The sequence below is a fragment of the Eriocheir sinensis genome, chromosome 62 (assembly GCF_024679095.1).
Source record: "Eriocheir sinensis breed Jianghai 21 chromosome 62, ASM2467909v1, whole genome shotgun sequence".
NCBI lineage: Eukaryota > Metazoa > Arthropoda > Malacostraca > Decapoda > Varunidae > Eriocheir > Eriocheir sinensis.
Genome location: NC_066570.1, coordinates 10740980 through 10813068, shown reverse-complemented (window position 1 = coordinate 10813068; position 72089 = coordinate 10740980). Strand labels below are relative to the sequence as shown.

The 72089-nt window shown below is 41.6% G+C and overlaps 1 protein-coding gene across 1 annotated transcript; it reads right to left on the bottom strand.

The window, feature by feature from the left end:
- Positions 1 to 36961: 36961 nt before the first annotated feature.
- On the bottom strand, positions 36962 to 58563 carry LOC126986572 (mitochondrial amidoxime-reducing component 1-like). Its single transcript, XM_050842834.1, has 5 exons — positions 58428 to 58563; positions 56050 to 56267; positions 50394 to 50596; positions 46531 to 46605; positions 36962 to 38627 (listed from the first exon to the last, which is right to left on the bottom strand). The coding sequence occupies exons 1-5, from the start codon at positions 58561 to 58563 to the stop codon at positions 38456 to 38458; spliced, it is 804 nt and encodes a 267-aa protein (XP_050698791.1). The 3' UTR covers positions 36962 to 38455.
- Between the last annotated feature and the right edge of the window lie 13526 nt (positions 58564 to 72089).

The following is a 72089-nucleotide window of genomic DNA, read 5'->3' as shown; positions in this document are numbered from 1 at the left end:
AAAGCGTTCTGCAACCTCCAGTCGTAAGTCTTGTAATTCCTGTTGAGAAGGTCTTCTGTTGAAAGAAGTTGAATAATGCAGAGTGGAGTCGTCAGCGTATGAATAGATAGGACAGTTTGTTTAAGAAAGATCATTGATGAATAGCAGAAAGAGAGTGGGTGATAGGACAGAGCCCTGTGGAACACCACTGTTGATAGGTTTAGGGGAAGAACAGTGACCGTCTACCACAGCGGAGATGAACTGCCGGAAAAGAAGCTGGAGATAATGGAACAGTGAGAAGGATAGAAACGTAACAGGGCAGTTTAGAAAGCAAAGACTTGTGCCAGACTCTATAGAAAGCTTTCGATATGTCTAGCGCAACTGCGCAAGTTCCACGGGTAAGAGAGGATGACCAAGAGTCAGTTAAGAGAACAAGAAAATCGCCAGTAGAACGCCCCTTGCAGAACCTATACTGGCGATCAGATAGAAGGTCAGAAGTAGAAAGGTGCTTTTGAATCTTCCAGTTAAGGATTGATTCAAAAGCTTTAGAAAGACAGGAAAGTAAAGCTATAGGGCGGTAGTTAGAAGGACTGGAGCGGTCACCTTCTTAGGCACAGGCTGTATGAATGCGTACTTCCAGCAGGAAGGAAAGGTAGATGTTGATAGGCAGAGACGAAAAAGTTTGACCAGGCAGGGTGTCAGCACGGAGGCAGTTTTTAAGGACAATAGGAGGCACTCCATCAGGTCCATAATTCTTCTGAGAGTTGAGGCCAGAGAGGGCATAGAAAACATATTTCTTAAGAATCTTAATAACAGACATAAAGGAGTCAGAGCGGGGATGAGTAGGAGTAATATGCCCAGAATCGTCCAGAGTAGAGTTTTTACAGACAGTTTGAGAAAAGAGTTCAGCCTTATAGATAGATGAGACGGTGGTGCCGCCGTAAAGGTTAAGGAGAGGAGGGAAAGGCGAAGAAGTGAAATTGGAGATGTCTTTGGCTAGGTGCCAGAAGTTCCGGGAAGAATTAGAAAAAGCAAGGTTTTGACATTTTCAATTTATGAAAGAAGTTTTGGTAAGTCGAAGAATAGATTTCGCACGATTCCGGGCAGAAATATAAAGATCATGGTTAGCAGGAGTGCGAAGGCTCTGATACCTTTTGTGGGCTGCCTCTCTATCTTGGATAGCACGAGAACAAGCGTGATTAAACCAAGGCTTTTTAGCATGAAGTGTAGAGAAAGTACGTGGAATGTGTGGCTCCATTCCAGAGACAATCACCGCTGTGATGCGCTTGGCAAACACAGAGGGGTCTCTCTCCTGGAAGCAGTAATCATTCCACGGGAAATCGGAAAAGTACATCCTCAGGTCGTCCCACCGAGCTGAAACAAAATGCCAGAAGCATCGCCTCTTCGGTGGGTCCAGAGGGTGTACAGGAGCGACTGGACAGGATACAGAAAAAAAGGTTGTGATCGGAGGAGCCCAACGGAGAGAACAGTTTGACAGAGTAAGAAGAAGGGTTAGTGGTAAGGAAGAGGTCTAGTATGTTGGGCCTGTCTCCAAGACGGTCGGGAATACGTGTATGGTGCTGAACCAACTGCTCTAGATCATTGAGGAGAGCAAAGTTGTATGTTTGTTCACCAGGCTGGTCAGTTAAAGAGGATGAAAGCCAAAGCTGGTGGTGAACATTGAAATCTCCTAGGATGGAGATTTCAGCGAAGGGAGAGTGGGTCAAGATGTGCTCCACTTAAGGGTTCAAGTAGTCAAAGAATTTTACATAGTTGGTAGAGTTAGGTGAGAGATAAACAGCCCATATGTATTTAGTAATAGAAGGACAATCAACATCCAGCTTTGGATTGAAATTTAGTATAGATAGTAGGAGGGAACGGAGTAGAGATTGGTGTCAGTAGCCTCAGAAAGCTGTGTTTCAGTGAGGAAGAGAAGGTGAGGTTTAGAGGAGGAGAGATAGTGTTCCACAGAATGAAAATTAGAACGAAGACCGCGAAAGTTGCAGAAATTGATAAGAGGTTCGAGGAGTTATCAAGGCACCTCTCAAGTCGGCAGCCAGAAGGGGAATCCTCCCTGGGTGAATTATTATTATAATTATCATTATCATAATTATAATTATAATTATTATTACTGTTATTACTACTATCATCTATATTATTATTGTCAGTATCAGTATTATTATAATTATTATTATTATTTCCATTATTATTATTATTATTATTATTATTATTATTATTATTATTATTATTATTATTATTATTATTACCATTATTATTATTATAACCTTTTTCTTAAACATGATTATTAGTAATGTTAGTAGTATTTTTGTTACAATTACCTTTGTTTATTACTATCACAATACTACTTTTAATTATCATTATTATTAGTAATAACATTCTCATTCTCACCATTCTCACTTCTCACCATACACAAGGTAGGGCTGGTGCCCTGTCAGTTGTGATGCCTCACAAAACTCCTCCATCTGGCACGGTCCGCGCAATGTTCTTCTTCCATCACCATCTCCCTTGTTGATCTCCTCGCCTCAACTGCTTCCTCTTTCTAGGTCTGGGCACGAGTTTCTTCCCTCTCGGCTTCCACTGATAAAATTTGGCAGATTATCTTTCCTCTTCCATCCTCATGACGTGTCCACACCATCTCAGTTGATTTTTTTCTTCAAATTCTAATATTGATTTAATGTTCAACTCGCTTTTGACATCGTCATTTCTCAATCTATCTCTTCGTGTTTCTTCGTTATCAAACGCAACACGCAATTCTGCAGCTTGTATCTTACTCTTTAGTCTTGTTGTTAATGTCCAGGTCTACGATCCATATGTTGATATTGGTCTTAATTTTTTTTTTTTTTATATGTTGACCTTAGCCCTTAATGGAATGAGTCTTTCCTTTAGTAGTGGGTCCATTAATCATAAAATTGTTCGTGTAACTTTCGATTCTCTTTGTTATTTCTTTTTCCATAAGATGCCTTTCATTTGCTATGACTCCCAGGTATTTAAAATCTTAATTTTACTCCGTGTATTATTATCTCAATTTCCTCTCTATCTCTTGCTACCATCAACACTTCGAAGGCTTTCGATATGTCTAGCGCAACAGAGAAAGTTTCACCGAAACTGCTAAGAGAAGATGACCAAGAGTCAGTTAAGAGAGCAAGAAGATCGCCAGTAGAACGCCCCTTGCGGAATCCATACTAGCGATCAGATAGAAGGTTAGAAGTGGAAAGGTGCTTTTGAATCTTCCGGTTAAGGATTGATTCAAAAGCCTTAGATAGACAGGAAAGTAAAGCTATTGGGCGGTAGTTTAAGGGATTGGAGCGGTCACCCTTCTTAGGCACAGGCTGTACAAAGGCATACTTCCAGCAGGAAGGAAAGATAGATGTTGATAGGCAGAGACGAAAGAGTTTGACCAGGCAGAGTGTCAGTACAGAAACACAGTTTTTAAGGACAATAGGAGGCACTCCATCAGGTCCATAAGCCTTCTGAGAGTTGAGGTCAGAGAGGGCATAGAAAACATCATTGGGAAGAATCTTAATAACAGGCATAAAGGAGTCAGAGGGGGGATGAGTAGGAGGAATATGCCCAGAATCGTCCAAGGTGGAGTTCTTACAGAAAGTTTGAGTGAAGAGTTCAGCCTTAGAGACAGATGAGACGGCAGTGCTGCCGTCAGGGTTAAGGAGAGGAGGGAAAGAGGAAGAAGTGAAATTGGAGGAGATATTTTTGGCTAGATGCCAGAAGTCACGGGAAGAATTAGAAGAAGCAAGGTGTTGACATTTTCTATTTATAAAAGAAGTTTTGGTAAGTCGGAGAATAGATTTGGCACGACTCCGGGCTGAAATGTATAGATCAAAGTTAGTGGGAGTTCGAAGGCTCTGGAACCTTTTGGGAGCTGCCTCTCTATCTTTAATAGCACGAGAACAAGCATGATTAAACCAAGGCTTTTTAGCATGAGGAGTAGAGAAAGTACGTGGAATGTATGCCTCCATTCCAGAGACAATCACCTCTGTGATGCGCAGAGCACACACAGAGGGTTCTCTCTCCTGGAAGCAGTAATCATTCCACGGGAAATCGAAAAAGTACATCCTCAGGTCGTCCCACCGAGCTGAGGCAAAATGCCAGAAGCATCGCCTCTTCGGTGGGTCCAGAGGATGTACAGGAGCGATAGGACAGGATACAGAAATAAGGTTATGATCGGAGGAGCCCAACGGAGAGAACAGTTTGACAGAGTAAGCAGAAGGATTAGAGGTAAGGAAGAGGTTTAGAATGTTGGGCCTGCCTCCAAGACGGTCGGGAATATGAGTAGGGTGCTGAACCAACTGCTCTAGGTCGTTGAGGAGAGCAAAGTTGTAGGCTTGTTCACCAGGCTGGTCAGTGAAAGAGGATGAAAGCCAAAGCTGGTGGTGAACATTGAAATCTCCCAAAATGGAGATTTCAGCGAAGGGAGAGTGGGTCAAGATGCGCTCCACTTTAGAGTTCAAATAGTCAAAGAGTTTTACATAGTTAGTAGAGTTAGGTGAGAGATAAACAGCACAGATGTATTTAGTAATAGAATGATAATGAAGTCTTAGCCAGATGGTGGAAAATTCAGAAGAGTCAAGGTCGTGGGCACGAGAGCAAGTGATGTCGTTGCGCACGTAGGTGCAACATCCAGCTTTGGATTGAAATTTAGGATAGAGATAGTAGGAGGGAACAGAGTAGAGGTTGCTGTCAGTAGCCTCAGAAATCTGTGTTTCGGTGAGGAAGAGAAAGTGAGGTTTAGAGGAGGAGAGATGGTGTTCCACAGAATGAAAATTAGAACGGAGACCGCGAATGTTGCAGAAATTGATAAGGAGGAGGTTCGAGGAGTTATCAGGACACCTCTCAAGTCGGCAGCCAGAAGGGGAGTCCTCACTGGGGGAATTTATGGTCCCCCCCCCAGGCGGGGACTCCGAGGCAGTTATTTTTTTCGCCATGTTGAATTTTAAATTTTGGGAAAAGATGTGTGTGTTTTGTGAATGTAGTGTGGTGTAGAAAGAAGAGGAACTGTCTTTAGAGAGCATGCTGAACTGCTCTCTGGTGTTGATGAGACAAAAGGGAAACGGTTAGTGAGGACATGGGAAGGGTCTTTGAAGGGCTTCAGCACCCTCCTCGCTTCCCATATATCCTCACCGGGAGTAGCTTACGCCCGTTCGGTAGGTGTCTTCCTACCTACTCCTACCATCTTCAGTGTGAATATTGCATATGTTGTGCCTCTTTGGGGTCTAAATCCATACTGTCCTTTTTCCAGCTTATCTTCCACTTTTAATCTTAATCTCTTTTCCAATACTCTTTCATATATCTTCCCCACATGTGACAACAGAGATATCCCTCTATGGTTCTTTTATTCTGTTCGATCACCCTTTTTGAAAATATTACAAATAATTACCATTGCCTTCCCCCAATCAGCTGGCACTTACCCTCACGCCAAGATATATTAAATATTTTGTCAAACCACTTCACTATATCAGCATTTCCTTCCTGCAGTTATACTGGTATGCCATCGCTTCCAGGAACTTTTCCATTGTTCATACTTTCGATGGCTAGTTTAATTTCACCTGTGGTAATAATGTCATTTTCTATTATTGGGGCAATTATTTCTTCTTCCTCTTCTTGTCTCGCCGTTTCACCTGGATTTAGCTCTGAGAAATATTCCTTCCCTCTTTCATCCATTTCCCAATCATCTGTCAGCAGTTCCCCTTCCTTATTTTTGATTGAATAAACTCCACTTTCATCTTTCCTTCTGTAGCTTTTAGCTATACTGTAAATAGGTTTCCTTGTGTCCAATATGTCCTAATTCATTTCCTAACCTCTCCCATGCGTCTCTCTTTACTCTTTTTGATTTTACTCGTTCGACTTCATTTCTTGCTACCTCATATTCTAGTATATTTTCCGGGCTTCCTCTCTTCATCCACTTTCTAAAAGCAACATTTTTTCTTAACAGCTTCTCTGACTTCTGTCCACCAACCTGTTTTCTTCTTTATGCCTCCACTTTTTTTTTCTTTAATTCAAGTACGTACCTCTTTTGCTGTTTGGTTAATACTTTCTTGTTCTGCCACTTTTGTTCCATATCTTCGGTTTTTTGGTGTTCTGCTGGCCTAGCTTCAGTAACCATCTCTTTATATCGCTGTGCGATCTTGGTTTTTCAGCCTTTCTACTTTTTATTGTTTCTCTTACAAGCTATTTTAAAGGCTTCCCTGTTCTTATTCTCCTTTTTGCTAGTACCAAACGGCAGTCAGATTCTAATGATACAGAAGATATACTCTTCACATCTCTGAAAATCGTTTTGTTGTAAGAATCAGATCTATCATTGACTCTTCCACATAATCCCCTCTCTCAAAATTCCACCTATACCAGCTCCATTTGTGGGTATCTCTGTGTTTAAAGAATATTCATAATGGCCAGGCTATTCCTCGTGCCGAACTCTCAAGTTTTCACCACTATTTACGTCTCCAATTTCAAAAACACCGATCACATTTCTATGTTGTTTCGATTTCTTCCCACATGAGCATCCAGGTCCCCTAGAATGATCTAATCTAAATCCTCCGTTCTATCCAGTGTCTTGCAGATCCAAACAAAAATATTTTTTTTTTCTTGAGGTCTTTCCTGGTGGGGCGCATATACTTGTATACGTGAAACTTTACATGCACTTAATTTAAGTATCACGCACAGTATTATCTCATTTACATATATAAATGCTACTCGTTCCTGCAAATCTTGGAGCAAAATTAAATGCAACTCCATTATTTTCATTCGTCTTTCATTTCTTTGTAAATTAGCTGGTAATAATTATGTATCTTTTTTGTACCTTCTCCACTAAATCTATAATTGAGAATGATGCTTTCTATGCCCTCTCTGGCCTTAACTCTCAGAAGGCTTATGGACCTGATGGAGTGCCTCCTATTATCAATAAAAACTGTGCTTCCGTGTTGACACCCTGCCTGTTCGAACTCTTTCGCCTCTGCCTATCAACATCTACCTTTCCTTCCTGCTGGAAGTACGCCTTCGTACAGCCTGTGCCTAAGAAGGGTGACCGTTCCAATCCCTCAAACTACCGCCCTATAGCTTTACTTTCCTGTCTATCTAAAGCTTTTGAATCAATCCTAAACCGGCGGATTCAAAAGCATATTTCCACTTCTAACCTTCTATCTGATCGCCAGTATGGGTTCCGCAAAGGGCGTTCTACTGGCGATCTTCTTGCTCTCTTAACTGATTCTTGGTCATCCTCTCTTAGCCGTTTCGGTGAAACTTTCTCAGTTGCGCTAGACATATCGAAAGCCTTCGATAGAGTCTGGCACAAGTCTTTGCTTTCTAAACTGCCCTCTTTCGGATTATATCCTCCTCTCTGTTCCTTTATCTTCAGTTTCATTTCCAGCCGTTCTATCTCTGCTGTGGTAGATGGTCACTGTTCTTCCCTTAAACCTATCAACAGTGGTGTTCCATAGGGCTCTGTTCTATCACCCACTCTGTTCCTGTTATTCATCAATGATCTTCTTTCCATAACAAACTGTCCTACCCACTCATACGCTGATGACTCCACTCTGCATTATTCAACTTCTTTCAACAGAAGACCCTCTCAACAGGAATTACATGAACCCAGGCTGGGGGCTGCAGCACGATTAACCTCAGACCTTACTATCATTTTCAATTGGGGTAAAAGGAACCTTGTGTCCTTCAATGCATCAAAAACTCAATTTCTCCACCTATCAACTCGACACAATCTTCCAAACACCTATCCCCTATTGTTCGACAACACTCAACTGTCACCATCTTCAACACTAAACATCCTCGGTCTATCCTTAACTCAAAATCTTAACTGGAAACTTCACATCTCTTCTCTCTCACTAAATCAGCTTCCTCGAGGTTGGGCGTTCAGTATCTTCTCCGCCAGTTATTTTCTCCCGCACAGTTGCTATCCATATACTACAGGGGCCGTGTCCGCCCTCGTATGGAGTATGTCTCTCACGTGTGGGGGGGGCTCCACTCTCACAGCTCTCCTGGACGGAGTGGAGTCTAAGGCTCTTCGTCTCATCAGTTCTCCTCCTCTTAATTTCCGCCGCCATGTTGCCTCTCTTTCTATCTTCTATCGATATTTTCACGCTGACTGCTCTTCTGAACTTGCTAACTGCATGCCTCCCCTCCTCCCGCGGCCCCGCTGCACACGACTTTCTACTCATGCTCAGCCCTATAATATCCAAATCCCTTACGCAAGAGTTAACCAGCATCTTCACTCTTACATCCCTCACGCTGGTAAACTCTGGAACAATCTTCCTTCATCTGTATTTCCTCCTGCCTACGACTTGAGGAGGGTATCAGGACACTTCTCCCGAAATTGATCTCTCTTTCGGCCAAATCTTTTGATTCTTTTTTTTTTAGGAGCAGCGAGCGGCGGGCTTTTTATTATTGTCTCTTTTTTTGTGGCCTTGAGCTGTCTCCTTTGTTGTAAAAAAAAAAAATCTGGTTTCACATATTCCCATGATGTCGATATTTATCTCTAACATCAGCTCTACCACCTCCTCCATTTTACCATTCAACGTCTTTGCATTGATTGTGCCTAATCAAACATTTCCAAGGGATTGTCCAGTGTCATGCTTAGGTCGCTGCCTTGAGTTCCGTCCATTCCGAGGCATCACTTGTGTTTCACGAACAAAAGAATCAAGACCACCGGCTAGATAGACCTGTCGTGGTCTTCGAGACTGTTAATTAGTTCCACCAAGGTGTCTATTGCCCCCCTCAAGGTTACAGATCTGCTTTCATCAGACCTGAGCAGACACCAAGTAGGTCAAGCCACTGGACCTTGACAAGGTTACAGTCTCTTGCTCTAGTAGGCGAAAGCTCTAGAACCTCAGTGGAATGTCATTTTCATTATTTGTTATTATTAGTAATGTAATTATTGCTTCTGTTATTATGTTGTTGTGTTACTATATATAATGTGGGCAAGCGGTGTGCATAGCGTCTAGGACGACGGCGGGTTCGCGCCCCGCTCGGTGCCACAAGACCTAGACTACCCACATGCTGTCCAAAAGACTACTTATCAACTCGGACTCTAGATCATCTCTTTAAAAAAGAGAAGGCTAATGATGAGTTCCAGGGGGCAGTATGAATCAAGCAAGATGGCGCCACTATAAATACTTGCCTGCGCCACAACGGGCTAGGGCCGACCATCAGGCCCAACCAAAAAAAGACTACCGGCGCCATAGGTGGAAACGTTAAAAAATAAGTAAAATAAAATAAAACAAAATAAAATAATAATGAAAATATTCCTATTATTAGCTTTATCAGTAGTATTAATAGCTGTAGTACTTGTAGTAGTAGCATATTATTATTATTATTAGTAGTAGTAGTAGTAGTTGTAGTATGAATATTACTATTATTAGTATTACTAATAATTATAAAAATACTACTATTATTATTATTATTATTACTATTATTATTATTATTATTATTATTATTATTATTATTATTATTATTATTATTATTATTGTTATTACTATTATCATTATTATTAACATCATTGTTTTATTATGATTACCATTATTGTTATTATTATTATTATGATTATTTTATTATTATTATTATTATTATTATTATTATTATTATTATTATTATTATTATTATTATTATTATTATTATTACTGTAATAGTATTATTTTTAGTAGTAGTAATAGCTGTATCATTACCTCCGCCAACGAAGCTGGAGGAGGTTATATTTTCGGTCCGGTCAGTATGTTTCTTTATTTATTTGTTGGTTTGTTCGTTAACAGTCTCCTGTGCACAATTTTACGGATATCTCAACCAAATTTTCAGGGAAGCTTCGTGTCCATCCAGAATATAACCCATTATTTTTTCTTATGTCAAAGGTCAAAGGTCAAGGTCAAGGTCGCATAAAACGTCAGATTGGCCATAACTTCGGTTCTCGTCATCGTAGACTTCAGACTTGGTTCATATTTTGGCTCATGGAAAGACGCACCTTGAATGGCTTTGACCTTGACCTTTTACCTTGACCTTGAAAAGTTCGCCCAAGGTCAAAGTGTCCAAAAAATAGAATTTCATCAAATTTCGAAACAAATGCTTCCATATGATGCATAGGATCACAGTTGATGCCCATACCAATTTTCAGGACGATCTTTGGCGGAGGTGTGCACTCTCCGAGTGCTATGTGTCTAGTTATTATTATTATTATTATTATTATTATTATTATTATTATTATTATTATTATTATTATCATTAATATGATTATTATTATTATTTCTACTATTGTTTGTAACTTTCAATTTTATTATTATTATTATTATTATTATTATTATTATTATTATTATTATTATTATTATTATTATTAATATTATAATTATAATTATTATTATTATAATTATTATTATCATAATATGATTATTATTATTATGTCTTATTGTTATTGTAACTTTTAATTTTATTATTATTATTATTATTATTATTATTATTATTATTATTATTATTACCTCCGCCAACCAAGTTGGAGGAGGTTATATTTTCGGTCAGGTCATTATGTTTCTTTCTTTATTTGTTTGTTTGTTCGTTAACAGTCTCCTGTGCACAATTTTACGGATATCTCAACCAAGTTTTCAGGGAAGCTTCGTGTCCATCCAGAATATAACCCATTAATTTTTTTATGTCAAAGGCCAAAGGTCAAGGTCAAGGTCGCACAATACGTCAGATTGGCCACAACTTCGGTTCTCGTCATCGTAGATACTTCAGACTTGGTTCATATTTTATCTCATGGAAAGACGCACCTTGCATGGCCTTGACCTTGACCTTTGACCCTGACCTCGAAAAGTTATCCCAAGGTCAGTTTCCAAAAAATAGAATTTCATCAAATTTCGAAACAAATGCTTCCATATGATGCATAGGATCACAATTGATCCCCATACCAATTTTCAGAACGATCTTTGGTGGAAGTGAGCACTCTCCGAGTGCTATGCGTCTAGTTATTATTATTATTATCATTATCAACATAATTATGCTTATTATGATTATGAGTATTATTATTTTTATAATTATTATCATTATAGATTTTTCATTATTATTATTTTTATTACAATTATTATCATTAGTAGTAATAGTAGTAGTAGTGATATTAGCAGTAATGTTGGGGAGTCCGAATAAGCAGCGAACCACAGATACGTAACATCAGTTTATTGACTGGATTGTTTCGACCTGAAATACAGTGAATCCTTAATATATATCTACATACCAGTTCAATAACTAAAATCCCTCTCCAAGATAGCAAGACAATGTAAACCAGCCATGGAAATGTACACTTAAAGTACCAACTACCAATCAGTTACATACGACATTGCAATATCACCCTCAGCAGTAATCAGCACACAAACAATCAACTAAATTCCACATATATAAATAAATTAGTATGAAAGTACTACTTACTTCAGTGGCCCACATCGACGCCCTTCGAACCCCCAGCAGCACAGCCCTGACATACCACTATCCAACTATCATCACAGTCCGGGCTCCTCCACATTCTCCGTCTGTCGAACAATAATATACAACATACGAGACCCTCCCTTGCTAAAGCACATCCACTGCTTCTCAACTCCACCAGAAAGCTAGCTCACAGCACAATGTAGACAAATAAATGCAAAAACCAACCTGCAGAGCGGAGTACCAAACACACACAAATCCCACAGTACAGTGATGGGCCGGCTCAGACAGCCCGCCAGGCCGACCATGTTTACAGGTAGTGGGGGAAACACAACACAGCCAAGATGCGCACCACAAACTGCCATCCTTTTATATTAAGTATCAATCACCCAAATTTCTGCCAGACAACATAAATATTACATAAAGTATCTAACAAATATCATTTTAATGATACACTCCGCCCCAACCAAAGTGTACATACAATACATGCAGGATATATATAGTACATAGAATCCTTAGGTACAATCACCATCTATAGTAATTAAACAATAAATGTATTATAATCACATGGTACATTACTCCTGCTCTTCCTTAGGTAATATCACTATTAACCTATGTACTGACCTACTCATGACTTTGTCTGTTGCTCTATCATATCCCTTGCCTTCCTTGACTATCCTATATCTTAAGTCTACATCTCTTACAGCCCCATCACGACCTGGGTCTGCCTTTATTACTTGAGCCAACTTCCAGGTGCCTCTCACCGCATTACTATCTTGGATTAAGACCACATCACCTACTCTTACATTTCTCCTATTGGTATGCCATTTTTGTCTGACTATCATAGTTGGAAAGAAATCCCGTTGCCATTTTTTTCCAAAATGAGTCGACAATTTTCTGAATAAACTCTAATCTTCTTTTATGGTCTGCGTCAGCTTCATAAGTTCCCTGGGGACATTTAACACTAGCTCTTCCCAGCAACAGATCATTAGGACAGAGGTAATTTCCATGTTCTAAATTAAAGCAAGGCTTTACCCCTATGGGTCTTTCATTCATCACGTTGGCTATGTTGAATAAAGATGTCTGAAGCTCACCAAAAGTTAACACTGAATCCCCAATTGCAATACAAAGGTTTCTTTTCGCAGATTTGATAAGGGATTCACTGGCACCATTGTACCATGGTGCATCACTTGGTTTGTTGAATTTCCAAGTAACTCCCTCATTTTTCCCAATTCTTTCAACATTCTTACCAGCCGCGATCAAATGACTTCCCTTGTCAGAATACAGTATTTTTGGGGCACCCCTGATTGAAATTAATCTTTGATAAGTTGCCAAAAAATCATTTGCACTGTATCCTTCAGTCAAATCTAAATAAACTGCCCTAGTTATTAAGCAGTTGAATATTACACCAAATGACTTGCCACGAGTTCTCCTTTTAACAGAGTCTTTAATTGTGAATGGCCCGAATAAGTCAACAGCAGTGTAATAGAATGGTGGAGCTGGTTTCATTCTCTCTGCTGACATCTGGCCCATACAGTGTTCCTCAATTTGTTTTGAAAGCTTTCTGCATATGACACATTTATCTTTAACCGATTTTATTATTTTTCTGGCTCCAGGAACCCAAAACTTGCTCTGTAATTTGGCTAAAGTAGTATCAATGCCTGCATGATCTTTATTATGCAAGCTGGACACATATAGTTTAGTAACTGGGTGGTTAGCTGGCATCAACATAAAGTGATCTTGATTCCAATTTTCCTTCAACCATTTCGATATTCTTTGACCCACTAAAATTACTCCTTTTTCCATTATGGGGCCTAATCTCCTAAATCTCTCTTTCCAATTAATCATGTTACTTTGCATATTCTTCACCAACATGACTTCAGCTTCTTCCATTTCCTCAGCCGTAGGCTCCCTTACCACAGCTTTCAAGGATTTATGCTTGATTACAGACATTATCCTACATGTGACTCTCAACAAAGTGACATATCTGCTAAACCTTTTCACATTAATCATGCCTAAATTTATGATGTTGTTTCCCTTTGCAACTGTCATAGTAATGCTAATTCTATCAGGTAATTGGCCAGAACAGTGTTGTTTAATTGGCCATTCTGCAACCGGCAATTTAAAAAATTCAGGCCCATTTTGCAAAATTGAACCTTCATCGATCTTCTCTGAGGTGCATGGTCTGGAAGTTAAATCTGCCACATTCTGAATTGTTTCCACCCACCACCAATCCTTTGGGTTTGTCTTCAGCCGTATTTCTGCTATGCGGACAACCACAAAAGGGCGGAATCCATGGGATTCCTTTTGAATCTGATCTCTTACAATAGATGAATCTACAATATGAAATACAGACTCAAATTCCCAGTTACATTCTCTCACTATAGTTTCCTTTAACCTGGCTGATAAAAGAGCTCCACACAGTTCTAGACGAGGAATGGTGAACTGTCTCATGGGTGCAATTTTGTTTTTGGCCATAATCAAAGTTGTCTGAAATTTATTTTCATCAGTCTGCCATCTTACATAAGCACATGCTCCATACGCTTGCATGCTGCCGTCAGAGAAAATTACAAGAATAGGATTACCTATTGCATTGGCTGGTTTCAGAAGTCTCTTAAATGTACAGTTTTCCACTCCATACAAATCAATGAAAAAAAATTCCATTCATTTATAATGTCAGCATCCAGTGGTTCATCCCATCTAACTCCCTTATTTGCATCACATTTTGAAATCATGGATCTCATCAAAAATTTTGCTCGCAGTACAACTGGTACAACTAGCCCCAATGGATCATAAAATGACGCCACTTGACTTAATATCATTCTGCGAGTAAGAAACTCAGGGAAGTTTAACTCAGTCTCCCGACGATTCTAGTCTGGACCACTTCGGATCATTTTTACTTTTGGAGAGAAATTTACTCTTACGTTAATGAAAATTTATCATCCATGGGATTCCACTTAAGACCTAGAATTTTTTCATTGTCAGACTCCATGATATTAATCTTGTGGTTCTCACGTTGACCACTTACTATCCAATGTTTCATGTGGAAATTTCCAAGTGACATTACATGCTCTGCTCTTTGTATCAAGTCAAAGGCCTTGTCTACAGCGTCAATGGAATAGAGTACATCATCAACGTATGTGTTGTTCACAATCATGTCATAAACTTCAGGATCTACCTGACCAAATTTCTCTATTGTATGCCTTAACGCCAACATAGCTATGGTTCCACTCGGCCTATCCCCAAAGGTCACCGAGGTCAGAGCATAGTGGTCAGGTGGTTTGTTACTATTCAAATCTCTCCAAAGAAATCGGTGTGTGTGTTGGTCCAGTGTGTTGAGTTTCACCGAATGATACCTTTTTTCTATATCCCCAGTTATGGCTATCCTTTCCTGTCTAAACCTTAACAAAACTCCCAGCATGTTGTTAAGAATAACTGGCCCTTTTGCCCAAAAGTCATTTAGTTTTTGTCCCATATATGATGCAGATGAGTTAAATACAATACGTAAAGGTGTTGAAGTAGAATCTGGTTTCAATACTTCATGATGGGAAATGTAATGAATTGGGCCATTGTATGATTGCATTTCCTCTTCACTTAATTTTCTCGTTACTCCCCTTTTCACCATGTCTAATTTCATTGTGATACTTCTGAGCATACTCAACATCCAATTTCCTCAATCTATTTTCTGTAGTTTTTAGTCTAGCTACAGCCACCTTTACATTATTTTTCAGATGTCTCGGGTCCCTTATCCAAGGGTATTTTGCTATCCAACACTTTCCTTCTTCATCATAGGCTAATCCTTCATCAATCAAGTTTAGTTATTTTTCTTCCTTAATATTGACACAATCACTTCTATGGCAACCTTTGCACAGGCATTTGATGTATCTTGTGTCACACTGCACCCCGCTCTCCTCTAAAGCAAAGAATTTATCTAAGTCAGACTTAAGTTTATCTATAGGTTCTACCTTTATCTCATCGAGGTTCACTGAGCTTCATACCTTGTGAGTTCTTACAATTATGTGATTAGTTGTGTTGACTGAAGCTGTTATTTTGCTGTGTCTGCCCCGAATGCTGAAACCAAATGGATTCTCTAGCAGCTGAAGACCTTCATTAGTTTGAACAACCCTAGGCAATAATTCACTGTAATTGGCACCAATCAGCATGTCAATTTCACCACATGGGCGATCAATCTCATATTTTGATATTCCTACAAATAACTCATGAACTACTGATACATCAAATTTGTTGATTTTGGCAGATCTCTCCTCAATACCGATGGCATTCATTTCCCATGTGCGACCAGTCCTGTCAATTAGTGGTATGCAATATTCTTTGCTAGCATGATGCTCCATTACATTACCAATCTTAATTATAGACAAATTCACGTCCTTACCCTTCAACCTGAGTTTCTCCGCCATTCTGTGTGTCACCAATGTTATGTCAAAACCTGAATCCCAAAGTACCGTGATCGGCTGAGTGTCACTGTATACTCTACTGATATTCAACAAGGTGTTGAGTGTTTCCAGATACTGTATTATGACTAGCACCTTCCTGTTCAAAATGCACCAGTGGATGATGATGGCGGTTACACACACCTTGACCCTTGATCACGACATTACACATCTTGTTTGTATTACAATTCCATGCCTGATGGTACCCCTTTAAACATCTAAAACATATGCCATTACTTCTAGCCAACTCAAACCTCTCCTTGTTATTGATATTTTTTTAAATTATAACAATAAAAAATATCATGGTTTATGGAATTGTGAATCCAGCATCCCCCACCATTACTGTCAGTCTTCAAGTGAGTATCCTTGACCATTTCTGTTAAATTAACAATGCATGACTCTAACTCCTTATTCTTCAGTTGTTGCTCTTCCTTCATCTCCCGACCTCTCCTGAGAGACGGACGTGACCTCACCCCGCTGCGGCCGAACAGCCTCGCTTACCCGCGTTACACGCCTTGTCAACTCTGTGTTTTCGTTGTGCTCTTGGGTTTGCGTTTGCTTTCACGTGTGTTTGTGTGTTCTTGCTTGTGGACCTTGTGTGTTGCCTGTGATTTCCCGACACGTGTTTCGTGTGTGTTCGTTTGTGGTTTCTGTGAGTATGTCTGCCTGTGGTTGCCTCTGTGATTTGTGTTTCCGGTGTTTTTCCGTGTGATTTGGCTGTTTCCGAGTGTTCTACGTGGGTATCAGAGTGTTTCGAGTGTGCTGTTGTGTTTCCGGTGTTTTTGCGTGATTTGGCTGTTTCCGAGTGTTCTACGTGGGTTTCAGAGTGTTTCAAGTGTGTTGTGTTTCCGGTGTTTTTGCGTGTGATTTGGCTGTTTCCGAGTGTTCTGCGTGGGTATCAAAGTGTTTCGAGTGTGTTGTTGTGTTTCCGGTGTTTTTGCGAGTGACTTGGGGGTGTTGAATCATGCTAATGCTTGAGTTTCTGACTGTTTCTCGTGTGTTCCGAGTGTGTTGTTGTGATCCCGAGTGTTTTCACGTGTGATTTGGGTGTGTCGGGTTGCGTGAGTTTCTCGAGTGTTTTTTTGCGTTGTGCTTGCCGACACCTCACCCTTTGAATTCCCCTGAGGATTCAATCTGCTCCTCCTCATTACACCCTCTTTAAATCCCCTAGAGGATTAACCCTTCCTACCCCCCTTTCCCTCACCTCACCTAAGCCCCCCACCCTCGCTCACCTCGCCTCCTTTCTGTTCCTCCTCAATACAAATCCCCTAGAGGATTAGCCCTTCCTACCTCTCCCTCACCTCCACATATTTCTAAGCCCCCCCCCCCTCGCTCACCTCACCTCACATCATATTTACCCACCCCTTCACCCACCTCACCTCACCTCTTTCCTAACCCTCCTTGATCTCACACACCTCACTCACCTCTTCTCTTTCCCCCCTCTTCACTCACCTCACATCCCCTCCCACTCCTCCTCTCTCTCACTTTACCTCCTTTCCTAAACCCCCTCTCACTCACCTCACCTCCTTCCCTAATCCCCTTCACTCTGTGTTTTTATCTCTTTCATTTCAGGCAATGATTAATCACTTTCAGCTAAGATGGCGCCTAAGAAGTGCAGTACTTGTGACGGTAGCTTATCAGCTCACTTTTTTACAGGGCGTTCTGTTGTCTGTCGACTGTGTCTCTCCAGGCAGCATCTCGAGACAAGACTGCAGGAGCAAGAAGAGAAGATGGAAGCAGGTCAGAATAAAATAATAGAGCTTTCTCGCACTGATCCCTCCTTGCAGGAGGGAGGGTGGTGCCAAACCGTTCTCCCACCGCCCCCTTACCTTCAGCGGTACCGTCGACACCAGCGGACAACACCACGCAGCTGGAGGGTGGTAGTGGCACCGCCCATGATGGCTTCACCGTCGTGAATGGAGGAGCCAAACCAGCCAGACAAGCAATTTATCCTGTTCATTGCTTCAACAGGTTTGCCATTCTGGAGGAGGAGGACGAGCAGGAGAGCACCTTCCTGGTGGGTGACTCCATGATTCGTCAGCAGGTCGTTGAGTTCTGCGGCAGAGTTCCTCGTCGAAGACGGAACTATTGCTATCCTGGTGCTGGGATCGACGATATAACTAACTGCTGCTCTTGATGAGATCTCCTCCCAGGCTACTAATGATTCACTGTTTGTTATTCACACAGGTACGAACGACGTCACCACGACCCGGTTTGAGGAACTCCTGGACAAGTACCGTAGGCTCATCCAGCAGTATGTCTAAATCCCCTAACATTTTGATTTCAGGAGTTCCACCACGGACGTGGGCGGAGAGCGACTTCTTCAATAAGGCCTTCAGCCTAAACAACCGCTTACAGACTCTTTGCAGAGAGCTGGACGTGGAGTTCTTCAACGCCTGGGACAATTTCTACGGACAAAGTGAGCTCTTCCACAGGGACGGAGTACACCTGTCTCCCATCGGAGCAGCCAGATTCAGAAGGCTCCTCAACGACGCAGTACGTGACGCCCGATCAAAAAAAGACTCTCAGCCACGTCATACGCCATACATCGCAACAAACCCGTAACCGTAATCCCGCAAGTACCACCACCTCTATTACCAAGCCTCTAGATAACTTAAAAATCCTTAGTTTCAATGCGCGTAGCCTAAGAAACAAACATTAATGAACTAAGATGTCTTGCTCTAACAGAAAATTTTGACATAATTGCTATAACCGAAACATTTATCGACACCACAAATATTGATTTAAGTTCCGAATACAACATAGATGGCTACAGACTCTTCAACAAAGATCGTGTAAACCGTAGAGGCGGTGGCGTCGCCCTTTTTATCAAAAGCTATTTGCAACCCACTGACAAAACACCAAGAGACAGTAACGTTGAACATTTGTGCGTGCGAGTAAACATTGCAAAAGACAATTTAAATATATCCGTCACCTACAGGCTTCCCGGGCAATCACTCGATGACGACCTTGAAATGTACAGCGTTTTAAGGCAGTCACTTAATAACAACGACTCACTGATATTAGGAGACTTTAACCTCCCCCATATCGACTGGGCGACACTGTCAGGTACAGAAGGCGAGTCACATGGAATGATCGAATTTCTAGAAGAAAATTATCTAAGCCAAATGGTTTCTGAACCAACTCGACAAAATAACATACTGGACCTTGTTATAACGACCCAAGATAACCTAGTCAGTAATGTCACGGTAGGAGAACAGCTCGGTTCTGGCGATCATAAATTAGTGCGCGTCGACATTAGAGCTCAATCATCAGTGACTGAAAATAAAAACTTCGTAGAAATCCGACAAAAACTAACGGAAATACAACTATCAGATGACGGCAATGTAGAGGAAGCCTGGCTAAGCTTTAAAAATCAATTACTCACTCAGCAGAACACATTAGTCCCCTTGTGCGAGAAGCGAATTAACACTAATAAAAGCCCACCTTGGTTTAATAGCGAAATTAAACACTCAGTCAAGGAGAGAAAATTGTTTTACAAGTTAAAGAAAGAACAAAGCACGCCCGAAAACATTAGACTTTATAACGATGCCAGGCGACGAGTAAAAAGATTAGTATGTCGTGCAAAGCGTAGATATGAAGAAAATATTGCAGACAACTGTAAAAATAATCCGAAATCTTTCTTCAGTTACATAAACAACAGAAAGGCGATCAGAAGTGGAATTGGACCTTTAACAAACAGCGACGGTGCATTAGTGACTGACAGCCAACACATTGCAAACCTCTTAAACAATTACTTTTCCTCGGTGTTTAATACTAACAGTCTTCCTCCCGCTACCACCAACACCAGTACTAATGTAAATCTCGAGCATGCATTGCCTAATTTTGAAATAAAAACCGATGAAGTCCTTAAAGCTCTCCATTCACTTAAAACAAATAAAAGTCCCGGACCCGATAAAGTATATCCTATACTGCTTAAAGAAACAAAGAGCGAAATAGTCTCCTCCCTCACAACCGTATTCAATATGTCCTTGCGACAAAGCATCGTCCCTTCGGATTGGATAAAGGCTAACGTGACACCGATTTTTAAGAAAGGAGACAAAAAAAATACCAGGTAACTACCGACCCATCAGTCTAAATTCAATTGTAGGTAAGCTATTTGAGAGCATAATTAGAGACAAAATTGTGAGTTACCTCGAAAGCCACTCAGTAATTGGGGATTCACAACATGGCTTCCGTAACAAAAGATTCTGCCTATCAAACCTATTGACCTTTTATTACGACCTCTTCTCAGTTTATGACGTAACCAAATCATTGGACGTAGTCTATCTTGATTTCCAGAAAGCGTTTGATAAAGTCCCACATCATAAATTACTTTATAAATTATAGCAAATAGGTATTGACGGTTAAGTAAACCAATGGATCGCGAATTGGTTGAGCAACAGACAACAAAGAGTGGTGGTTGACGGATTTAATTCAGAGTGGGCGCCGGTCACTAGTGGCGTCCCTCAGGGCTCGGTTCTTGGCCCAGTGCTTTTCATTATTTACATCAACGACGTGGATGTTGGACTCTATAATCGCATTAGTAAATTTGCAGACGACACAAAGATGTAACTCGGTTCTAACTGACGAAGATAGGCAAAGCCTCCAAGAGGATTTGCACAAAATTTCAGCTTGGTCGGATAGATGGGAGATGCCCTTTAACGTAGACAAGTGCCAGGTCCTTCAAGTTGGAACAAGAAATAAGAAGTTCAATTACGAAATGGGCGGCGTTAAGCTCACAAGCGTTCAATGCGTTATGGACTTGGGGGTCAAAATCGCGTCAAACCTCAAATTCTCACAGCAATGCATCGATGCAGCAAATAACGCGAACAGAATGTTGGGCTTCATTAAAAGAAACTTTTTATTCAAGAATAAATATGTAATACTTCCGCTCTACAATAATTTAGTCAGACCCCACTTGGAATATGCGGTACAGTTTTGGTCTCCTCACCATGCAAAGGACGTTCCTAAATTAGAAGGTGTTCAGTGTCGGGCAACAAAAATGATCCCTTCCTTGCGCAATAAATCCTACGAAGAAAGGCTTTCCACCCTTAACATATTATCTCTTGAGAAACATCGCCTCCGAGGAAAACTGATCGAATGTTTTAAAATACTTAATGGTTTCACGAATGTAGACAGAACAAAATTGTTTATGATCGATGACACTTTGCGAACGAGGAACAATGGCATAAAACTCAAATGTAGACAAGTAAATGCAGACTGCACCAAATTTTTCTTCACCAACGTTGTAGTGCGAGAATGGAATAAGCTCCCACCGTCAGTGGTCCAATCTAACACGATTGACTCCTTTAAAAACAAGCTCGACCGTCACTTCCTTGAACTTAATATTAACTAGAGTAGAAAAGCAACGTTTTGGAGCCATCTGATTAGTATAGATTCACTTAGGTTTAAGGACAGACCACCTAGTCTGGACCATGGGGTCCGTGTGGTCTGATTTTCTATGTAATTCTATGTAATCTGTTTTATTAGTGTTATCAATTCTGAATCCATGCTGCTGTCAGATGAATTATTAACATGATGTACTGAAATCTTATCACTACCAGTAGCTCTGATGCTAGAATTCATATATTCCACTACCCTTCTCTCCTTTTGCAGAAATTTCAACAAAGTGGGAAACAGATCACTGGTATCAGAAACTTATTCAGCCCTTATTACCCACTCCCTTTTCTGAAGAGTGGGCAACACTCTTTCAATATGACTAACTACATGAGCAGTATTAAGCTCCTTATCCAAGTTTATATATTTCAAATCTAGCCAACACTGTTCTACCTGATCCACCATTTTTATAAAACCCTTGTTGTCACCTTAATCCTTTTCAAAGCTTTAAGGTCACTTATTACCAAGTCCACCACCTTCCTTGCATTTCCGAACTTGTCATCTAACCTTTGAATCATCTCGTCATAATAGCCGCACCTAACATCACTGTAGCCGATCCAGGATTCAGTACGTTTCCTAACTAGTAGAAGGTAATGTTATAATTGTATTTCGTAAAGAATCCTTATAACCAAAAACTAATTAAAATTATGGGTATTCTTTTTCTTGAACAGAACATTGAATAAACAACAAAACAATAATATGAAAATACGTATAGCCACCGTTGCCAGGTCATCGTACTCAGAGCACAGTATTTACCGGTTTCTGACGCCTAACTATTGCCAAGAAACATCAGGATCTAACTCTTTTAACGATAACTACAAATTAGTTTCGTTATTGGAGCCCAGAAGACAGTTTGGGGGTAGGAAGTCGGGAAATATAATCGCCTGAGTACGACAATCTGGCAACGTTGAGGCTGTAGCCCATAGGCCCGAGCCAGCCAATGCGCCATTTTGCGGGTGTCAGATACCACAAATAGCATATTTTTACTGCGCAAAGCAGGTGATGTCACTTATTGTGACTAAGTGAGCTTTCATATTTATATATTTGTGTATATTTCATGGTGGCAAAACTTTCTTTACTAGCTTAATTTTTTCTAGTGACACGAATATGTGACTGTTTTTCACAATAGAATTTCACTCAAACAAGTGAATCAGACACCACAGAAATATTACCAGTGTGTGTATGAATGAATACAAAAATAAGCACATACTTTGATTTAACTCCAGGATGTCTCATGGATCATTAATAAATAAAAACAAAATATCTGGATAGGCTACTCTTTAGCCCGTTACTGGCTATGGCTGCCAAAAAAGTCCCTCCGCCAAGTTTGTACCCCACATTTGGTGATTGTCAGGTGCGCCTATTACCTTCTGCCCCTCTGACAGTCTGGAGGGCATCGCCACTGAGGCACATTTTCAGTGCATATGCATCTTCACCATATTCGCTTTTAACTAGATTCTTAAAGTCCTCTTTAAAGAGACGGTAATCTCTCAAATTTCCATCAAATTTAGTAGGCTCAAAGTCCTTTATTTTCACTTCAGGCTTGATACTGTTCTGTGCATTTTCAAGTTTACTAATTTCTGTTAGTTTCTCCTTCTTAACTCTTTCACAGTTTAGCGTGTATTGTTCAGCATCCTTAACTAAACTTTCTTCTAATTTATTGTCACATATAAATGTCAGTATAACATCATTACTGTCTTCCAGCTGTTCAAAGGCCTCCGAAATCTGCTCATAGTTATTCTTCAACACTGATACTGGCTCACCTTTTTGCACACCTTCCAGCAGTGTCACCTTTCTTGTAAATTTTCCCTTGACAATGGCCCTCTTCTTTTTCAATAAGTCAAGCTCCTCTTGCCAACCCATTGTGGATGAAGTCGAAATGTTGGGGAATCCGAATAGGCAGCGAACCACAGATACGTAACATCAGTTTATTGATTGGATTGTTTCGACCTGAAATACAGTGAATCCTTAATATATACCTACATACCAGTTCAATAACTAAAATCCCTCTGTAAGATAGCAAGACAATGTAAACCAGCCATGGAAATGTACACTTACAGTACCAACTACCAATCAGTTGTAATGCCCCGACGAGCTTATTTTCCATCCTTCCTATTTCCCAACACGGCCTCTGCGTGTATCGAAATAACACAATAAATTAATCAAGACAAAGTGAGGGTATTCCCCGGCTGCCTGGGATTGAACCCGCGACCAGCGTGACGGGAGAGCCACTCCTTACCGAGTCGGCCAAAGAGGTATCCCACTGGCTAAGTGGGTTATGGGAGGCTCGTTCATCAGGCCGTCGCCGCACTACACGGCTTTCCCCCCTATGTAGATTAATTTCTGTGTGTTGACAATGTCCCTTTGAGACATAACTCCACAATGTCCCTTTGAGGCATAACTCCACAATGTCCCTTTGAGACATACCTCCAATATTCCCATTTTCTATCAACCTCGGAGCATGGGCCATCCTACCTGTTACCCCTTCGGGGAAGCTCAACAGAACTGCAGGAGAGGATGCCCACCGCTATGCCACCACTGTAATGCCCCGACGAGCTTATTTTCCATCCTTCCTATTTCCCAACACGGCCTCTGCGTGTATCGAAATAACACGAGAAATTAATCAAGACAAAGTGAGGGTATTCCCCGGCTGCCTGGGATTGAACCCGCGACCAGCGTGACGGGAGAGCCACTCCTTACCGAGTCGGCCAAAGAGGTACCCCACTGGCTAAGTGGGTTATGGGAGGCTCGTTCATCAGCCCGTCGCCGCACTACACAGTTACATACGACATTGCAATATCACCCTCAGCAGTAATCAGTACACAAACAATCAACTAAATTCCACATATTTAAATAAATTAGTATGAAAGTACTACTTACTTCAGTGGCCCACATCGACGCCCTTCGAACCCCCAGTAGCACAGCCCTGACATACCACTATCCAGCTATCATCACAGTCCGGGCTCCTCCACATTCTCCGTCTGTCGAACAATAATATACAACATACGAGACCCTCCCTTGCTAAAGCACATCCACTGCTTCTCAACTCCACCAGAAAGCTATCTCACAGCACAATGTAGACAAATAAATGTAAAAAACAACCTCCAGAGCGGAGTACCAAACACACACAAATCCCACAGTACAGTGGTGGGCCGGCTCAGACAGCCCGCCAGGCCGACCATGTTTACAGGTAGTGGGGGAAACACAACACAGCCAAGATGCGCACCACAAACTGCTATCCTTTTATAATAAGTATCAATCACCCAAAATTTCTGCCAGACAACATAAATATTACATAAAGTAGCTAACAAATATCATTTTAATGATACAAGTAATAGTGGTAGTAGTAGTATATGATGGCTGTGGCACCTGTGCATTTCTAGTTCGTGAATACGTGAAAATTAACTGTTGTGATAAACATTCAAGCTTATTTTTCAATAATATATGTAGAGGTATCCGTATACAATAAACAACTCAGTCGTTTGCATCGATAATCTAACATACAAGCACACGGAAAGACAAGCTTGTATCAAATAACATAGTCACTTCATGCTCGAACGATCTATGTTTTTTTTTTTTTTTTTAATTCATTGACAGATAGCTCATTTCAAGTATATTAAAAGACATCTGGCTCTGCAAGTGCAAATAGAAGGTATCTTAATAATGTTATGCACGGAACGGAACGGAATCTTCCAATCACATAAGAATCACGTGACAATCCGATTTTGTACAACTTGCATTTCTCACGCCTGAGCGGCGAGCCGCGAGTAGTAACTAGCTGGCTGCCGCGCCGTAAACACGCGCGTTCATCTCGCCTCCCGTGCTCGCTTGTATATATATTGTTCCTGTTCACAAACTGAAATATATATTTTGAGTACAAAACGGGAACTATTCATAACCGCTACCAACGAGTTATAATAATTTAATGCATGTAAATAATGATTAATAATTGAAATAACATGAAACCGTAAATAATAACTGTTGAATGCGATGCTAGGCTATTTCAAATATTAGGCTACCCATGTTATTTACATGCAACACATCAACATTCCCTTCTGAATAGACACTTGCAGAGTCGGATATCATTTATGTACCTGAATGAGATGAAATATGGGTATCTGAAAGGCAATGAGTCATTAGAGAATGCTCAGACTATATACTATTTGATATACAAATTACACTGGCTTGCTTTTCAAAACTTTTTTTCAAAGTTTTTCCAACTGATTTACGATCATTTTTGCATGCTGAATTAACAAAATATCATTAATTTTCTTTCGTCGGGTCTGGTTTCTAAGAAATGCTCAATTTTTATTACAACATATTTTTTCCCATGGTATTGGCATACATCCCCATCACTGGTTCTCCTCTGCAAGCCAAGTATCATGGTCTTTATAAAGTTCAAAGGAAACTGTCTGATTATAATTACATAATTGAGACTCCAGACCGGCGTAAGGCTACTCAGTTTGTGCACATAAACTTATTAAAGCAATATAAGCACCAGGACTCACCAGACAACCCTTAGAGACCCAGACCCATGTCATGTGTAACTCGTTCAGTCAGCTCTGATTCCTCCATACCCGTGTTTGAGAACCCCTGTGCTCTGCCTACGGTTCAGGAACCAGAGCTGACCCACATCATTCCATCGGCTCCATTGTCAAACTCTGAGATTCTTGGTAGTCTTCCTCACTTTCTCCAGCACCTCTCCTCCTCACAACAAGATGATCAGAACCACATACTCAGACAGTTCTGTTCGGTCCTTAAGGATAATCCTGGCCATTGCCACACTATCAGTCACGTCATCAACCTGCAGCCAGGAACCCTTCCCATAAAACAACACTGTTATCGGTTACATTCACAGAAGAGGGCACAGATGCAGAAGGAGGTGAACTACTTATTGGAACTCGGCCTAGCAGCCCCCAGCAAATCTCCTTGGGCCTCACCATGTCTAGTCGTACCCAAAGAGGATGGCTATATAAGGCTCTGCACCGACTACCGCAGAGTCAACTCAGTCACGGTTCCAGACGCCTATCCTCTTCCACGGGTAGACGATCTCATTGATGAGGTGGGAAATGCACAATTTTTAACAAGGATGGACCTATTGAGGGGCTATTACCAGATACCCTTGTCAGTGGAGGCACAGGTAATTTCCGCCTTCACCACACCCTTTGGATTAAACTAATACACCGTGATGCCGTTTGGCCTTAAAAATAGTCCAGCAACCTTCCAGAGGGCCATGAATGACCTATTGCAGGGGTCAGAGGAAGTTTCGGTCTATCTGGACGACATATTAATTTGTTCTCCCCATTTTCTGCATCACCTCCAACAAATCTTCAAGGTACTATCCCGACTGCAGGAGGCGAACATCACGGTGAAGTTGGCGAAGACCACCTTTGGACAGGCGACAGTCACGTACTTGGGACACGAGGTTGGCCTGGGAGTCGTCCAACCCAAGGAAGCTAACATCTCCATTCTCCAGTATCCGGCACCAACCACCCGGAAAGCGCTCATGCGTTTTCTGGGTATGAGTGGTTAATACCACCGGTTCTGCCCCAACTTTGCCCAGGCAGAAGCACCATTCACCCGGATGACCAGCGGAGCGGTGCCTTTCATTTGGACTGACGACTGCCAGACTGCCTTCAACCAACTGAAAACCTTCCTCACCCAAGACCCCTTACTGCGCTCACCAGAATTTACTCTACCATTCGTCCTGCATACTGACGCCAGTGAAGAAGCAGTGGAAGCGGCCTTACTTCAACTGAAGGAAGGCATACTACATCCTGTCACCTATCACTCCATCAACTCCATCAACGGCGTTACTCAACCATCGAAAAGGAGCTACTCGCTATCATATCAGCCATCAAGAAGTTCGAGTGCTACCTGCTTGCAAGTCCAGCACCCCTCAAAGTGTTCACCGACCACTACCCCTTCACCTTCCTGAACCGGAACAAATTATCCAACCTTATTCCTCCAACCATTCAACCTCCAGCTGCATCACATCAAGGGCTCCGACAACGTCATCGCCGATGCCCTCAGTCGTCCCCCTTCGTCCGTCACGACACCACCACTTCCCTGAGGTGTCGTCTTTAGGGGGGAGGTGTAACGACCCTTCATGGCGTATGCTCGAGGGTCGTTCCCGGGTGCTCGTCCCACTTCACAAATCACCATCTCCATCCTAATAACGAGCCCCAACCATCAGCACTAAGACCCCGACACTTGGAGACTTCAACACCTCGGCCCATACTTATAAAGACGTAAGGCGTTTGACTTATGTCTCGTCTCGGAGGTGAGTGTGCACCCTAGCTGGGGCTCCAGCCGCCACGAGTAGTGGGGAAAGTAAAGTTGCCAACAACGGCGAGATCAGTTATCTCATATGAAAACTAATGGGTAAGAAACCTTAAAATGGTGAAAGTATTGAATAGAAGTACATCATATCCATAATAATAAGGTTTTGTAAGACTGTAGTGAGCGTTTGAATGTAAAACGATTTGATGAGGCACGCTGGCTGTCTGGCAACACCTGGTAATGTTTACATTTGAAGGTCGCTGCCTCAGACGAAGACCCAGGATTTATGCCCGCCCGAGACCAACTTTTGCTACTCGCGCCGCGTCTCAGATTAACACCCAGGATATAGGACTCCACAGGGCCGTTTTGGGCTCTTAAGACGATCCTGAGACGAAGTGTTAGCTTTATAAGTATGGGCCCTCAATTCCGGCTGCTGTGTCGGCCACGACGCTTCAACACCTCAACACCTCGACCGAAACAAGCCGGCCTTCATCGGAGGCTATATATACAGCCCGGCCGCCAATGAGAGTCAGTCTAGTCTCAAACGACTGTTAAGTGCTACCTCTCCACTGGATTTACTTCACACGGCGACGTCACCTCCTTGGCGGTGAAGTACAAGGACTGATATACCGAGTAGGATACATTGCCTATTGTTTCTTTTATTGTTCTTAATCTCACCCTGGGTACTTACTATTTTATTATACCTGGGGATATATTTTTGATTTGCTTGTTTGTCAATGTAAAGTAAATATAATTAAGTAAGTCTTTAATTTAACTGTGTTGTTTTACTTTAGAGTTGTTATTCACTAAAATCTGTCACCCCTTCTTTTGGTGACTTAACAATCTTGACCCATGCACTCTCCCTTCGCTGAAATCTCCATCCTAGGAGATTTCAATGTTCACCGCCAGCTTTGGCTTTCATCCTCTTTCACTGACCAGCCTGGTGAACAAGCCTACAACTTTGCTCTCCTCAACGATCTAGAGCAGTTGGTTCAGCACCCTATACGTATTCCCGACCGTCTTGGAGACAGGTCCAACATACTAGACCTCTTCCTTACCCCTAACCCTTCTTCTTACTCTGTCAAACTGTTCTATTCGTAGGGCTCCTCCGATCATAACCTTATTTCTGTATCCTGTCCTATCGCTCCTGCACACCCTCTGGACCCACCGAAGAAGCGATGCTTCTCGCATTTTGCTTCAGCCCGGTGGGACGACCCCCGTGGAATGATTACTGCTTCCAGGAGAATGACCCCTCTGTGTGTGCCCAGCGCATCACAGAGGTGATTGTCTCTGGAATGGAGGCATACATTCCATGTACTTTCTATATTCCTCATGCTAAAAAGCCTTCGTTTATTCACGCTTGTTCTCGTGCTGTCAAAGATAGAGAGGCAGCTAACAAACGGTACCAGAGCCTTCGCACTCCTGCTAACCATGCATGGTCTTTATATTTCTGCCCGGAATCGTGCCAAATCTATTCTTCGACTTACTAAAACCTCTTTCATTAATAGAAAATGTCAAAACCTTTCTTTTTCTAATTCTTCTCGTGACTTCTGGCACCAAGCCAAAAATATCTCCTCCAACTTCACTTTTTCATTTTTCCCTCCTCTCCTTAGTCCTAACGGCAGCACCACTGTCTCATCTATCTCTAAGGTTTAACTCCTATCTCAAACTTTCTGTAAAATCTCCACTCTGGACGATTCTGGGCATATTCTTCCGTCTCATCCTTCTTCTGACTCCTTTATGCCTGTTATTAAACCGTAAGCTGCGGGACCATCTTCAAGAAAAAGTCCATCAGTGCGGCTTATACTTGCCTCAGAACGACCACTTCAAATCGGTACTTTACCCATATCAACGGATTGGTTTCATGAATGTGCAGACGATGATAATTATATTTTTCAATAAAACTGTGAATGTGATCGGTTATTTTAGTCATAAGATAAAGATGATAGCTAGACATGACAAGTATCTCTACTCGTTACGGCTGAAAATACCTGGCTCGTTTAAGCCTATACGGCTAGCGGCAGCAGGTAAAGGCAATTCAGAGATTAGCAAGGCAATTAGATCTTCTTGGATGTAGCCGCCCAACCAAGTGTTCTGGGATTCTTTGAAGTGGTGTAGTTGTATGTTTGTATGTCTCTGTGTGTGTGTGTGTGTGTGTGTGTGTGTGTGTGTGTTTGTTTGTTTGTTTGTGTGTGTGTGTGTGTGTGTGTGTGTGTGTGTGTGTGTGTGTGTGTGTGTTTTCTTTCTTTATTTTTACATCTTACACAGTGCAATTTAATACAAATATGTCGATGAGCGGGCAACGATCCGCCGCTGGGGGAGGTCAGGTCACACCACACGCTCCGCTCCCTACAGAGAGGAGCGTTGCGGCGTACGGTCGTGTGTGTCGGAAGAGTTTCTCTCTCTCTCTCTCTCTCTCTCTCTCTCTCTCTCTCTCTCTCTCTCTCTCACACACACACACACACACACACACACACACACACACCAAAGAAAAAAAACGACGTAAAGGGTATAAGGTCGTTTGACGACAAGGCCTATATACATATATGCATCATAAATGCTGGGGATGATACAGAACCTCGAGGATTATGACTTAGCAATTGGATAAGATATTAAATCTCCCTGTAACGTCTAGAGGGGAATTTTTAAGAAAATGTCTAGAGGGCCGTTGAACGCTCAGAATGAAAGGATATGAAAAAAAAAGTTAAATTGTTGGAGATATTTTGGGTTAGATCTCGGAAATCTCTGGAGTAATTGGAGTGCCACCCGTTTCCTCAGAATTAAGGAGACGGGATTGCAAAGCCGCATATGATTTTTTTTTCTTCGAAAAACAGCTGTGAGACAAAGTAGGCTGCTACAATATTTCATTAAAATTATTAAAATAATTTCGTGTAAAGGTACAGCAAAGGAGAAAGTAATGCTCACATTGCTTTAGCAATTTTGGGGAAAACCTGACAACTCGATTTGTTTCTTGCCACCCTTTTCTGGAGGCGACAAAGCTTAGTTAGGTCAAGCTTCCAGCGATATGTAGTCTCTAGCCACAAGCCTCATTTTTGAGGACAATGAATATATATTAATTACAGAACGCAGTACACGACCCGACCCGACATTGCTTATATCTTTCGAAGCAAATACAGAAAGGCAAGTACGTACATAGGTACTGCAAGCTATCACCCAAGTCAATATCTTGACCGAGGAAGTATCTGCTGCTTAATAAGTAAGTACCTGTAAGTATAAGCCCTCGCTCAGCGTCCCGATTAAAGTAAATATAATCGGCTATTCTCGCCCAACGGATGGTGTTTTGCAATATTGCATGCTGAAATTTATTCCCTATTAATTTACAAAAAAATAAAAAAATCAAATGACATTCGGAATTTGTTCTTTATAATATATTAGCATGGATCGTAATTTACTCGTAGCTTGATTTTAGAGCAAGTGGTTTTCCCAAAAATGGCTTATATGGCAACAAATGGAGCAGGGTGAGGAAACTTATTTCGTGCTTTTTGCTAAACCTTTTTCTAGACACTGAAAAAAGAAAAAAAAAGATTCCTTGATATTTTATTTTACACTTTCCATTTCTTTTAATCATGAATAGGGTAACAGTCACCGTTCCTGTCTAACCCTGGCGGAGCCTCAATCTTCCAAGCTAGCCGATGTATAATCCGTAAATGCACCGAGTTTTATTTACCACTCCATTCAATGATTTCAGTATTCCTCATCCACTCCGGTTGCTCCGTTGTTTTCATCATATTAAGAGCATAATTTCACGTCTTAGTGAAAATATCCTTGCGTTCATCTATGTAATAAGTACACTCTATCATTTCATACTGACATTTTTTTTTATTTCACACCATGTTATTTCAAATCAGTCAACTAAGCAATAAGGGCAAACGATGATGGGCGCGTCGCCGCACCAGTTCTACGACCCAGCCCGGAGGGTCCCTTTGAAAATGTCCCCATGCAGGACCCTTTCCTATCCTAGGTACTTAATTAGAATCATAGGATTTCTTCACGCCGCATGTTGTGTGCTGATCTTCTTCACTCAACATTGTTATATGCAAAAACAACTATTTTAGCAAGCTTGGTATCGTGACTATTTAAGAGAGAGAGAGAGAGAGAGAGAGAGAGAGAGAGAGAGAGAGAGAGAGAGAGAGAGAGAGAGAGATTTCTTCATCGTCTTTTTCGAGGTAAAACCCTTCTTTGAGTTTGAGCGTCCTAGACTTAAGGTTTATGGGTGTCATACTTTTTTTTTTATATAAACGGCTAGTTATTTTTCTGACAACAGAGCCATTTGGACTTTCTCAACTCATTTACCCACTTACCGGTGGATAAAGCATATGCAATAATCATAACCTCCTTATATTTCTGCAAATCTAAACTTTAAACACATACAAAATTAACTCACCACATTCCTCAATCATTGCTCTATCCAATCATTTAACTCACAAGTTTTCATCCTCTCTCACCCCTAACAAAATCACTTGCATGCTTTCAATACTATATACAAGGAAGTATTCAAACAATTCAGTCAATATGCGAAATTTGAAACGCCTGAGTGTAATCAACTTTCCATGAATACGAAAGAATGCTTTATCAGTTTTAATTAAGCAGAGTGTAGTGTTTGTGCTGCTTGTTTTATTTTGATAACAATGTTTACCTTTTTGTATACTGTAATGCCAGAAAGTTCCAACCCTAAGGCAGGGGAGTCGATTGATAGTCAGAGAACAGATGTGGTCAACGCGAGGTTCAAGTTCAGGCTTCGCCATCGATTTATTTTTCAATTATCTTAGGGTAAAAGTGCAAGTGAAATTGAAGACAGTCGGTATACTTCTCGGGTGGCCGCAGTGCTCATCTTCGTCACACTGGAACTTAAGCCTGTGGTGGGTAAGAGCTCATTACCCCGGGACACAGTGACAGTGTGAAATTCGGGTCGCCACAGTTTCAACAAGTACTCAATTATCGACTAGTCCGAAAGGAAGAATGAACAGCTGGATAAGCTGCACGGCGACTACCCTGGCCGTGTATTTCCCTTCTCTATACGTATATGTGGAGCCTATTCTTGGAAAGGTCAGGTTACGTTATGTTGTATTAGGTTAAGTTTTATGAAGTTAATTACCTAAAGCTGCCCACACACGCAGAGGACTGGCGTCAGGATTATGTGAGGACAATCATTTGTGGACTACCCTTAAGGCTTGGCATCATAGACGAAACCCCACACACGCTGACGATTGGCGTTAAGGATTGGCATGAGGACAACTATCAAAGCTCCAGTCGTCTGCGTGTATGGGTTATGTCCCCAATAGCCTAGTCCTGATGCTCTCTCTCTCTCTCTCTCTCTCTCTCTCTCTCTCTCTCTCTCTCTTTATTTGTAACATTTTCAATATATATGGATCTTCATACAGTTTTGTTTTGTATACGGGACGCCACGAACGGCAAACACATGGGGAGGCAATAGCCCTGCCCTAGGTGGTAAAAGGGCGGGCGCAAGCCACATCCCCAGAAAGCCTCCTCTTCTAGTGATGAGGGGGGAGCACTTGGTCCACGAGGTCAGCGGACATGGAGCCCTATCGAGGTAGGCAAGCTACCACGGTAGGTGGTGCCCCCAACCCCGTTTCAAGTCTCCTCACCACGACAAGGTGACTCCCCTTCAACAGGGTTTCAAACCGGAAGTGCTCACATTCCTTTGATGAAGCTGGGTGAGGCTCACCACAGTTGTAACACCGCACAGGGCCAGAGCAGTCGCCACGGTGGTTATCCAAGCCACAAGACACATACTTTTATAAGTTCATTTTTCAAGCGACGACAGGTCTGGGTGACGTGACCATATGCTTGACAGAGGAAGCATCTTCTTGGGTTTAGGACATAGGTTTCACGTTATGATTAAATTAAGCCACGCCAGCTTGACAGTCTTGGGCAGTACTAAACGGTTGAAGGTAAGGAACAGAGTCGGTGTCTGTGTGAGAATTCCGTCTACTCTTCGTTGCTCTCGTCGCACTAGTCACATCGTAGTTTTTGAGTTCGTTCACCAACCTTTCTTCTGGGTAGCGGAGAAGGTCCCGTGAAAAGATAACACCCCGTGATTGGTTCATGGTGGCATGGGGAGAGCAGGACAGTAGTAAGGGCGCGGAGCTTTGAGCTCTCCTGAGGTGACGATACTTAAACCAGCAACCTTGTTATAGTAGGATATCAATGTATTATTATTATTATTATTTAGTATCACCACGAATTAGGCATACAATTGTCAATGTAAAAAAAACACGACAGATAGATCACGCCACCTTATAGGAATGTCGTCCGTCAGTGTTTACCGTCTCAGTTTGTATACAAAGCATTTCATCAAGCTTGAAAGTCACCTTGACGTACGTGACCAATTGTAACTATTATTTTCCATCCTCTAACTCGTCACTCCTTCACGAGAGTCCGACTAACACACAACGGCAGTCGCTCTCGCTCCGACGCTCCTTGTACATATAGGCTACGAATATATTCGCCTTAAGGAAGCTGAAGTCTTAATCAACGCCCTTTAAACGCCCCCCGGTACCCCGTTACATTTGGTTGGCAGCGGTCCCCACCGCGCCTGTGCCTTCGCTACCTCGTTCTCCTCCAAGCTCCAAGCCACGAGAACTCACCAACAAACTACGGGGACAGGTGTAGAAGGAAGGAAGGAGTCACAAGCCAGCCGTCCGCGGTAACTCACCAGGCGCCAGCTACAAGCTCTCTACAGGCGTCAGCTACAAGCTCTATACAGGCGTCAAGCCTCGAGCCACCAACAGGCCTTGGCAGCCGAAAGCGAGAGCCACAATCTACAGGCCGCCCAACTCGCTACAAGCCAGCCCTGCTACAAGCACTCCAAAACTTCCGCCCGCAGGAAGAGGCACGCCCCACTGGCCTTGGAACAACCCACATGCCCCTCGCACCACAGCGGGCGGCAACACCGCCGCTGCCGGGAGCATCGGCCCAAACCTCTTCCGGCAAACAGTCAGCCGGGGCACCCGCGGACATCTCCCGGTGACTGCAAGCAGTTACCACTGCCGTTCCTGCAAGGCGTCTTCTCAAGAGGTTACACACCCAAGTCGCCTTATCTGCCACCGCGGCCCATCTCTCAATATAACAAGAACGTCGCAGCCGTCCTACGTCTGGCAGCAGTGTTCCGGCACCAATCCACTGCCAGTCAAATCGCTGCGTCAACAGTTTCCAGCAGCCATTACGAGTCTCCCGATGTCCGCCCTTCCCTCATCTCTCACCGCCGCTGCTGCCGCGGCCGAGGTCTTCCGACGCGACTCCAACGACTGCACGTACCCCAGGGCGTCGCCAACCTTCGCCCTCTACACTACAACAGCTGATTAATCTTGGTATTTGTAGATATTCCCTTCTGGTCAAACTATGCCGGCTCAGCTTATTCCACTTTTCTTTCGAGCAGAGGCACGACCTTTTTATTTCTGTGTTCCTAACACTGTTAATCAGTCATAATTGTGAGAGTAACGTTCATTCGCATACGATATTGATCCTTTCTTATTGTCTGCTAGCGGTAAAACTGTGATTACCCTGATCAAAGTTCATCTTCCTCGGTGTGCCCTGGCTCCGTTTTCTCTTCGCCGCTCGAGAGAAAACAAGCGCCTTTAAGGCATACTCCCTTAATTTCTCCTACCCAAAATACCGCAGTGTTTATAGAATTTTTTTTTTCTTATACCTATAACATTATAACACTCGCCTGCGCCAGAACAGGCTGGGCCGACCATCATGCCCCACCGGAAAGAAGCCTTGGACCGACCATCAGGAATTCAGGATCCACCGGGAAGAAGCCTACCGGCGCAATAGGCCACGACGTAAAAAATAAATAAATAAATAAATAAATATAAAAAATAGCCAATGAAGTGGTTATGTGAAACACATTACATTTTACATTTAGGAATACTAAGCTTTTTTTTTTGTTTTGTTGTTTGCATTTGGGAATACTAAGTTATTATTTTTCATTTAGGAAACTATGCCATTATTTTGCAATTAGGAAACTAGTTTATTATTTTGCACTTAGGAATACTAAGGTATTATTTTGCATCTAGGAGGACTAGGCTATTATTTTGCTTTTAGGAATACTAAGCTATTATTTTGCTTTTAGGAATACTAAGCTATTATTTTGCTTTTAGGAATACTAAGCTATTATTTTGCATTTAGGAATACTAAGCTATTATTTTGCATTTAGGAATACTAAGCTAATATTTTGCATTTAGGAATACTAAGCTATTATTTTGCATTTAGGAATACTAAGCTATTATTTTGCATTTAGGAATACTAAGCTATTATTTTGCATTTAGGAATACTAAGCTATTATTTTGCATTTAGGAATACTAAGCTATTATTTTGCATTTAGGAATACTAAGGTATTATTTTGCATTTAGGAATACTTAGGTACAGGTATTATTTTGCATTTAGGAATACTAAGCTAATATTTTGCATTTAGGAATACTGAGCTATTATTTTGCATTTAGGAATAATGAGCTATTATTTTGCATTTAGCAATCTAGGCTATTATTCCACATTTAGGAATACTAAGCTATTAATTTTGCATTTAAGAAAGTTAGACATACTGTACTATTTTTTTTTTTACGAGAAATTAACATACATCTCCTGAATAATTTTATTAATCAATTTTGATGGATACTGTGCTATATTGGCTATCATCTGGCCCAATTTATACATGATTATATGTGGAAAAAGCTTGAAGGTCTGTTTTTTTAGCACTTTTAGGGGATTTGTGGCATATTTCAAGGTGTTTTCTTTGTAACATCTTCAATAAAACAGGATGTTCATATATATATATATATATATATATATATATATATATATATATATATATATATATTTTTTTTTTTTTTTTTTTACCTTACCTTTACTCAAAGTTCACTATTACAAAATTTAATATAGCGGTAACGGTAATGCCCTCGAGAGTCTCAGGTGGTATGACGTTGAAAAAATTTAAGAACCACTGCTTTATGGGGTAGAACATAGCTCACAAAATGAGCCAAGAAGCGAAAGCAACAGGTGAACACGGCGCATGAGCGCTCCCTTCCCTGATATCGATCGCATTGGCTTTGGCTTTGGTGTAGCTGGCCGTGCTGCCAGTAAACATAGTCCAAACTATCGTACAGCAATAATAGGCCTAAAAAAAAAATAAAAAAAAAGTAAAAAACAAAGAATAAAAAGAAAGACCAATGGGGGCGTGGCAGGAGCGCGGCCACTTAAATACACGGCCATTTAAGCCCGCCATTACATGAACAAGTGCGCGTTATGCGTCTGGCAACTGCTCGCACAGGGTGGGTTGTCAAGACTCAAATCCACACACGAAGTTTTAAAAAAAACCGATATTTTTGACACGAATCAAACAATATCTACGTTGACCAATACCACGTTAGAAAACAATGGGTTATCCGCACTCCCACATCAGAGTGGGACACGTCCTGAGAGTGGAACAGCGTCTGACACCTCACCAGCTCTATAAATAAACTTGCAGCATTGTCAGCCATGTATATACCTCACTGCGGCAGTTTCCTGAAAACACAGTATCTTTTTATCTATGCCTAAAAAGTGTTTTCAGCTATTTCATATTTATAAGATCAGTTTAACTCATATTTGATACTAATAATGTCAAGGTGAGATCCCTTGTGTTTTAGCTCTTTCATTGATTATATGTATATAAACATGTATGGTTTCTGGGGAAATTTCTATATTTAGTGCAGTCATCACAATTATAATCATACTAACCGACAAAAGATTAAAATATGGGTAAATTCCCGCCCTTTACAGTCGTACATTTATAACTTTAAAAAAAAAAAACTGCAGTTAAGAGTGTGATGGAAAGGATTATAATTTTATAAGCTAAACAGCGGTCATGCCAATACATACATGTTTGCCTAGAATGTAATTTGTATTATGATCTGACTTTTTTGTGTAGGATTTAAACGATAAATAATTAAAAGAAATTGATAAACTAGAGTTCTAAATGACTGAGTGAATACCAATAATAATGAAAAAATTGATATTGCTGCCGCAATTTAAAATATCTGACTGATGTTCTCAAATCAGTAGTGAGATATGATTTGTTACAAATAAATTAAATGACTCGAGAAAACCTAAAGTAAGGCTGCAGGGGAAAAAAAATAACATCCAGTGAGATGTAGGAACGCGAGCGAAATACTGGAAGGGCCAATTTTCCCACGAGATTCTACACTATGGGGAAAGGGATGTTAAACTAAAGACGTGATTGAGTACACTATTTAGGTGTTATTTGGATAGTTACGTAATAAAACTTACTAAAGACTGAATGTACTTACACTAAAGGAAATTAAGAAAAAAGCTGACACACAACACTTGTCTGACTGGTCTGGCGGGACACTTTCCTAGCTTGATCACCAGGACAACTAAAACTTTTTTTTATAGATATGAAGGAGGGTGGAAGTATCGTTATGGGTGTGTTTTATATGGAGTTATGCGTGCTCGTGATTTTTACTGGTTAAGAAAGAATTTCCACGCGGAATGCCTGGGAAAAAGAAACGAAAGAATGAAAATATTATAAATCTTGTGTTTAGCTGTGCATAATTTGAGATATGGGCTTAAATGGATGTTAGGATAACAAATGAATATTATATGAGACTAAGGAACTAATTAACACCAACAAATGTGAGCAAGGGAAATATATAATTATGTCCTGAATTTTCTGTTATTACATTTGTGTCTAGGAAGTACAGAAAATGGGCAATGCCTTTCTTGAAATAGGTTATGTTTTGTTTAACCTTCAGAACTATGCTCTTTCATCTTCCTTTTACAATTCCTCAAGTGCAACAGCATAAATATATTTATATTATTACTCACAATACCAATTTACAATTACATTGCTAAACATTATATATTTAATCCATATCATGGAAAATGGAGAAGCTAGGGTTCTTAGACACTGTGGCAGCAAAAACTTTGTCTCCAACCGAAATTGATCCTCCAATGTCGATAGCCATGTTAGCACCGAAGACAGGCTTCGTTGCCCATACCTTTGCCAACTTAGGTGGATCCTTTATGAGCCGGTACCTGTGAGTGAAAATTAAGAACACATAAGAATACATATATATATATATATATATATATATATATATATATATATATATATATATATATATATATATATATATATATATATATATATATATTCCAGAATAAGTGAAGAGTTACATGAGAAATTTGACTATGTATGCTAACTGCATGCCTCCCCTCTCCCCCACCCCACCCGCGGCCCCGCTGCACTAAACTTTTTACTCTAGCTCATCCCCATAATGTCCAAACCCCCTCTGCAAAAGATAGCCACCATCTTCACTCTTTCATCCCTTACTCTGGTAAACTCTGGAACAGCCTTCCTCCGTCTGTATTTCCTCCTGCCTATGACTTCACATCTTTCAAGAAGACACCTCTCCACCCGAAATTGACCCCTCTTTTTGGCCACTCTTTACTTTGTCTGTTGTGGGAGCGGTGAGTAGCAGGCTTTTTTATCTACACTCTTTTTGTTGCCCTTGATCGGTCTCCTTCGTTGTAAAAAAAAATGTTTGCAGATGAATCCAAACTGCTTGGAAAATAATTGATGATGATTGTAATAAACGGCAGGAAGATTTAAATAAGATACATGAATGGAGTAAAAAATGGGAGATGGATTTTAACGAAAAGAAATATCACAATGAAAATGGGAAAAAAAATAGACCATGTGAAGTGTATAGAATTCGAGAGACAATCATCGACACAGTGAATGATGAAAAAGACTTAGGAATTATAATACAAGATTCACTGACACTTGAGAAGCACATAAATAAGATATCCGGACAAACACATAGTTAACTGCAAAATATGAGTGGCATTTCACTATTTAGATGGGGACATGATGAAGAAAAAAATAACAACATTGATTAGATCAAGGTTAGAGTATACGATTGTTTGGTCACAACACAAGAAAAAGAATATAAGGAAACTCGAAAAGATTCAAAGGATTGCAACTAAAAGGGTACCACAACTATCATGTCTGTCATACGAGACAAGATTGGAAGAACTGGGTCTACCAACACTCGAAGAAAGAAGAGAAAGAGGAGACTTGATAGCGTTGTACAGGATTACAAGTGGAATGGACATGTTAGATAGAAATCATTTAATCGAGATAGGAGGCAACTAGGAGGATACAGCAAGAAATTGAGAAAAGGGACTTGTACAGTACAGTTTTCTATACAGGAGTGTGGACACATGAAATGGACTACACTAAACAAAGACATTGTTGAAGCAGGCAGTGTCCATAAAATTAAGGAAAAGTTGACAAATATAGACTGGGAGACAGGACTATCCGAGCTTGAGCTCAGTTCCTGTATAATACAAATCGGTTAATACCAGGGTTGGAAAATCATCATTTTTTCTTCTTTTTTTTATTTAAATCGGATTTTTTTATTTAAATCATTTTTTTATGATTTAAATGATTTTTTGCATTAATCCCTGTTTGTTTCCACTGATTTTTTTGTTTGTTTCAGTCTTATGTGGCCATTTTCAATGTTAAATAACACCATGGATTAATATATATTACCCAAGATGAGTTTTCCACATAAAAATCATAGGTAGGAGTAATATTTTTTTTCTTGTCAGAGATGCCAATGATTCACTGGTGCCTGACATGGTAGAGGACCAGTACAGGATCAGTACAGGACAAGGAGACTTGATACTTTTCCTGTACAATTGGTTCACATATCTCTTCCTAGGTCCATAAGCCTTCTGAGGGTTGAGGCCAGAGAGGGCATAGAAAACATCATTCTTAAGAATCTTAATAACAGGCATAAAGGAGTCAGAGGGGCGATGAGTAGTTTGCATGCATAAAGTTCGTACGCAATTGTTCGTAAGGAATAAAGTTAGTTTGAAAAAAGCACGTACGCAAAAGTTCGTGCGCTAAAGTTCGTATGCAGATGTTCGTATGGTATAAAGTACATATGTAAAATATTCGTAACGACAAAAGTTCGTTGGGACTGAAGTTCGCACAGAAAAATTTCGTATGGAAAAATTTCGTATGAAATTGTTCGTAAGCAAAAACTTCGTACGCAAATGTTCGTCAGGGATAAAGTTCGCCTGACAAAAATACTTAAGTAAAAGTTCGTACGCTAAAGTTCGTATACAGATGGTATAGTATAAAGTACGCATGTAAAATATTCGTAATAACAAAAGTTCGTATAGCAAAAAAATCATATGCAATTATTCGTACGCAAATGTTCGTCAGGGATAAAATTATTCTGGGTAAAGTAGTACGGACGGAAAAGTTCGTAAGCATGTTTGTATGGTAATAAATCGCTATGGATAGTTGCTACACGAAGTTTTTCTATACGAACTTTTGTCCGGAACCCATGAAAAATGGGGGGGGGGGGGGTCGCTGAGAGCCGACCCTGCTGAGAGAGAGTGTGTGTGTGTGTGTGTGTGTGTGTGTGTGTTAAGGTGGTGGTTGTGATGGTGGTGTAATTGTTGTAGTAGTAGTAGTAGTAGTAGTAGTAGTAGTAGTATATGGAAAGTAGTAGTAGTAGTAGTAGTACATGGAAAGTAGTATTAGTAGCATAGTAGTAGTAGTAGTAGTAGTAGCATATGGAGGAGGGTAGTAGTAATAGTATGTGGATGAGGGAAGTAGTAGTAGTAGTAGTAGCATATGGAGGAAGGTAGTAGTAATATTATGTGGATGAGGGAAGTAGTATAGTAGTAGTAGTAGTAGCATATGGAGGAAGGTAGTAGTAATAGTATGTGGATGAGGGAAGTAGTAGTAGTTGTTGTATATGGAGGGTAGTAGCAGTAGTAGTAGTTGTTGTATATGGAGGATAGTAGTAGTAGTAGCAGTATTTATAGTAGTAAGTACACACACAGACGCGCGCGCTTGTGTAGTACTACTATTACTTCTGTACTACAATTACACCATCACGAACTCGAGCACCACCACCACAGCTCTCTCTCTCTCTCTCTCTCTCTCTCTCTCTCTCTCTCTCTCTCTCTCTCTCTCTCTCTCTCTCTCTCTCTAATCAACTTTTTTTTTAAATTTAATGACATGCATTCACATTAATGAGTACTAGTACCACAATAAGCTTCTTGGTGAAAATGTTTCACAACTGGCAACACGTTTAGCGATTCTGGCAGTCGGTGATTAGCTGTCAGACCACGAGGAGAGCGGGGGCGGAGGAGAGTGCAGAAATGTGTCAGAACGGGAAAACGCGTACAGGACCCGGCCAATACCCGTATCCATCAAGGTTGTTATGTTTGTCCTTTTTTGAGACTTTGTCCAAAAGTTTTCTTGAAAAAAAGGAGTCAAAATCTGTCCTCTTCTGTCCTTTTTTCAGTAAAATTTATTTATTTATTTATTGTTTATTCATTTTGATTTATTTATCATTATTATTATTATTTTTTTTTTATTTTTTATTTTTTACAATTTATTAAGCAGCGCTGACAAATTAAGTCTGATCATCCTGTATGAAAAGATATGGGGCGGCGGCACGTTCAGTAGAGTTTCGTAGCGCTACCGTACTCTACAGTTTACAGTGTACCGCGAGGCGCGAGATCTTTGGAGGTGCACTGCGGTCCGCGCAAGAGAGATGAACCACCTGGGGCAAACTTTCAAACAAACAGTCAATATTGGCCTCTGCAACCTCTCTTCTATTTTATTATATTTTCTTTATATTTGTTTCCTCGTGCTAGATAAAAAAATAAAGAGGCATATTATAAAGTGATGATTGTTCTGTGGGAACGCAGAGGTAACTAACCGGCAACCCCGGCAAAGCACTCCCACGTTCCCACTTGACTCAAAGCTCCTGCTCCACATTGCCGAGGCAGGACGACCAACACAACATCTTGGGAAGGTAACAGTGATTATTATAATATAATATTATGACTAATTTATGTTTGTAAATGTGAGTGATTTTGTGAAAGGTGATATCAACATGTTAGCGAGCCTATTGAGTTGTTGTTTTTCACGAATTACGTGAACAACTGTATGTGGTACAGGCCCAATATGTGTCTGACACAAGATGCTGCAATTTTGACGGAAAGACAGAATATATATATATATATATATATATATATATATATATATATATATATATATATATATATATATATATATATATATATATATATAATTTTCGTAGTGCTCTCTAATGCGCTGTAATGAAATAAAGGGCTGAGGGGACCGTGGAACCAGTGCATGCAGTGAGGGATGCGGCTGAAAGGGACATGAGCTTGGCTGCCAGGGCTGACATGCCACGCGAAGGTGACATGAACCGCAGTATTAGACGCTACCGCAAGCGAGCAAGGCAAGCTCCTGCTGAGCCGGCGACCATCGGTGATCTCGTCATACCACCGGAGCTTGGTCTGACCCAAGGGTCGCGGGGCCTGCCTATGATACGCTTCTTGTTGTATGACAGCGGCGATGACGAGGCCTACAATGGCAGAAGGATAGTACTGTACAGCAGTGACTGGGGGCTGCAGAATCTGGCCTACAGTCTTCACTGGGCAGCTGATGGCACGTTCAAGGTCTCTCTAGTACTCTTCCAGCAACTGTATACAATACACATAAGAACATAAGAACATAAGAGTCTGCAAGAGCCCGATAGGCCTGTACGAGGCAGCTCCTTTGAACATAAGCTCCCGTGTAGCTCCCGTGTATCTAACCCCACCTAATATCGCTGTCCATGAATTTATCTAATCTATTTTTGAATGTGACAATTGTATTGGCACTCACCACATGACTGCTAAGCCTATTCCACTCTTCCACCACCCTGTTTGTAAACCAGTTTTTGCCTATGACCCTGTTGAATCTGAATTTATCCAGTTTAAACCCACTACTTCGTGTCCTACCCGGTTCTCTTACCAACAATACCTTATGAATATCTCCCTTATTAAAGCCCTTCATCCATTTATAAACCTCGATCATGTCTCCACGCACCCTTCGCCTTTCTAGAGAATGCAAGTTTAACTGTTTGAGTCTTTCCTCGTATGGCACGTTTCTCAACCCCTGAATCATCTAGTCATCCTCCTCTGAATCGATTCTAACATTTTGATATCCATTCTATAGTAAGGTGACCAGAACTGAACCGCATAGTCAAGATGAGGTCTAACTAATGCTAAATATAGTTTGAGGAAGACTTCGGCGCTTCTGTTGTTTACGCTCCTTGAAATAAATCCCAGTATCCTATTTGCTCGATTTCTAGCTTGAATGCATTGTGCCCTTGGACGGAGATCAGAGCTCACTAAGACCCCTAAATCCCTCTCGCACCCAGACCTGCTTATGAGAGTGTCATTTAAGCAATAGTTATGAGAGGGGTTGTTCCTATTTACACTCAGAATACTGCACTTCCCTACATTGAACTCCATCTGCCATTTATTCGCTCGGTCATACAATCTGTTTAGTTCACTCTGGAGAATACTAGCGTCCTGATCCGACTCAGTTACTCTACCGATCATGGTAGATAGATGGTAGATATTAGATAGATATTCAGAGAGAGAGAGAGAGAGAGAGAGAGAGAGAGAGAGAGAGAGAGAGAGAGAGGGTGGGGTCACATTTGATTTAAAAAGGGGATAGTGGCCGTTTAAACTAATAATTCTTTCAAAGTTTTCACTCCTTCATTGAGTAACATAACTATTTCATCGTTCAGGTTTCCATTGCGCAGTGCGGGACCCGAGTAGAGGAGGTAATACTGTCGTTAAAACAATTATCTTCAATCATATTTCGTTTAAAAGGCCTGACGCTCATGCATGTATTCCAACCTAATACTTCTTTGTTTCTCTGCCATCTTCAAGTAACGCAATTCAGGAGGATTAAAATTTAAAACTAAGTAATGTCCCGCTGTTTAAAATGGCTCCGTAATCTGAATCCGAGGACACTATTTATTATTCTCGGTGACAATGGGCTTAAAACGACTTTAATGCATACATACATAAGTGCGTTCTAGTTTATCGCCACGCAACACGCATCCGGTAACCTTGAGGACGAACAGCGCCAAAGAAGCAGCCCGGGTTATCTATAGAAAGCCAACCTGCCTCTTATCGTATTCTTAAACATTTCGGCGCCAAGGTACACATATTTGACAAGGCTTTCGTAGGAGTTTTGGGCATTTCCAGGGGTAGTTTTATGACCTTTCTGGTTGTGTGACCCTTCTTCTATACCATGAACCTAAAAACACACTCATTAGAATCCGACTGACCTCCTTTTCGGCCTCTGGAAATAGTTGAAGTGAGGGCCATATTCTTAAACTTTTCGGCGCCAAGGTACACATGTCTGACGAGGCTTTCGTATGAGTTTTGGGCATTTCCAGGGTTAGTTTTATGACACTTTTGGTAGTTTGACCCTTCTTCTGTACCATGAACCTAAAAAAAACATTCATTAGAACCCGATTTTTCTCCTTTTCGGCCTCTGGAAATAGATGATGTGAGGGGTGGAAGCGTCTGACAATACCGACTTCTGGCTCATTCCGTTAGCCTGTGCATAACCGCCCTGGCCATAACAGTGCCTTGTGCATACGCACTACTGGAAGACAAGAGCGCACACACCTACAGGCAGGTAGGTTCAGGCACGGGTTCAAGCTTGATAAAGTTAAATTGTAAAAAAAGGAAATAGGAAGAAATTGCGCGCAGCCATATACGAGTCACCCAGACGCCCCGGCTTCGGTGGCTCCGTGATGACTGATCTCGAGCGAGCGGCCATGAACGCGATCCAGGAAGTCTTCCCCTAGAAGCTGCAGTCCACCTGTTTTTTTTACCTCGCCCAGAACGTCTGGAAGAAGGTGCAGAACGTCGGACTCCAGCAGCAGTACGCCGATGACGCCGACTTTGCGCTGCAGGTGAGAAGTATTTCAGATTTGTTCATGTTTATAAGTTCGCAATATTTGTTTTTCACACACACACACACACACACACACACACACACACACTCATTCACTTTTTCTATACGAACTTCTGTCCCGACGAACTTTTGTCGTTACGAATATTTTACATACGTACTTTATACCATACGAACATCTGCATACGAACTTTTGCGTACGTGCTTTTTTCAAACGAACTTTATCCCTTACGAACATTTGCGTACGAACAATTGCGTACGAACTTTATGCATACGAACTATTTCCATACGTACTTTGGTCCTAGAATCAAATGAACTTTATCCTTCGAATTATTGCCATACCAAGTTTTTCTATACCCTACGAAATTTATCTCTGACGAATGTTTGCGTACGAACAGTTGCGTACGAACATTTGCATACGAACTTTTTCCATACGAACTTTTACGCGTACGAACATTTTTGTAACGAACATTTGCACGACGAACATTTAACCTTACGTTTTTTTTTCCATTACGGACTTCTGACATGAACTTTATACCCTACGTACTTTATCCTGACGTACTTTAGTCAAACGAACTTTATCCTACGAATTATTGCCATACGAAGTTTTTCTAAACGAACTTTTCTCCGGAACCCCCCCCCCCTCACACACACACACACACAAATATATATATATATATATATATATATATATATATATATATATATATATATATATATATATATATATATATATATATGTTTTACTCCTGATATAACACTTAAATCATTTTACATACAATATATCTAATTTTTTTTAAATCATGATTTTTTTACTATGATTTAAATCGATTTGAATCACTTGATTTAAATCATTTGATTTAAATCAAACCAACCCTGGTAAATACAAATCGATAAACACACACACACACACACACACACACACACACACACACACACACACACACACACACTCAAATAACAAACAAACACAAACACAAAAATACCCGTCATGTAATCAACTTAGCCAACTTTGGAAGCTAGGGCATTGCACGTTATCAGACCATGATAAATGGTCTCCCCCCCACACACATTTACACGTCCGTCCCCTCACCACACACACAGCCTTACGTGCGGAGAGTGGAGAGAGGTTCTTGGTTTGGATCCCGTTCATAACTCTTTGGGTCTACTGTGGTCAGCAGGCACCTTGAAAAGAGAAAACGAAATTTGGTGTTTAATACTAACATGTCTGACACACACACACACACACACACACACACACACACACACACACACACACACACACACACACACACACAAATAAACAAACAAAGAAACACATACCCTAGCTCAATCGGTTACAGCGCTGCGTTACCAGGTTTCAAGGCCTGACAGGAGGCGGTTCGAGCCCCGCTCAGGCCGGAAAATTTCCGCTGACAAGGAATGGTTATTGTCTCCCATTAACCAAGTAAGATGGGGTGTGTGGTGTGTGAGGGCCTGGCAGACATCGGCCAGACATAAACTATGATGAGGATGAGCTTGCTTTTGTCGAGAGGGTACTTGCTGGCGATTGCGAGTCCAACTCATGATCAGGCCGTGGTGCATTACATTCACACACATAGGAGGGGGCGATAACTGAGTGGTTAGCGTGCCAGTGCCGCGTCCAGGAAAACACGGGTTCAAGTCATGCCTACTGCCACAGTCGGGATTTTTCAGTCACCGCCAAGGAGCCTACGACTACCCACATGCTTTCCTGAAAACTACCATTCAACCAAAACTCTAAGATTTTTCTCTAAAAAGAGACTCAAAGATGAGCTCCGGGAGTCATCATGATCCGAGAAGATGGCGCCGCTATAAACACGTGCCTGCGCCACAACGGGCTGCGGCAGCCCATCGGGCCACATCAAGAGAGCCTACCGGCACCATGGGACATAACATAAACACACACACACACACACACGCACATACATACATGCAAACTTACACACACATACACACACACATACATACATGCAAACTTACACACACACACACACACACACACACACACATACATACATACATGCAAACTTACGCACACACACACACACACCTCTCTCTCTCTCTCTCTCTCTCATATATATATATATATATATATATATATATATATATATATATATATATATATATATATATATATATATATATATATATATATATATATATATATATATATATATATATATATATATATATATATATATATATATATATATATATATATATATATATATATATATATATATATATATATATATATATATATATATATATATATATATATATATATATATATATATATATATATATATATATATATATATATATATATATATATATATATATATATATATATATATATATATATATATATATATATATATATAGGAATATATATAGGTAACCAAAGGTGTTCTAGATCGTTGAGGAGAGCAAAGTTGTAGGCTTGTTCACCAGGCTTGTCAGTAAAAGAGGATGAACTCCAAAGCTGGTGGTGAACATTGAAATCTCCCAAGATAGAGATTTCAGCGAAGGGAAAATGAAGGCTTATGGACCTGATGGAGTGCCTCCTATTGTCCTTAAAAACTGTGCTTCCGTGCTGACACCCTGCCTGGTCAAATTATTTCGCCTCTGCCTGAAAACATCTACCTTTCCTTCCTGCTCCACTTTAGAGTTCAATAGTCAAAGAATTTTACATAGTTAGTAGAGTTAGGTTAGAGATAAACAGTACAGATGTATTTAGTAATAGAATGACAATGAAGACTTAACCAGATGGTGGAAAATTCTGAAGAGTCAAGGTTGTGGGCACGAGAGCGGGTGATGTCGTTGCGCAAGCAGGCGCAACATCCAGCTTTGGATTGAAATTTAGGATAGAGATAGTAGGAGGGAACAGAGTAGAGATTGCTGTCAGTAGCCTCAGAAACCTGTGTTTCGGTGAGGCTTAGACGAAGAAAGATGGTGTTCCACAGAATGAAAATGAGAACGAAGACCGCGAATGATGCAGAAATTGATAAGAAAGAGGTTCGATGAGTTATCAAGACTCCTCTTAAGTCTCCAGCCATATATATATATATATATATATATATATATATATATATATATATATATATATATATATATATATATATATATATATATATATATATAGTGACTTTGTCTTTCGAGGGTTTTCCCATTATTATCCGTAGACGTATGTGAAATTTACTAAGCTCAATGTCCTCGTCGTATAATCGAAATCACTACTGTTTTATATATCCAGCCTTCAAACACCTGTACGTTGGTCCTGGCCCAGGAAACCTGAAGTCCCAAGGGCTTCGCTTCCCTGTGCAGTGCCCCGAGAGTCGTCATCAGAACCTTCAGCGACTCCGCAATGATTATTGTATCATCGGTAAATCAAGATCAGTGACCCTGGTATTGCCAATACATGCTCCACAATGATTTTGGTCCGCAACTACCTAGTACTCAGTCCGTACGGGTGTTGAAAAGCAATGGGGCAAAAAATATAGCCCTGCCTCTCTCTCGGGTTCACGGGAAAGAAGCTGAACAAGTCCCCCCCCCCCCCCCCAAGGTTTATAGCATTCACTCTCAGTCCCAGTATATAGGACTGTCAGTAAACCAGTAGTCCTTGCAGGAATCCCTCGAAGTCGCGGGAGATCCCGCAGTGTCTTGCGATGCACTGAATCAAACGCCTTCCTGCGACTGACATAGGCTGCAAGCATTCAGTATCAAAAATCACGTCTGCGCTCCACAACTGCATGAAGCACTATAGGATACTGTCAGTTGTCGGCTTACCAAGTGTGAACCCAGCCTGCTCAGGTCTTTGCAACTTCAGCATCTAGCTGCGAATCCGGATCAGCAATAGTTGGGTAAGCACCTTGCCTGGCACACTGAGCCGTGTAGGTAGATATACGGTGGTAGTTGTTGCAGTTCTGACAGTCCCCTTCCCCTTTCTAGATAGGGACGACCAACCACCTCTTCTAGTCAGAAGAAATGGTACCAGATTACCATACGCCAGTCAAGACTGCATGCAACCCGCGTATGATGGCCTCACCTCCAGCTTTGAGGAGTTCCGTCCCGATGTTGCAGCTACCCGCGTGCCTTTCCATCCTTCAACTTTGCCACAACCTCTCTGACCTCGTCGAGAGGATGGGTTTTCGTCGATGGGTGGATCAGCATCCGCCACCTACAACCTAGCAACTGGAAGCTGCTCTCACTCACGGAGGGTTCGTTGTGTACAACTGATCAAAATACTGAGCCCAATGAGCCCTCTGCCGATCCATGTCAGATACGAGGCAGCCATTACCTGCTTGAATAGCTCTCACCTGAGACGGATCGACGGAGCGGAGCTTTTTTTAGGCTCAGTAAGCAGGGCGGTGGTCATTCGCATTTAAATGGCCCTCGACTTCCTCAGCGAGACCCTTGAAATACTTTTTGCCTCGCCTCAGGAGAGTTATAATCCTACGCGACATCGGTCCCGATTCCCAGCAAGGCTAACAGGCAATTTTTATTATAGTGGCGCCATTTATGCTTGGTTCATGCTGCCCCCCGGAAATTATTCTTGATTCCCCTGGACGGTTTCTTCTAGATTCCGGTTTGATGGGTGGTCTCCAGGACAGCCTGTGGGTAGTCTTAGGGCATTCGGCGATGACTGAAAAATCCCAGGTGGTAGCGGGCGGTAAATGCGGGGCCCGCACGCTAACCACGCAGCCACCGCCTACCTAGCCCGTAGCCAATCCTGTCAGTGCCAGTAGTAGCACTGAAGTTGCCCAATGCGTCCCGAAGGGGCACTGGTCTCTCTCTCTCTCTCTCTCTCTCTCTCTCTCTCTCTCTCTCTCTCTCTCTCTCTCTCTCTCTCTCTCTCTCTCTCTCAGATGGTGATACTGTTTTGATCATTCATAATGCTTGAAACTATTTTTTTTTAAACATTTCCAAACATTTCCCATCGTATTACATACCTTTCACATGGCTTGATTTTTCTGAAGACAGCATCCCCAATCTTCAGATAGAGCCAGTCATCCTCAGCAAACGGAGGTGCTCTACAGATTACGATGTTGGGACGAAAGTTCTTCATCTCAATAGGTTGAGCAAGTCGACTGTTTAAGTCCTCTAATGAAGACTGAGAAGCTACATTGTAGGCACTAGTGTCCGCGTAATACATCTGTGAAACGTCAAAGACATGTTCGATGAGAGATTTCTGAGTAACTTACTGTAAAGCACTTTTGAGTAAAAATGAATTAACTTATGTACCTTGTATTTTGCATACAAATAGAAAATTTTCATCTACTTTCCTTATAATTATATATCTACGAAGAAATATTATATTTGTGGCATTGCAATCGTAAATGACTCGTGGGATGAAAAAACAGATAAAATCACTATGCTTTCAAATGATATACAATACAATATTAGAAAATGAATCCTTCATGGATATGTCGATATATTATTAGTTTCAACATTCAAATAATACGTGTGCAGGTAGTCCGGATGGAGTACCTGGACGAAGAGCTTAAGGAAACTTCGGCTTTGTTGACGCCAAAACTGAGCAGTGTATTCAGGGGTTTCATCCGGTCCGGGTGCTTCTCTGCATGCTGCAGGATAGTCTACATTACACCGATCCCCAAAGAATCTTCAACCCTTGATGTTACGAACTACCGACCGATCTTAATATCTCCGATCTTGTCGATAATCTTCTTGCATCTGTTGGCTCGTCTTTAGCTTGTTGCTAGATAATGAGTTCCCTCACCGTAAAGGTCTCGCGAATACTGATGTTCTTCTGATCATTTCCTGTGAACTCATGTTAAGAACATAAGAACATAAGAACGCAGGAGTCTACAAGAGGCCGGTAGGCCTGTACAAGGCAGCTCCTTTGACCCTAGGCTCCCGTGTATCTAACCCCACCTAATATCGCTGTCCATGAATTTATCTAGTCTATTTTTGAATGTGACAATTGTATTGGCACTCACCACATGACTTCTAAGCCTATTCCACTCATCCACCACCCTGTTAGTAAACCAATTTTTGCCTATGTCCCTGTTGAATCTGAATTTATCCAGTTTAAACCCATTGCTTCGTGTCCTACCCGGTTCTCTTACCAACAAAACCTTATGAATGCCTCCCTTATTAAAGCCCTTCATCCATTTATAAACCTCGATCATGTCTCCACGCACCCTTCGCCTTTCTAGAGAATGCAAGTTTAACTGTTTGAGTCTTTCCTCGTATGGCAAGTTTCTCAACCCCTGAATCATCTTAGTCATCCTCCTCTGCACCGATTCTAACATTTTGATATCCATTCTATAGTAAGGTGACCAGAACTGAACCGCATAGTCAAGATGAGGTATAACTAATGCTAAATATAGTTTGAGGAAGACTTCGGGGCTTCTGTTGCTTACGCTCCTTGAAATAAATCCCAGTACCCTATTAGCTCGATTTCTAGCTTGAATGCATTGTGCCCTTGGACGGAGATCAGAGCTCACTAAGACCCCTAAACCTCTCTCGCACCCAGACCTGCTTATGAGAGTGTCATTTAAGCAATAGTTATGAGAGGGATTGTTCCTACCTACACTCAGAATACTGCACTTCCCTACATTGAACTCCATCTGCCATTTATCCGCCCAGTCATACAATCTGTTGAGTTCACCTTGGAGAATACTAGCGTCCCGATCCGACTCAATTACTCTACCGATCTTGGTATCATCTGCGAACTTACTGACATCACTACTAATGCCTGTATCTAAGTCATTAGATATAAATAATAAACAAAAGTGAACCTAATACCGAACCCAGTCCCCAGTCAGATCTTTTACCATTGATTTGCACTCTTTGCTTCCTATTGCTAAGCCACGCCTTGACCCAGTTCAAAACTTTACCCTCTACTCCGTGAGCCTGTAATTTAAGCAACAGTCGTTGGTGAGGAACTTTGTCAAACACTTTACTAAAATCAAGATAGATTACATTATAATTTTCATCTCTGTCAACCGCCTCAAATACTTTATTGTAGAAGGACAAGAGATTGGTGAGGCATGACCTACCTTTTGTGAACCCATGCTGCGAGTCGTGAATTAAGCTATGTTTCTCTAAATGCTCCCGAATGTTCCTGGCTATTATGGACTCCAGCATCTTGCCTATAACCGATGTTAAGCTAATTGGGCGATAGTTTGAAGCAACTGACCTGTCCCCCTTTTTAAAAATCGGCGTCACATTACCTAGTTTCCATAGGCTCGGCACATAGCCAGTATTTACTGGCATCTTAAAGATGTCGGTTAGTGGGTCACTGAGTACATCACCTAATTCCTTTAATACCCTCGGAAATATCCCGTCAGGACCTGGCGACTTGTTCTTCTTAAGCTTATCTATCTCATCCTGAACTACTTGCCTGGTAATGATTTTATCCCTCAATTTGTCGCCATCCCCGCCCTCGTACACATGAACTCTTTCCGGTATAGTCGTTCGATCCTCCTGTGTGAATACTGAAAGGAAGTAGTCGTTCAACAATGTGCTCATATTTTCGTAATTTTCTACTAGCTCCCGTGTTTTTGTTCTATACATCTGAAAGAAGCCCTTAGGATTACTGTTCCAGTATGTTCATGAGGCGTGATAGTGGATGGTGCAACAAGATCTGTCAGCTGTATTTGATCGTACCAACCATGAAAGCCTGTTGCGGATATTGAAGAAAATTGCGATTTTTGGATCGGTGCTGTCCATTGTCACACAATTCATGATGGGATGTACACACCATGTCGATGTTGATGGTTGCTTCAGCGACTGACTCCAAGTGTCAAATGCAAAGGTAGCGTCTTGGGTCCTGGACTGTTCAACATCTCCATTACGGATTTCTTCCGCACAATGCGCAACACTTTGTATGGCTAGGCGGAGGATGTGGCCCTGATTATTGTTATCCAATCCCCTCATGTACGACATGGAGTTCATAAATTGACCTGAGACGTATATCTAGGTGAGAGGTGGAACGTGAAAATGAATCCGTCGAAGTCCAGGTGTATTCTTGTTTATAAATCCCGCACTGTCGTACAATCTCGCTATGGTCTGCTTTACAGTGAGTCAGGCTAGCTAAGAGTTATGTGTTTGCTTTATTGGGACCTCTCTTCGACGATAAACTCGAGTTTCAACGTAACATAAGGTCGATGGTTAGCTCGACTTCACGGAAGCTCGGTATATGGAGAAGCTCACAGCATATTTCGTAATGTGTGGCTGCCATTTGCTTCCTGTTTTTTTATTGCTATACATGAGTATTGTGGACTGGTGGGGCCCTCGGCTGAGACTTGTCATTTGGCCTCCTTGATAGAAATGTGCGTAACGCTAGTATCATCTGAGATGAATCGATTTGGGGGGACTTGAGTAATCGTTGCGATTTCAAAAGTCTATGCATGCTGTTCAAGATACGATCAAACTCCTTCCACCCGTTGCATCGTGCTCCTCAATGGCCATATACGCCGGCCAAGAATATGCGCCTTGCCTGAGTCTGCATTCGCTTTCCTTGCAGCCAATCCGTTGCCGCACCAGGCCAATCCAGCGTTGCAATGTTGTTGATCTTTGGAATTTGTTGAGCTAAGATGCCTGTATTTCCAGCGTGTGTTCCCAACTTTACCTTTACCTAGTTTATCATCCAGCCTTATTTATGTGGTGGGTAGGTAGAGGTAAAGATGGAGGCATACACTTAGGCTGCACGTGGTTTCAGTGTTCATTTTCGTCACGTTAGTCCTTGAGCTTGTGGCTGAAAGCAACCCATAACCCCGAGAGAAAGGTCCAGAGTGACATCTGGATTATCTGAGTTACTTATCCTTGGTTCCCCTCCGGTACCCATTTATCCACCAACCGGAAGGACAAGATGAAGAGCTCGGCCTGAATTCGATCACAGACGAGCAGATTCGTAGCTAGGCGTGTTACACACTTCACCACAGTGGTGGTGGCTTAATATATTATATGACGGGGTTTGATGACATTTAAGCAATATAAGATGAAAGGCTGAAGTTTGAATTTAAATCACACAGGTGACATCTTTAATTAAGCTTATTACCCACATTGGTTAAAAAGTGAGGCTCACCATACCATTCAAAAACCCTTGGCGGTAGTGTTTAGCAGTGACTTTTATCTATTGGGGCATTGTTTTGATTGCTTACAGGCCATACTAAGACAAAATGAAGTAGCCCAACAGTTATTCCAATTACACAAGCGGCGTTTTCCGCTACCTCGTCGACACGGAAGGTTAAGATTGAAACACCTTGCTCCTCACCCAGTGTCTTCTCGGTGGTGTTTAACAGTAAATTTAATCTATCTAGCCATTCTCGTTGATTGCTTATCTGCCATACTATGACAAATTGAAACAACCCACCTAGTATTCGAACCACACAGGGGTTGTATTCTGCTATCAGGCCAACACAGAAGTTGTAAGTCAGAGACTCGCCCTAACTCTCACCCTGCCTAATTGTGACCTACATCTATTATGGCATTTGGTTGATGACAGGCAGGCGGTGACTGAGTGGTCAGCGTGCGGACATAGTGTTCCGGAGACCCGGGTTTAAGTACCGCCCGCCGCTATGAACTGACAATTTTCCGTCATGGTCGCGTGGCCAAAGACAACCCACATGCTGTTCTGATGAACAGCTATACTCCTGGACTCTAATGCTCTATTACGTGGATGAAGTGGAACTACAAGGGGCAGCATGATCCATGCAAAAATGATGCCACTGTAAAATCTAGACCGCTCCACTAAGGGGGTCAACCAACAGGCCCCATTAAAAAAGCCTACCACCGCTAAGTGCCGAACAAAACTATAACTATAATTATAACTACAACAATAATTATAAGTATAAAACCAGACACGATAAACATTACCTCCACCCGCCTGAACGCCATCGACAGTCTTACAACGAGGATACATTTTTTTTTTTTTTTTTTTTTTTACGTCTACGCCTTTAGCGCCAGGAGGCTTGCTTGAGGGGCTTGGATGGTAGTCGGCCCCAGCCCGTCATGGCGCAGGCAAGTGTTTATAGTGGCGCCATTTTTTCTTGGCTCATGCTGCCCCAGGGAACTCGTTCTTGATTCACGTGGACGGTTTCCTTTAGAGTCCGGGTTGATGGGTTGTCTTCAGGACAGCTGTGGGTAGTTTTAAGCCACTCGGCGGATACTGAAAAATCCGAGCAGGTAGCGGTGGGGATTCGAACTCGCGTCGTCCATCACGCGGTGAATGTGGGCCCACCACGCTACAACTCAGCCACCGCCTACCGCTACGCCTTGTATGTGTTTATTATTTCCTCTGACTTGAATCCTTTGACATAATTTGTACGAGTAAGGAATACAAATATCTCTTTCCCTAATGAATTAACGACCAGACCATATATTTTCCGATATATTTTTGACAATTCTAGTTTGCCATAATATCATTATCATAATGTTTAACTAAGCTGCTGCCGACTGATAGTAGCAGAGTCATCTAACTTAGTTAACAAACTGAACCTCTTTCTCGTGACACAACTATATCTTTTAGCAATTCTACTTTTTGCCCCCTCCTTCAAGACTGGAAGCTATCGCAGTCAGCAAATTTCATCTCTATTTTAACATGCCCATTGTATCTAATTCAAAGGTAAATGCCCATACCGTGTCATTGTTTTGGATCTGCGGAAAGTCATAGTAGTCCAGTCTTCGTGGAGGTCGACTTTTCATGACTTTTGCTGTATACAGTAAGCGGACGCCCATTTCCCCTTTGTAAAGTACTTCAGAGAGCCACTGGGCTGCCTCTTCCCCGCAGTCCACGCCCCTCACTGCCTGGCCCCAAATCCTAGAACAAAAGAATTTGGTCACAACATCGTCATTTTTATCACATCAATATGTACGTGTAACACTAAAATAAAGCAAACTAATACGCAGGAAATAATGATTAATAGTATCACTGACTTTATACATCAACATTTATAAAAAAAAAATATCTAACTGCTGACTTTGTAAAAAAATATTCTCTCTCTCTCTCTCTCTCTCTCTCTCTCTCTCTCTCTCTCTCTCTCTCTCTCTCTCTCTCTCTCTCTCTCTGTATATGTGTGTGTGTGTGTGTGTGTGTGTGTGTGTGTATATATATATATATATATATATATATATATATATATATATATATATATATATATATATATATATATATATAATATAAATCAAAATCATTGGCCAGGAAACCTTGGATCAGGTGGGCAGAATGAGCCGGTGCATTATCCTGGTAAAGCTGTCAGGTTTTCGCCGCCCACATTTCCGGTCGTTTTCGTCGCACTGAGTCACCTGGCCAAAAACAACACTCCACTTGCTCAACACCCTCCCTATTCTTCGGACATGGAACCTTGACTTCTGCTGTTCCCTAAACTGAAAACAATCCTGAAAGGGAAGCGTTTTGTGTCGCAAGAGGAAATTATGAAGAAAGCGACGGCAGAGCTCTACACTATTATAGTTAAGGATTTCCAGAAATGTTACCAGCAGTGGCAGAACCGCTGGGAGAAGTGTGTGAACTCCCAAGGAGAGTACTTTAAGGATGATTAAATAAAATTTGTGAAATATACAAAATCCTTTTATTTATTTCTAAAGGTCGGATACTTTTTGAACGCACCTCGTGTGTGTGTGTGTGTGTGTGTATATATATATATATATATATATATATATATATATATATATATATATATATAGATATATTTATATATATATTTATATATATATATATTTATATATATATATATATTCATATATATATATATATATATATATATATATACAAATAAAAGACCTTAAAAAATGCCACAGATCCCCTACAAATGCTATTTCAAAATCCATGGAACTAATGCACATAAAATAAAACCTACTTATTCAATCAGTGGGAGGACTGACGTCACTGTTTTGCAGCCATACGTACATCAAAGCGAGGAGCAGTGCTCAACAGGCAACACCTCATGTCGCTGTCAATCACAAGTCTACTGCGTGCCTTCGTTTTCACTGCCATCATTGATGAGAATCCAGCCTCGCAGCGATAGGTCGAGGTCCAGCATGGTCAGTGCACGCACCGAAAGAAGAGGATAGTCGTCATTCAGTGTCGCCCAAAATGTCGGAAGCTCTTGTTCAGTAAAATCGACTTCCAACTGAGTATCCTCACGAATTTGAAGAAATTCTACCTTCGCAGCAACATCAGTATCACATGGCACTGTCCTTCACTGAGAAGGGTCTGGAGATCCACGCATCAATACAGTGGTCATCCAGTCCTGGAAAGTAACTTTCGATGGCGTCATTCACCGCTAGAAGATGAGCTGAGATCTCCTCACGGAAACTGCATTCAGCAGTCAGCTGTGTCACTGTCCTGAACTTTTTTCACGTAAAGTTGAATCTTACACTTGAATACTGCCACTTTGTCACGAACTGTGTGCAGCATTGCAAGGTTTCCTTGGAGTGAATTAAATATTCAGGGAATTCACTTCAGAGAAGAAATCAGCCAGGTAGGCAACCTATGTTACGAAACAGTCATCTTGCATCATTTCGTGAAGATTTTCTTTCGAGGTACGACCTTGTTGCAACAGCATCGTTATTTCCTCTCGAAGTTGCAGCACGTGATTCATAACTTTGCCACGTGAGCGCCAACGTACCTCCGTGTGAAACAGGAGAACAGAGAAGTCAGAGCCCATTTCTTCACAAAGCACTTTAAAAATCTTTGAAGTTGTTGCGCTCCCTCGGATCTGGTTCACAATCTTCACAACGTCTGTGAGCACTTCTTGAAGTCCAGATGGGATAGTCTTCATCGCCAAAGCATAAAGATGAATCATGCAATGAGTGAAGGAGACATGCGGAGCGACATTCTTCACGAATCATGGAAGCCCCATCTGTACACAGACCGACAAGTGCTTCCCAACTCAGCCCATGTTTAATAAGGAGAAAGGCTTCTAGGATTCTGAAAATATCTTCTCCACGAGTTGTTGTGGCCACTGGCTCAGAGTATAAGTACTCATCCTTCATACCTTCCTTGTCAAGGTAGCGAACATAAACAATAAGTTGGGAACATGAGGCAACATCTGTCGACTCATCCAGTTGCAGAGAATAAACAGGACTACTCTCCACAGCACTCACCACTTGCAGGAGAATATCCTCACTCATGTCCGTGAGATCCTACTTTTGACTATCATTCGAAAGGGAAATTGCCCTCAACTTGTGTACCTGCTGTTCTACATGAATCACCTTCGTGGTTTCCAGAATGCAAGGCTAAATCAGATTTTCACCAATGGTATGAGGCTTCTTGGTCTGCGCGATTTTTTAGAGCAATTCTGTATGAAGCCTCCAGCGCACTGCTTTGTTCTGACGAGCGAACTGACCAGTGGAATCGATGCGACTGGCCTTCAGAGCAGCTTCTTTTCGCTTGAAGTAGTCCAAGTTTTTGTCCACCAGTTGGTTATGGTAAGACTCAAAATGAACCTTCAGTTTGCTTGGCCTCATACTTTCATGACTCAAAACCTTGGTGCAACTGCTGCACCTTGGGAGTCACAGCCAGGAGTGGAGCACATACAGACCCCCCCCTCCCCCCGCAGCTATGATCTGACTGACTGACTGATTGTGGTTGATGTTTTCAGCAGCTGGCCGCTTCACATACATGAAGTAAATTATTTTCTCCCAAACCCTCCGCGACCCCTCGAGAAACCCCAAAGGACCCCCAGGGGGTCACGACCCTCAGGTTAAGAACCGCTGATCTACACTATTTGGGCGGTCGCAGCCATGCACGGCATGTCATTCTCGAGAACTTCCAACAAACCCACAAAAAGGAGTTCCTGAAGGGGAGGGGGCACGTGCCCTCTGTGCCCCACCCCCCCTGGCTACGCCCCTGTGTATATATACATATATATATATATATATATATATATATATATATATATATATATATATATATATATATATATATATATATACTGCTTCACCGGCACTATAGGCTGAGCCTAAACACCCCTCACATACACACACACACACACACACACACACACACACACACACACACACACACACTCAAACACACCAAACCTAACACACACACACACACACACACAAACTCACACACACACACACACACACACACACACACACACACACACACACACACACACACACACACACACACACACACACACACACACACACACACACACACACACACACACACACACACACACACACACACACACACACACACACACACACACACACACACCACACACACACACACACACACACACACACACACACACACACACACACACACACACTTCCCCGGTAAAGGGTAATCCCGTCTCGTCCACCTGTCGCCTCTTGCATCACTTTGGCTCGTGCCGCCAGTCACTTCCCTGCCGCCTCCCGCAGCCTTTGTAAAATGGATATTAATTTATACTTAAAATTTGCGTACATGTTTTAGACATAAACAACAGACACGGCTCGGCCGCTGCCACCGTCGCCACAACCGCTGAGTTCCGTCACTCACCGGCTTCCCGCCACTTGTCTCCCTGAGGCAGTAGCACCGCCCGTCCTGCCCCGCGGGAGCACCCGCTGAGCTGTCCTCGTCATCAACGGGTCCTGCCGCGCCAAGGACACTGAACGAAGCACACAAGTCACAGCCTTCCTTCCCTCATTCATATGCGTCCTCACACGCCTAAGACTGCAACAAAGTGGCGATCGAGGCGAATGCTATCTGCCTCGAGTCACTGTTTCGAAGCAGTGATCCGCGAGTCATTATTATTTTATGTTTTCAATAGTATTTCTCATACTTTGGGGTCGCTGTTCTGCTCAGTATGCAAATGTAACGTAGTTCACAGCTACAAAAGTCATAGCATCATATAAATCACCGAAAACAAAAGCTAAACAGAAGTGGTACAAGTGTAAAAAATAAAGACATTAAATTTTAGCTTGTTTTAGTCCGTGATAGGAAACGTTAAAGGGGAAACTGGTTTATTTACACTCACGAAATAACGGAATAAAAGACGACGTGGAGAATGAAAAGAAATGAGAGCAAATATTAATGTTCATGTATTAGTAAAAAGGGTCTGTGAGTTGTTACTATATATACAAAATATGCAAGGTCAAATGAAAAGGGAAGTAAAGGTAGACTTGAAATAAAAAAAAAGCACTGTTAAACAAATTCTTGTAAGCCGCACCGACGCTACGGATTAGTTGATCAAGGGCTGCCTTTTCCCCGCCCTCGTCTGCACTTTTTTTAATAGCTTTTCGAAAAGCTTTCAACTGCCTCGTTCAGAGCCTTTCAAGCCGCGCCGAACCAACCTCGTTCAGGTGGAAGCCATCATCGCGAAACAGGTCTGGGCGCTCATTGAAGTGATGCCAGGCGTTTGTGCATGAACGCTACGCCTTCATCGTTACATAACTGCTTTAGACTAGTGTTGACGCCGTACGCTTTACTGTTAAATACGGCGAACGTATTGACTCACGGTAGAATCTCAGAGACGATGATGTGAGGGGACTTTGTCTTGTATTTCTGAATGACTTGATGGTATTTTGACAGCAGATCCTGAGATCGAGATGAGTGAACGTAGCTAGTTCCCGCATGGATCAAATACACTGTGTCTTCCTTCGCGCTTACTGAAACAGCATCGACTGCTGATTTAATATTGCCCAGTCCAGATCCAGGTATACAGAAACGCTTCCGTGTCGATATATTACGGCCGCAAAGCTCCGTAAGTTGGCCCCTGACCATGTTGTCGCATAATGAAGACAAGAGCATAATATATGAGAGAAAGGATTTAGTGGAGGAGGAGGCGAGGGATAATGGATGAAAGGTATGCAAGAAGAGGATATGTGTAGATGAAGAGGAGAAGGAGGAGGAGGAGGAGGAGGAGGAGGAGGAGGAGGAGGAGGAGGAGAACATCAATACGAAGGAGACACACGCAAAAAAAAAAAAAAAAAATGGAGCAGCAAATAAAAAAAAAATCCAAAAGATGCACGAGACAGAAGAAAAAGAAGAGAGGCGAAGAAGGAAAAGAAGAATAATGAATTGTGGCGAGGGGAAAGAAACCAAAGTAACAAAATATGGAAGAGCATGACGGGGAGGTAAAACAACAAAAATCTGAGAAAAATGGAAACGTCACCAAAACATAACCTGAAAGAAAGAATGGCAAGAGAAGGAAAACGGGTTACACTATCCCACTCCTAGGCAAGAGAAGGAAGACGGGTTACACTATCCCACTCCTAGGCAAGAGAAGGAAGACGGGTTACACTATCCCACTCCTAGGCAAGAGAAGGAAGACGGGTTACACTATCCCACTCCTAGGCAAGAGAAGGAAAACGGGTTACACTATCCCACTCCTAGGCAAGAGAAGGAAGACGGGTTACACTATCCCACTCCTAGGCAAGAGAAGGAAAACGTTACACACTAACCCACTCCCCTAGGCAAGAGAAGGAAATCGGGTTACACTATCCCACTCCTAGGCAAGAGAAGGAAAACGGGTTACACTATCCCACTCCTAGGCAAGATAAGTACAACGGGTTACACTATCCCACTCCTGGCCAAGAGAAGGAGGAAAACGGGTTACACTATCCCACCCTAGGCAAGAGAAGGAAATCAGGTTACACTATCCCACTCCTAGGCAAGAGAAGGAAAACGGGTTACACTATCCCACCTAGGCAAGAGAGGAAGACAGGTTACACTATCCCACTCTAGGCAAGAGAAGGAAAACGGGTTACTATCCACTCCTAGGCAAGAGAAGGAAGACGGGTTACACTATCCCACTCCTAGGCAAGAGAAGGAAGACGGGTTACACTATCCCACTCCTAGGCAAGAGAAGGAAGACGGGTTACACTTTCCCACCCTTAGCCAAGATAAGAGGACGTGATGTGTTTGTGTCCCGCAAGAAGCACCATCCCTCTCACGCAGCCCCTTAGCGCTCGTCCTCCTTAAGAAGACTGTGTAAACATGTGAAGTGCCTCGCGGGTGTCCGTCCGCCCATACTTCATAATTTCATCATTCCTCACCGTCAGCTTCTTCCTCCTCTTTCTTTCTCTTACACCTCTATGTCATCCACTTTCGCTACTCTTACTCCTCCTCCTTCGCTGTAACCCATGCCCTTTCCACTGTTCTTTATACCCTTATCATCCCCATCTCTCATTCCTTTAGTTAGCAGGTTTTTCAGTCTCCTTCACGCCAATCCTTTTCTTCCAGCCTTTTCCTCAGTAACCATTTAAAGAGGGAGATTGTATCATTGCCACCCTCCCCTTTCCTTCCTTCTTTTTCTCCTCCTTCACCTCCTCCTCCTCCTCTTCCCCCTCCTCCTCCTCGTCCTCTTCGTCCTGATCCTCCTCCTCGTGCTAATCTTCCTGCTCCGAAATAAAATCAATAAATACAATGACATTTTTTTTTATTCTAATTGCCGTTCCTGACTCTCTCTCTCTCTCTCTCTCTCTCTCTTACGCAGGTAAACAGGCAGTCTATACAATAAGTGAGAGAGAGAGAGAGAGAGAGAGCGAGAGAGAGAGAGAGAGAGAGAGAGAGAGAGAGAGAGAGAGAGAGAGAGAGAGAGAGAGAGAGAGAGAGAGAGAGAGAGAGAGAGAGAGAGAGAGAGAGAGAGAGAACCTGGTAGGTAGAGGGAAATAAAAAACTTTTCAACAAAACAAATTAAAGCGACCGGGCTAATATAGATCCTTCATCAGAAACACACACATACATACACACTCACACACACACACACACACACGCACACGCATACCGACAGACAAAAGCATCCCTATACAAAGATCAGCCACTCCTATAAAAATATATAATAACACAGTACAATAGAAAAAAAAAAAACATCCATTCACCAGCCCAGGCTGAGAAGAGAAACCAACAACGAAAAAGACGACAAATGTGAGAATAGCGAGTCCTACACGACAACAACAACAGGACAGATGATAAAAAGCGTACAGCAACACAGATAAAGATGATTGTGATACGATAACGACAATACGAAAACGAAGACGACGACAACGGGACAAAAAACAGCAGCAATAAATAGACAAGAACAACGAAAATGAAGACAATGTTAACAACGACTAGACAACGACAGACAATTATAACTATAGCCCAGCAAGACAATGATAACAACGACATGACGACAACAATGGCAAATGAGTGCAACCCCAACAATGAAGCGACTAAATCAACGACAAGCAACTGGGACCAAAACAAGACAAATAAAACAAGACAAGACAAAAATTACCACAAGACACAACGACACAGCTGGCGCCCGAAACTCGCCACCATGAGTGAGGCACTATCGGCGGGAGTCGCGTGTGGAAAGCCTCTTTCAGGGAGTGAATTGTTCAGACTTTCAGCCAAGGGGTACGGCAAGCCCGGAGAACACGCGGCTTGTTGGCCTGAATTATACACAAGGAGGAAGAGGAGGAGAGAAAAACAAGATTTGAGATTTGGGAAAGGCGAAGACAGAGACGAGAGCAAGAGTGACGATAAAGACGAGAAGAATAAAAAAAAATGAAGACGGAATGAAGATAGAAATGAAGAAAAAAAAGGAGTAGAATTAACCAAGCTCTGGGATTTGAGGAGGATAAAGACGGAGAAAGAAACTAAGACAGGAGCAAGAACGACGATACAGGGGAGAGGGAATGACATGATAAAAGACGGAATGAGAGAAGAAAATGAGGGAAAGTGAGACAGAGTTTCAACGACGAGAATGAGGAGGTTGTATTAGAAGGAAAAGTGAAACAGGTCAAGAAGCAACTAGAGAAGAGAAAAGTGTATTGAAAGAAAAGCAAGAAAGGGAAAGTTAAAGATAAAACAGAGCAACGGAAAACAAATAAAAACGTTAAGGGATATTCATTACGAAAAGTCTAAGTCGCAAATGATGAGAACACTGAAATTTCAGAACCATCACCTTGTACCGCGGCCTCACTGGTCCCTACACGAAAGATAAATCAAGTGGAATAGAAAGTGAAAAGCCTGAATCGTTCGTAAAATCAAAAGCCGTAGAAGTCGAACGAAAAATTAATCATACGGTTGTTAATATCCAGTTCCGAATTCATTCTTTCTATTTTCTTTAAGACCTAGGCTTTGATGTCAGACTCACAAACTTTGATTTATGTAATGGAAATGAAAACCCGGTATCGACCGTGTTGAGAGACGATTATATTGTTTTTGTGATCTAAGGTGAAAGCCCAAGTCATGACTACTCTCCTGACTGATGTATCACCTAATGAATTCTGAACCACACGAAAAAAAAAAAATAAAGAACGTGTATGGATACACAATAAGGCCGAATAAACTATACACAAATAGGCTAGACAGTGGAATAGATGTGTACTGATTAATTGATTTACAAATGGAATGTTAGAGGTACGAAGACATTGAGATAGTAATGAGAGAGATAAAGATAGATCCATATATAGATAGATAGACAAACACAGAGAGAGAGAGAGAGATCTGAGTTAGCTGCAAGAGTACAACTTTGTACTCAAGTATACATACACACACACACACACACACACACACACACACACACACACACACACACACACACACACACACACGACACAATATTAATTACATACACATGCTTGCATAATTTAGCGGCTTAGTTTGGCTCGGGGTAATTCAGTCCATTTTATAAATTAATTGCGATAAGAATACTGTGTTAGGCCTCTCCCTTGCTCCCTCTCCCTTTCCTCCATTTCCTCCCTCCCTCCCTCCCTCTATCCCTCCTTCCCGTCCCTTCATCCCCTCCTGACGCCTCTCGTCCCCACCTTGCTTCATTTGCTGCCTGGCTGACATGTAACATGTTATGACATGGCCTTTGTGTAACATTTAATTTTCACCTGTGTGTGTGTGTGTGTGTGTGTGTGTGTGTGTGTGTGTGTGTGTGTGTGTGTGTGTGTAATTCACCTCTTGGTCTGCTGCGGGTCTCTCTCGAGACAGCCAGCCGTTCCCCCACGGAAGAGCACAGAGCTCATAGTACCGATCTTTGGGTAGGACTGAGGCCACTCACACACAACACACCGCGACAACGAGGTCACAACTCCTTGCCTTACGTCGCGTACCTACTCACTGCTAGGTGAACAGGGGCTACACGTGAAAGAAGATAAATCCAACTTATCTTCACCCTGCCGGGGAATCGAACCCAGTCCTTCTGGTTTTGAGGCAGAAGCTCTATCCACTGAGCTACCGGGCCGTGTGTGTGTGTGTGTGTGTGTGTGTGTGTGTGTGTGTGTGTGTGTGCGCGCGCGTGTGTGTGTGTGTGTGTGTGTGTGTGTGTGTGTGTATGTAATTCCCCTTGAAATTCAGAGCTTCAGTGGCACAAGCATGGAGATGCAAACAAATAATAGGAAAAGTTATTATAAAAAAAACATGAAAACAGTGAACTGACAAATACAGAGAAGAAGGAGGAGGAGGAGGAGGACAGGAGGAAAAGGAGAAGAAGAAGAAGGAAATAACATACAGATGATCCAATTCTTTCCTCAGGGCGCGAGGTTAAGTTAATTTATCGCCTAATTTCGTTCTCTTGTTCTCTTTTTCCTCTTTCATTTCTTTCTCAAACAAAGGACGATAAAAATCATTTATAAAATTCGCGTCAGCTTAAGAATTTCGCCAAATAATTCCTTGTCACATTTTTTTCTTTACACGTATATTTTCTGGATTCCGTTCTGCGTGTGTGTGCTTCCCCTCCTCCCCTCCTCCTCTACCCTCATATTTTTTTTCCTCCTCTTCTTCTTCACCATTTTCCTCCTTGTCTTTATCTTCTTTTTCAGAATTTTATTTTCCTTCTTCTTTTTCTTTTTTTTGACAACAAAGGAGACAGCTCAAGGGCACAAACAAAAGGAAACAATGATAATAAAAAAGCCAGCTACTCGCTGCTCCTAAAAATAATCCAAGGAAATGTTCGAAAGAGGGGTAAATTTCGGGAGGAGAGGTGTCCTGATACCCTCCTCTTGAAAGAGTTTAAGTTGTAGGAAGGAGGAAATACAGATGAAGGAAGATTGTTCCAGAGTTTACCAGCGTGGGGATGAAAGAGTGAAGATGCTGGTTAACTCGTGCGTAAGGAATTTAGACAGTAAAGGGATGAGCATGAGAAGAAAGTCGTGTGCAGCGTGGCCGCGGGAGGGGGGGAGGCATGCAGTTTGCAAGTTCAGAAGAGTAGTCAGCGTGAAAATAACGATAGAATAGAGAGGCAACATCGCGGCGGAATTTAAGAGGTAGAAGACTATCAGTAAAAGGAGGCGAGCTGATGAGACGAAGAGCCTTAGACTCCACTCTGTCCAATGGGCAAGGACACTATCTCTGTCAGCAGTTGCCTGATTCACCAGACAGAATAATAGTCCACAGTCAAGTTGGACAACTGGATCTCTATTTTCTATGTACATTATGTTATCACTAAACGAAAAGATAGAATAAGTACAACACTTTTACACACTACCCCATGGTATAAAGACTTTAATAATGGAAATAATTGTATATAGATGTTTGATGTTTCATGCTCTTCGTACCGTTTGCTTTCCTGGGACAAATTATTATTTTATGTATTGCTGGATTGAACTCAATGTTTTTTCTTTTTTTTTTATATTTTAAAGGAAGTGCATTTACACAAACCCAATAAATAGTTTACTTTCATAATAAAATTAATGGTATTTGAGAATGACTTGATCTTGATCTTGATCCTGACGTCACAGTGGCTTCAGATTTCTCCCAGCCAAGCCTTTGTATCGGCAGCTCCTGGCATGTCCACTCTTGATAGTTCTCAGAAGACAGGGGAAACACAGGCATACGGCGTGACGCTCACAGGACGGGTTTTTGTGGTGCTGGCAGGAGAGTTCTCGATTTTCGATTTCGGTCGTCAGTTGGGCAGGCTATATTTCTATTTCGGCCACATGATTTCTTTTTTTCCTCAAAGGCAGCTAAAGATAATCTTCTCTAAGCTGTTTTATTCGAAGCATAAACCTCTACAAAGGCTAGGTAAAACGCGTGTACGGCATATTTGGTATATTACATTCGTAAAAAATGAGATAGCTCCAACACACATGCGACCATTGTTTCCGCTCTAAAAGTATGTTAATAATATATACTCGAGTATATATCGGAAATTATCACAGACAAATAACCATGAACTTATATTAGTAAGAATATTGGCATTCAAAATCAATATTTATGGTAAACAAGACTTTTTAGCGGATGCCACTCAGCAGAGCGCGACGCTTTGTCCAACTTGTAAATTAAGCCAGCCGGTGAACCCTGAAAACGATGAGATAGTGGCCTTGGCCATAGAGCTGTGTGAATGGAGCCCCCCACACACACACACACACGTGAGATGCATACTCCATACGAGGGCGGACATGGCCCCTGTATTTGGATAGCAACTGTGCAGGTTAGAAGAAATGGCGGAGACGATACAGAACGCCCGACCTCGAGGAAGCTGATTTAGTGAGAGAGGAGATTTGAAGTTTCCAGTTAAGATTTTGAGTTAAGGATAGACCGAGGATGATTAGTGTTGAAGATGGTGACTGCTGAGTGTTGTCAAAGACTAGGGGATAGGTGTTTGGAAGATTGTGTCGAGTTGATAGGTGGATAAATTTGGTTTTTGAGGCATTGAAGGACACAAGGTTCCTTTTACCCCAATCGGAAATCGGAAATGATAGTAAGGTCTGAAGTTAAGCGTTTTGCAGCCTCCAGCCTTGAGTCATGTAATTCCTGTTGAGAAGGTCTTCTGTTGAAAGAAGTTGAATAATGCAGAGTGGAGTCATCAGCGTATGAGTGGATAGGACAGTTTGTTATGGAAAGAAGATCATTGATGAATAACAGGAAGAGAGTGGGTGATAGGACAGAGCCCTGTGGAACACCACTGTTGACAGGTTTAGGGGAAGAATAGTGACCGTCTACCACAGCAGAGATAGGATGGCCGGAAAGGAAACTGGAGATAAAGGAACAGAGAGAGGGATAGAATCCGAAAGAGGGCAGTTTAGAAAGCAAAGACTGGTGCCAGACTCTTTCGAAGGCCTTCGATATGTCTAGCGGAACTGAGAAAGTTTCACTGAAACGGCTAAGAGAGGATGACCAAGAGTCAGTTAAGAGAGCAAGAAGATCGACAGTAGAACGCCCCTTGCGGAACTCATACTGGCGATCAGAAAGAAGGACAGAAGTGGAAAGGTGCTTTTGAATCTTCTGGTTAAGAATTGATTCAAAAGCTTTAGATAGACAGGAAAGTAAGGCTATAGAACGGTAGTTTGAGGGATTGGAACGGTCACCTTTCTTAGGCGCAGGCTGTAGGAAGGCGTACTTCCAGCTGGAAGGAAAGGTAGATGTTGATAGGCAGAGACGAAAGAGTTTGACCAGGCAGAGTGTCAGCACGAAAGCACAGTTTTTAAGGACAATAGGAGGTACTCCATCAGGTCCATAAGCCTTCTGAGAGTTGAAGCCAGAGAGGGTATAGCAAACATCTTTCTTAAGAATCTTAATAACAGGCATGAGGGAGTCAGAGGGGGGATGAGTAGGAGAAATATGCCCAGAATCGTCCAGAGTGGAGTTGTTACAGAAAGTTTGAGTGAAGAGTTCAGCCTTAGAGATAGATGAGGCGGCAGTGCTGCCGTCAAGGTTAAGAAGAGGTGGGAAAGAGGAAGAAGTGAGGTTGGAGGATATATTTTTGGCTAAGTGCCAGAAGTCTCTGGAAGACATAAAGAAAGCAAGGTGTTTACATTTGCTATGGAAAAAGGAGTTTTTGGTAAGTCGAATAATAGATTTGGCACGTTTCCGGGCGTAAATATAAAGATCATGGTTAGTGGGAGTTCGAAGGCTCTGGTACCTTTTGTGAGCTGCCTCTCTATCTTTGACAGCACGAGAACAAGCGTGATTAAACAAAGGCTTTTTAGTATGGGGAGTAGAGAGAGTACGTTGAATGTATGCCTCCATTCCAGAGACAATCACCTCTGTGATGCGCTGGGCACACACAGAGGGGTCTCTCCTTGAAGCAGTAATCGTTCCACGGGAAATCGGAGAAGTACATCCTCAGGTCGTCCCACCGAGCTGAAGCAAAATACCAGAAGCATCGTCTCTTCGGTGGGTCCAGAGGATGTGCAGGAGCGATAGGACAGGATACAGAAATAAGGTTGTGATCGGAGGAGGCCAACGGAGAGAACAGTTTGACAGAGTAAGCAGAAAGGTTAGAGATAAGGAAGAGGTCTAGTATGTTGGGCCTGTCTCCAAGACGGTCGAGAATACGTGTAGGGTGCTGAACCAAATGTTCTAGATCGTTGAGGAGAGCAAAGTTGTAGGCTTGTTCACCAGGCTGGTCAGTGAAAGAGGATGAAAGCCAAAGCTGGTGGTAAACACTGAAATCTCCTAGGATGGAGATTTCGGCGAAGGGAGAGTGGGTCAAGATGTGCTCCACTTTAAGAGTTCAAATAGCCAAAGAATTTTACATAGTTAGTAGAGTTAGGTGAGAGATAAACAGCACAGATGTATTTAGTAATAGAATGACAATGAAGTCTTAGTCAGATGGTGGAAAATTCTGAAGAGTCAAGGTCGTGGGCACGAGAACAAGTGATGTCGTTGCGCACGTAGACGCAACATCCAGCTTTGGATTGAAATTTAGGATAGAGATAGTAGGAGGGAACAGAGTAGAGATTGCTGTCAGTAGCCTCACAAGCCTGTGTTTTGTGGAGTTCTACAGAATGAAAATTAGTACGAAGACCGCGAATGTTGCAGAAATTGATAAGAAAGAGGTTCGAGGAGTTATCAAGACACCTCTCAAGTCGGCAGCCAGAAGGGGAGTCCGCCCTGGGGGAGTCTGTGGTACCCCCCCCAGGCGGGGACTCCGAGGCTCTGTTATGTTTCGCCATTTTGAATTTGAATTTTGGGAAAAGGTGTGTATGTTGTGTGAATGTAGTGTGGTGTGGATAGAGAGAGGATCTGTCTTTAGAGAGCATGCTGAACTACTCTCTGATGTTGATGAGACAATAGGGAAACGGTTAGTGAGGACATGGGAAGGGTCTTTGGAGGGCTTCAGCACCCTCCTCGCTTCCCATATATACCTCACCGTTCGGTAGGTGTCTTCCTACCTACGCCAGCCAAATTATCTTGTTAGTATTATTACTATTATTGTTATTATTTTTATTATTATTATTATTATTATTATTATTATTATTATTATTATTATTATTATTATTATTATTACTCCAGACAAATTATCCTATTAGTATTATTACTATTATTGTTATTATTATTGTTATTATTATTATTATTATTATTATTATTATTATTATTATTATTATTATTATTATTATTATTATTATTATCATTATTATTATTATTATTATTATTATTATTATTATTATTATTATTATTATTATTATTATTATTATTTTTTTTTTTTTTTTACCTCCGCCAACGAAGTTGGAAGGAGGTTATATTTTTGGTCCGGTTAGTATGTTTATTTATTTGTTTGTTTGTTCGTGTACAGTCTCCTGTGCACAATTTTGCGGATATCTCAACCAATTTTTCAGGGAAACTTAGTGTCCATCCAGAACAGAACCCATTAACTTTTCGATGTCAAAGGTCAAAGGTCCAGATCAAGGTCGCACAAAACGTCATTTTGGCCATAACTTCTGTTCTCCTCATTGTAGAGCCTTCAGACTTGGTTCATATTGGCTCATGGAAAGACGCACCTTGCATGGCCTTGACCTTGACCTTTGACCTTGACCTCAAAAAGTTCGCCCAAGGTCAAATTTAAAAAATCAAATATCGAAAGAAATGGTTCCATATGATGCACCTTGCATGGCTTGATGTCAATGGTCAAAGGTCAAGGTCATTGTCGCACAAAACGTCATTTTGGCCATAACTTCGGCTCTAGTCATCGTAGAGCCTTCAGACCTGGTTCTTATTTTAGCTCATGGAAAGATGCACCTTGCAAGGCCTTGACCTTGACCTTTGACCTTCACCTCGAAAAGTTCGCCCAAGGTCAAAGTCTCCAAAAATAGAATTTCATCAAATTTCGAAACAAACGCTTCCATATGATGCACCTTGCATGGCCTTGACATTGACCTTTGACCTTGACCTCAAAAAGTTCGCCCAAGGTCAAAGTTTCCACAAAAATTTTATTGCATCAAATTTCGAACCAAGTGATTCCATATGATGCAGAGGATCACAGTTAATCCCCAAACCAATTTTCATGACGATCTCTGGCGGAGGTATGCACTCTCCGAGTGCTATGCGTCTAGTTATTATTATTATCATTATTATTATTATTATTATTATTATTATTATTATTACTATTATTAACAACAACTACAATAATAGTAATAACGATTATAATAATAATAATAATAATAATAATAATAATAATAATAATAATAATAATAATAATAATAATAATAATAATAATAATAATAATAATAATAATAATAATAATATAAATAATAATAATAATAATAATAATAATGATGATGATAATAGTAATAGTAATAAAAACAAAATGAGAAGTGGCAGTCAATCTGTTATGGACTCGGATATTTCCCGCCCCTCCGCGGCCTCTCACCAAGAAAGGTTCCTGAACATTCTCAACCTCAAGTTTTCGTGACTGAACATTCTGTGCGGCCTATGGTGTAGCTTCCAACCAAACCAGAGATGGGATTCCTTTGAGTCTCTGGACCCCCAGTGCTCGGTG

Excerpts from the sequence above, each read along its gene's own strand:
- LOC126986572 (XM_050842834.1), bottom strand. The coding sequence starts at position 58,563 with ATGAGTGAGGATATTCTCCTGCAAGTGGTGAGTGCTGTGGAGAGTAGT. Across the intron at positions 46,606-50,393 it reads AAAATCAAGCCATGTGAAAG|GTGCCTGCTGACCACAGTAG; the intron begins GTATGTAATACG and ends TCTCTTTTCAAG. Across the intron at positions 38,628-46,530 it reads CCTCTCTCCACTCTCCGCAC|GTACCGGCTCATAAAGGATC; the intron begins GTAAGGCTGTGT and ends TTTCACTCACAG.